Below are 72,089 nucleotides of genomic sequence, written 5' to 3' on the forward strand. Positions count from 1 at the left end.
TAGTGCAGTGCACGGTTGAAATTCAGTATTGACAGTTCTAATTACACCTACCTTATATCACAAGTTCATTAAGTGAAAGTAAAGGATTAAAAACTACTTTACATATTTATTTTTAAAATGCCATTGTTTTCCTCCTAAGGTCTCATCTCTCTTCCTTTCATTTAATGCAGTCATGATGGGGATGTTTAGGGTTTTGGAAAGAGAGGATTGATTATTTCTTTAACACATGCACAAACACACAGATATGCAAGCACACAATTTGGAAGGCATGTTACATTGGATATACTATTTGAAATGTAATCAGCATCAAATGTCAAATTCAAATATTTACCAATGTCTATTTGAATTGCCATGAATTCTCTAGTAAAGCAACAACCCATTAGCCTTGTAGGACCTAAGAATGTCTAAATAATAATTGTTGACAAATGATTAATTATACAAAATTATATTTTGTCATCTTACTTTGCAAACTCAAGAACAATATCTTAAAAGATGAGTTATTTCCTCACCCATGAACATAAGTCTATGACTACTTCTACCTACAACTCTCTAGGCTAGAAGTTAGCATGTATCTTATGTTAATATTTACCTGCTATACCAAAAATTTAAAAGATTTCTGGCCAGTATCCTGTTGTGCTAATCTTAAAGCAGAAAGATTATTACTTCTAAGTATGACTACAGTTGTGATTTCTGAGATATGAAAACAACGAATTAGCAGATATAGGCACTTTTAGGGCAACAGAAAGAACAAATGATTTGTTTTCTCCTTACCATTTACCTCATATCTTTTGTCAGGCATGAAATAACAAATGGATGTGTGAAATTGCACAGTGATTCAACTAAAGTTAAGAAAAATATTCAAAATTTAATTAACATAGAAAATGTCAAGTTCTGTGGTTTCATTCTTAAAAGAATTTTATATGACAGATATCTTTTTTTAATGTAATGGACCCAATTAAACAATTCAGCATGTAAGTCACTTAGGGAAACTTTAACTCTTTTGGATAACTTTACTAAATGACTATATGAAGTACTTTATAGCTCCTTCAGTTCTCTCAAAGGATGAATTCACTGCCCACAATATTTAACTGAAAGCCTAGAGAATAACTTCGCATTAGAGGAAATTGATCATTACTATATGTACTAGAATGGTTGCCCAAATTTAACTGCGATGTTTTTCTCTAAACTGATACATGGCTGAACAGTAGAAGGATGTTTGTAAATGTGTATGTGTGTGCATGTGTGCACACGTGTTTATGTGAGTAAATGGAAAAAAACAATTAGACTTTTGAAAGTTTTTTTCGCTTATGTCAAGGACATCAGGACACAGAAAATTTTCACAAGCTTCTGAAATCTAACAATCTTCTACAAGAGCTTCTACAATGACTTGGCATTCAATAGGGATCATTATTTCTGATGGCTGAGGGAAGAACTTGTAAGATGACATTTGTTTGTAATGGCCATGGTAGCGTTTCAGTGGATAAATAATCTAGTTTAACTCTGAAACTGAATCCACCCATATGGCAGAATAGTGTCATGGAGAAATCCTTTTCCAGATGTTGGGAAACTTGGGTTTCAGTGTGCTCCATTAAATCAACCAGGTTTGTGGCCTTTGATCCTCTGCTTCTGCAATGTAGTATAAGTTGAAGATTTTATGTTAGACTGTTTATAAAACATCTCCTAACTCTAGGATCCTTGGAATGTACTCGATAAGTATTGAAGACTTCTAATAGACTTTGGACCCTCATGGAATGCTGTATGGAGCATATGGAGGAAGTAGAATCAACAGTCTTTGCTCTCAAGGATCTTAAAAGTCAATTTACTACTTCAAAAAGTATTTATTACCATTTATCCCTCGACAGATACAGTGCTTCCTTGTAAGCTTGCAGCAGTGAATACTCAATCCAGATTCTGCCCCCACAGACCTTCTCAAGAAGACGGATGATTAAATTCAACTTATGACCAATTTTGATTAGTATTATAATAGGAGAAATACACAGATCTTAGGGTATACATATTGCAAGAGACCTAAGAAGTGTAAAAGGTCAGAGAATACCTCTGGAAGATGTAACCTTTCAAATGAGACCTAAAGATTGGATAGTAGTTAACCAGACAAATAGGAGGAAAAGACCATTTCAGACAGAAGGAAATAATGTAAACAAATATTATTAAACGGTGGGAGAGTATTGTTCATTTGAGGAAATAAGATTAGTAGAATGGTGCACAGAGTCTGAGATGAAAAGAGGCAATTAATGCTTCTGAAACAACAGTGTAAAATCTAAGCTGGCACATGGTAGGTACTAGTTTGGTCAGTACAACTCCAAATATCAAGGATGGGTTGAGTGTACTTGCTTTCAAAAGCAAGCATGGTATACTCAACGGAGGACACACCCCTTTTGGAGAGCGTAGCAAAGATGAGTTAAAAAGAAAGAAAATACGGAAGTACTTTAGATGAGAAATATTAAGCAAAACACAGAAGGGCAAAAATAAATTTTTTTCAAAATTTTCTGTATTATAATCAAAGAAAAATTTGCCTGACCTTGTAATAGCAATTTATAAGAAATTAGGTGTTAAACTGTCAGTCATAGTTTTACCTTTTTAAAAGTAAGATATTTGTAAATGTTTATGGGAATAAGTTTGAATGAGCAAACAATGCACTTCCCCTTAATTCTCTCACAATTTAGCAACTATCTTCCTGGTTTGCGCTAAAGATTACCACATCACTTACAATTTCCTTTTGTCTTCATAGCAGATATCATTTATTATTCAACATAACATTTCAACAGGTGCAAAAGCACTCCAGAGTAGTATCATCAATTGTAATTGAGGATGGTGGGTATTGGAAGAAATGTTTTCACTCATCTTTGAAGCATCCACATATTGTTTCTTCAGTTGCTTCTGTGTTATTGATCAGACACAAGAAACATCTTCCTTCTGTAGACCATGATAAAACATGTAAACTTTGGGTCACAGTATTGCCTTAGGTTACAATCGCTTAGAATTAAAAAAAATATATATTACCAATGTATTCATGGAAAAATAAAAATATTCCAAGTTCAAGATTAAATTTCTTACATATTGCCTTCATTTATAGTGTTAAAGTGTTGTTCATTGGGACACTGTATTATTTGATTGATGTAAAAGTAGAGAAGCGTTGTTCAGCCCCTTCTATGTGCAAAGTTTTAACACTTTTATTAACTGGACTACCTCTATGGCTAGCACTATTATCATCACTTTATAGATGAAGAAGCCCACATTCAAAGACATGTAGAAAATGAGTCCCTGGTGTTCATATATGGCCAAGTTTGACTCCTAAACTATAATTTCTGACTCCAAACCTCAGGATCTTTCTGTTATTAAAATGGATACACACTTTCAGTAATCAGTGGTACCTGGAGGTGATGTTATGGAAACTAGAACATAAAAGGGAAAGTAGGCAGAACTTAAAACCAGAAAACTAGGATCAACTGACGGTCAGCGAACTAACATGGACTTCTTTTCTAAAGAAGTAAACCTCACTTTCCTACAGGTTTATTTCTTATATATTGACATTAGTTAGTATGAGCTATGCTATTTTCCCTAAAGATGTATACCCTAAATATTTCTCATTTCATTTGTTACTGTTGAGATCTCATCAGGAGAGAAAATTTGAAAAATGAGTATCAAGCTTGATGAGGAGTGGTAAGAGATGAAGACAGTCAAATCTGTCATTTGCAATGAAGCAATGTAACATATGTGATGATATGCTAGTTTATAAACTAGGTTTTATAGGCCTTTAATTGCTGTTCAAAGTAAACTGCAATCAGATTTAAGGAGAACTGGAGATGAGTGAAAACAGGAGTGAAAGATTCAGACAAGTTATAATCGAAGAACAAGAAAAGAATTCAGCATAACACTTTGTCATGGGAACCATGCAGTCTCTATGAAACAGCCATACGAAGCACACTACCTTCCCTTTTCTTACTGGCCTTTTTTTTTCTTACAGATGGAAAGCTCAATTTTCCAACATCCCCTGCTGCTGGAGGTGGACCTATGACATAGTACTGTCTAATGTTTTCTAGATAAAAATGCCTGGGGAAGATGTCACTTCCCAAATTAAAAGGAAAATTTATAGAAGTATAAGGATTTTCATCCTTCATTCTTTCTCTAATAGAAAAGTAGCATGATCATATGATCATACTTTTAGTTTACAGTAATGTACTCTGAACAAAAAGTGATAACAGAGGAAAGATATTTTGAAGATTACCTAGAGCTATGCATAAAAATAAATACAGGAGAGCATCAAGATGGAGAGGAGGACTTTGAATTAGAACGCACACACTATATCTCGAGGCCTGCACAGCATTCAAGAATGCACTAAAGGCCTGATAGAAGAGGCATATTTGGAAAGAGTTCCATTTAAAATGCCATAAGAACCATGGGTTGGGACAGGAGAAGGATGGGTGGGGTGAGCATTTGATTAAGCTTTTGAATAAGACAAAGAAAATTGGCCGGGTGAGGTGGCTCATGCCTGTAATCCCAGCACTTTGGGAGGCTGAGGTGGGCGGATCACAAGGTCAGGAGTTCAAGACCAGCCTGGCCAAGATGGTGAAACCCTGTCTCTACTAAAAATACAAAAAAATTAGCTGGGCATGATCACAGCTACTCAGGAGGCTGAGGCAGAGAAGTGCTTGAACCCAGGAGGTGGAGGTTGCATTAAGCTGAGATGGTGACACTGCACTCCAGCCTGGGTGACGGAGAGAGACTCTGTCTCAAAAAAAAAAAAAAAAAAAAAAAGACACAGAAAATACAAAAAGTTGTAGTAAAAAACATGATAGCATTTATATCAAGATTTTAAAAATGAAGCATCTCTAGGTAAAGATAATGTTTAACTCTTTTGAGATGTAGAACTTGACCCTGGTAGAGTGCAAGTTTTGGAAACTCTTAAAAAGTTTTAAAGACTTATAGCCTCTTTCAGATACTTATATCATTATTATTAAATATGATAACAATAATTAGTAATGTAATTTCAAATATGTTGTGTTTCCAGAGGTAATTTGTTTACACACTATCAGTCTAATCCAAATGCGCACATGTACACAACACACATGATATGCAGTCATCTAGTCATTTATCACTATGTATTGACAGTGTTATACTCTGCCAGATACTAAAGGATTCAAAGAAAGATATGAGTCTATGTCCTTATCTTTACCCAAAAATTTTAAAATTTTGCGTGGGAAGCAAGACAGCAAAAATGGAACAGAGCACCACTTGTTAATTATATACAACGTTTTAATTTAGATTCAGTATCTCTCAGTACTTGTGACAAACAAGTGTATATCATGTCTAATTGGTTTCTGCCATCATTTTAATTAGGATAGCTATAATTTTTGGTACTATGATAAAATATATTTCTTAGAAACAGAAAAGTCTTAAATTGATTACGTTTCAGTTACAGGTTACTAATGAAACCGTTTACTTCAGGAGGTAGTAACTTTCATCCAATCCTGTTTAATCCACATGCTCTCCCTAAGAGGCTTTTCCATCTTAGCAATTGCCAGCGGTATCTACCCAGTGGCTCAAGACAAAAACCCAGGCAATTTCATCAGTTTGTGATTTTTTTCCTCTTTACATGTCTAAAGTCAAAGTTACCGTGATTTTTTTCCTCTTTAACTATCACGTCTAGAGTCCAAGTTACCATCATCTTTGACTAGCATTAGGACATTAACTAGTCTCTTAACTAGTCTCCAATCTTCCACTCTAAACTGTCTATAATATAATACCTAAAAAGACCAATGAGGTTTTGCATCTTAAAATGTTCATCAGATTATTTACTTCTTTTGTTCAAAATTGTTCAGAATTTCCCATTATACTTAGAATTTAAATCTAAATTAAATTCACACATACCAGCACCAGCCTGATCCATTTCATGCCCATTATTTTTATGGTTGTTATTAGTTAAGAACAATATGGAATCCAAGTATATTTTCTATATATGAATTGAAGCATGACAGAAAAAACTAAATTCTGCTTTACACATTCATGGGACTAATGTTCAATCAATTATATTCATCACTCACTTTGCAAATATTTTCTTCTATGCTTTCGTACCCATTTTACATATATTTATGGTGTTTTATTAAATTTTAAAATTAAAATAATTTTAATTTTGTTCACTCAAATTTACCAAGTTATTTATTTATGATTTGTTCAACACACTTTTCAATATTGATATTACACAAGTTCTTCCATAATTGCTCTAATAATTTTAGTTTAAGCTTTTTTTATTAGGCTTTTTATTCATTTAGATTTTTATTTGCATCTATACATAAGTGATGTTGGAATTCCAAAACCACTTATTAAAGATATCACTTTTTCCAAATTCTAAATTTATGTATATGTAGAGCTTTCTTCAGAACCTTTGTACCATTGTTCTGTAGGCCAAGTTATGTCAACATTAACTTTTCACTATTTTATGTCTTTATCTTATATTGTACTATTTGGTAAGAAAAACATCTCCCTTCTTTTTTTATTTATCCATGTATCTATCTATCTATCTATCTATCATCTATCATCTATTGTCTATTTATATATTTAGTTCTGACTCTGTCACCTAGGCTGGAGTGTAATGTCGTAATGACAGCTGACTGCAGCCTTGACCTCCGGGATTCCAGTGATCGTCTCACCTCAGCCTCTCAAGTAGGTGGGACTACAGGTGTACGCGACCACACCTGGCTATTTTTTCTTTAGTAGAGAAGAGATCTTCTTGCGTTACGCAGGCTAGTCTCAAACTACCAGCTTTAAGTGATCCTCTTGCCTTGATCTCCCAAAATGTTGGAATTACAGACATAAGCTGCTGTGACTGGCCCTCTCTTTCTTTATAATCACTTTTCAATATTTTGCTGTCTATTCTTGCTTGTGTAAAATTGCATTTGAATTTTAGGAATTTTAGAAATTTTAGAATGAGGTTGTTATGTCAGAAGATTTGAAGTTTATTTTAAATTTATAAATTTGTTGGGGGGAAATGAATCGACAGTTTAACAAGTTGACTCTTTCCATTCGTAAACCTGTCAGCACTCCATTTATTTAGATTTTCTTTTATGTCTATTGATTTATTTACAGTATTATCTATATGATTATTGCACATTTGCTATTTAGTTTGCACCATGGTAAATTTTAGGTATGCTGCTTTTGTAAATGAGATCCATTATGTTTAATATTATACTAAAAATTTTGATTTCTGATGAATACTGACTTTATGAAAACTAACGTATATCTTGCCATTGTTCTAAGCTACTGAAAAATGTTTCTTAATATTTGACCATAATCATTATTACACAACCTTTTCACAAATGTTTTGCCTTCAGGTCAACATTTTAAAAATCAACATTATCTGCTGTATCACATAGATAAGCTCTTTTAATTTAAAATCAAACATAAGGTGGATCATTCCCATTTTACAAATAAAGACACTGAGCCACAGAGAGTTTAAAACAGTGCCTAAGGCCACAAAGTGCATAAGGGGCTCTTTTAGGATTTATATCCAAGTTTTCCTAAATTCCTAACCTTTATCTACAGATTCCAAAGAAAATTCAACCAAATGACAATCTTTCTTGTATGCAGAATAAGACTGACTACTGTCTTCATTATTGGAAAAGGCAAAAGAAACAGACACATAGTCAAATATTCTCATCTTCATTCTCCCCAACTCCACAGCTGGAGAGTCTAGAGTCAAATGACCAAGCAACTGAGGGTGTGAGATTTCAAAGGGGTTTAGTAATCATTGATTGTTCTACTGAAGGTTTATAAAATATTTGACCATGAAAATAATTGGACCACTTGTACCAATTTTGGATTTGTTTCTGGGCCATATTTTCATCCATGCTTCCTTTTTTGTAGTTTAAAATGCACACTGAATCTCAATCAGCAATGTGGATGATGATAAAACACTACAGATGTAATTGCCAACATCTCTTGCAAATTAAAATGTTTTGATGAGACTGGTGGCAACAGAGTAGCCCTCTTCTACTTAGAGCTAAACATCCCCACATCAATTTTCACTATTGCATTTTTGGTGAGATTATCACAGCATATTCTCTATTATCACACTGCATTCCCAGGGACAATATAGCTATAGAGATCACAGCTAAATAAAGTTTTCAAATTCTTACTATATACTGAAATGCTGAACCATCACCTTAAGATATACAGAATCACTTTCATTTTTTGCTGGCACCTCTCTGAGGCACAATATTTTCAAAAGATTTAAACTTAATGGAGTATTTCTACAAAAGTTCGTGACCACAAGGAGAGACTCATTCATCATTACTTATTGTGTGTCGCTTTTCTAAAACAAGTTTAGAACAGACTTTGGATTTCAGAAGACACCTGCAGATTTTCTTGACGTCTGAAAGCAGGGATGAATAGTCAGCTGCGTCACCTCTCACCTCATACTGAGGCAATACAGCAGTTACAGATAAGTAAGAGAGAGTTGGGTCATCCTCTCCAACGCAAACAAAATGTATTTATAATACTGTCATTGCATTTATAAACGTATTCTGTAACAGAAAAAAAAAAAAGATTTGTCCAGTTTACAACTAACTGTACATTTAGTAGAATAGCAGTTTTTATTTTTAAAATTGATTTTGCTTTTTGTTCTTCTATTATTTTCCCCAAATACAGTAAGAGATGTAACTTGGTTATAATTAAAAATGAACAAATAATAGCTCATTCAATTCGTTTCATTAATTCATCTTTTTGTGCTTTTAGATCAATTTGCTGCTTTCAGTGCTGCAAGATATTACAGAAGTTTATGTAGTGACAGTTAGTTGTACCAAATGTTATATTTCAAAGTAGCTAATTGAAAACTTCTATAGACTGGACTTCAAATATTTTTGCATCAGCTAAACTGTGGAATTTACACAATTGAAAAAACTATACTTATCTGACACTTTGCTGATTTAAGAAAAGAAGACAAATATATTTTCAAAAGCTTAGCCCTTCTACCAAATGACTGAAAAGTAGTTCTTCAAGTGCGGTGCAGGGATAGGAACCCTCACCAGGCTAGTATTTTGCCTGATGATATGAAGGGCACAATTGCTGTCTTACATATTTATGTCTCTCCCCACAGCATAACCACTCTTTCCAACTTATTGGTTGTCCTTCAAAAAATAGTCAATGTATTTAAAAGCACAGACATTTTAAACATACTACACTCTCCTTTTAATACAAATGGAGGTATAATGCATCATGCATATCATCTTGCACACCACATTCATGTTTTATTAATGATTAAATATAACACACATAAAAGTGTATAAAACATTAATTTAGGGATAATGATTTATTGTTACATGAACCACAATGCAATCACCATCCAGTTTAATAAATAGAATATTGCCAACACATCCTCACATACACATACTCTTGCAAATAAAATGGGAAACTTCTTCTCTATACTGGAAACAAAAAAAGCTAGATCTCATTGCATTCACTGCTTGATTTTCTTCCTTACCACTTATAGATGATAACTAAATCCTATAATTTAGCTTTTCCTGTTTTTGAATTTTATTAAAAGTATTCTTTAGTGTCTAACCTTTTGTGGTGAAACATTATGTATTTCAGATTCAAATATATCATGTGTAGCTATAGCTTGTTTATTTTCTTCACTGTATGGTATTCTATTATAAAAACAAAACAATTTACTCATTCTCTCGGTTGACAGATATTTGAATTGTTTATAGTATTGACATTTATGTATAGTATATAATACTTCTGTGTACCTTGTATTTTAAAATTTATGCACCTTGGAGGTGTTTTCTATATTTGTATGTGTATGTCATATACATGATAAATACGTATACATGCTATATAATACTATATACATATATAGACATGATGTATATTATGTATATTGTGTATGTGCATTGCTTACACACACATTTCATCTCTAACACAAATATATTTCTTTTAAATGATTACATGGTTTCGATCTGTGGCTATAGACAGTTTCTAACCTGTCTTTTATTGAAGGGCATTTAAGTTGTGGTTAGTCTTATGGTATTACAAGTAATTCTATTGTACATCCTACTACATTTGTCTTTGCACACATATATTGGAGAACAAATATCCAGTAATAGAATTTCTGGATCAAGTAAATGATATCTTCATTTCTTATATAAATATTGCTACTTTTCTCAAAAGAAACTATATGACCCAATATTCTTTTGCACCCCATTTATCATATTCTATTAAATCTAATGCATTATTTATTTCAGCAAATATTTTGAATACCTACTACATGGAGTCTGCTAGGTGAAAATGTACATATTTGTGGGGTGAGAGTTTTGACAGAACATCTTCTGGTAATTGGGTGTTATTGAAGTAAATTAATAAATTTGAAGACTATCTATGAGAGTCAAGCATAGGCCATTTTTGTGTTCATGAGAAGGCTTAATATTAATGAAACTAGAGAGAAATGCCAATTACCAGCCACTAGACTACAGATAAATGAAGTCTTTTCTTCTTTGTGGTGATTGTTTAAAATTAATGAGAAGAGGCAAGGAGGTCATTATTTCAAAAGAAAGTTTCTAGAGGTGTTTGCTCCCTCCCATTTTTGTTTCATCACATTTATGTCTAAGAATATACATCAGCAAAAAAAAAAAAAAAAAAAAAAAAAAAAAAGCACTTACACTGCCTGCCGAAACACACAGATTGGACTTCATCCAGAACCAGTTTTGAAGTATGTGAAGCTTGTCTTCAGATTCTATCATTTCCCATGTCATGGTTTCCTTATTTGGATTTCTTGTTATTCTTAACTTTCTATTTTTAGGGCACTATACTGCCCTCTAGCATCCGCCTCCTTTCCCTGTAGGAATTCTTCTATCACACGGTGCAATCACACAGGCTCTAAGGGAAACTGATTAGATAAACAGATCTGAACCACAGCATCAATTCTTGATTGTAAATTCTTGCATTATATCTCCCAAATTTTAGCCTTCAGAACATGACCTTGTTCAGCACTCTGGTGTTTGTGCCTTAAAGATAAGCATATTATTATTTTTATATCATTATCTTACCTACATTAAAAAAGTGGACTCTTTGTAAACTAATAGGTAGAACTGATAATGAAAATCTATATCAAATAGAACCTTAAGAAGAATAAGAAATGGTAAACTGTAGCTGAGAAAAGAGGAGTTGAAGGTCAAGAAGGAAAATAGATTTTAACAATTTTTTAAATATCTACATAATGTATTAGCCACACATGGGCCTAAATAAACACTTGTATTTATTTAGAATAAAGCTAACACTTTCCTAGGAATACCTTGTCATTAGAAAAGAGTAAAAATTGTCCTTTATTGCATAATTGCCTTTTCTTCTTTTTCATTTGTTTTGCAATTGACAGTGAAATAAACGAATGTATTTTTAAAGGTAGAAAACTTGAGAATAATTATGTCAATAATAACCACACAAATAAAATGAAGCCATACAGAACTATAATATATAGTGAAAATAGTATAACCATTATTGAGATATTTTAATTTGAGCTAAGCAAAGAGAAAGCAAGAAACTTTTAAAAAATTTTTTGACTATGAGGAAACATTAACACCAGTAGTTGAAGATAGTGCCTGCGTTACGTTTTCCTTTCCCAAAGACTTTGAATTTATTTCCCTGAAAATTACTGAAATGAGGCATAATAACATGACTCTCCTGGGGGACATTGGTCAATAAATCAATCTTCATTCTTATATTTCATCTAGGTTTGCTAACACATGGTTTACTAACTTAACCCCATATTTCTCCATCTATAAAATCAGGATAATATCTGGTTAAAAGATTTCATTTGCTATTGAACTAACACACAGTATGAAAATAATTAGCATGTCTAAATACTGTTCCTAACAGACAGGTAAGTGAGTAACCGATAGTGAGTGAGAAAAGCATTATCATGATCAACTTAATATTCTTGATAGTGAGTGAGAAAAGCATTATCATGATCAACTTAATATTCTTGATTCTGGTCAGCATGAGTACTAGTAAACAGTAATACTCAAATGGGCTGATACTCAAGTTCAGTCATGTGATAGTCCCACACATAATAAACCTGTATAATGGGGCAGGGGAAGTTTCCCTTTGTTTCTTTAGTCTATGCATTTACCAGAAGAGGTAAAGTTACTGTGAAATATTGCCATAATCTAAGACCTTAATTCTTTTCTCTATCTCAGAATATTTCAGAGGCTAAATTCCCAGTTGAAACATTTTCCCTAACTCCTGCTGATCTCATAAACAAAGCAGTGGCAGCAATGAGATACCTTTTGTAGGGCTGAAGTCATGGGACAGCCCCATTAAAGTAAAATGAGAAGACGAATACCATGGCCCTGCCTGACAGCTCTGCTCCTATTAGCAGAAGGTTCTTGAGGTGGCAGGATAAAGCCCTGGGCAACATATGCTATGACAGTTATGGTCATGGCCTATCTCTGTTATTTCCTTTATATGTTGGCTTGCATTGTTAGCAATTTCGTATCCATCTATGAGATCTCTCTAAGGCACTGCAAGGGTTAGGATTTAATATATAGAGCAAAGCTTAACGATATGAAAGAAAGATAAATAATCAATAAATGATAGCTACAGTAAAATACATTAAGATGAAACATTTTTATTGTATGTATTTATAAAAAATATGAGTTGTATATTCATTTATCATTTGCTTTAAGACTCTGACACATCATTTTAGATATCATCACCTGTCCAGGCATTTCATGATTTTCTCTGCCTACTCAGACATTTAGTGAAGAAAGCCAATCATTTCTTGCCTCTATCTGTCAATTGCCTTTTTTCTCCTTTTACTCTAAATCTATATGTATATCATGTTTTGGGAAAAAAATGTTAAAACTGATGTTTTAACTGGTTTGAATATTGCATTAACAAGCTATATGCTTAAATTAATATGCTAAATTGGAAGAAAATATATGTATATTGGATTTACAATGTATTTCATCAATTTAAAGAGTTATTCTGATTATAAAATGCAATAATGTATGCATTCATGTTTCTTGAGTTTTTAGCAAGTTCCGTTTTCTGCATGTAGAATTTAAGTTTCAGAAATTATATTTATTTATCCTTCAGAAATTAGTATTATACATTTACTATGTGTATATCCTCATGCAACATTATGAATAGTTGTACAAAATTTGGTGCTGCACTCAAAGAATTTATGCCATAATAGTTGGGATTTGATATATGGAGATTAACAGTTCAAAACAGTATGTGCTCTTGGCATGAATGTCTACCTCTTCCAAAACCCAAAGATGCCTTCAGGAAATGATGAATTACAAAATGACAAGTGATTATAATATGGACATGAAATTACAGGATTTATACTTGCACTGATTCTGACTGCAGTCCCTGTATATACAGGATACCACACCTTTTTTTTATACTGTATAGGATGATGTTAAATTCCTTTATATAAAAATTCAGTTTATTTTCCTCAAGGCATTATTTGCTTTTCCTATCACAAACCCTTCTCAATTTCCTTCCAAAACCCTCCCTGAATGTGGAGCTACCCAAACAAGGAATTAAAGCCCTGAAATTAATGAAATTTTTTATTTGCATATGGGTTTTCTTATTATAATACTATTACCATAAAGTAGGGTTTACTGATGGGGCAACAGGGAATGGACAGGTGCTGTTTCAGCCACTATTGAGACCTAGACTCTGTTTGGATAAGCTCTTACTTCATTGTTGGATTACCTCATACTACATAATTCTTGAATTTTCTCATCCTTGTATTTTCCACTTCTTTGCAAACCAGAGGTTTGTGTTTCTAAAATCAATGACTTCACACATTCTATTTCAATAACAAAACATGGATGGGTTTCCTCTTCCCTTTTCTGAGACAAATATTTTTCTTCTGAACATTTTCAACCATTTAACATTCTACATATGCCTTTCCAAATATTTGACATGTAACAAAAAACCCGACATGTGGTTTATAATTAAATTAACATAGGACGCAGAATTTGGGCTGAGCAATATATAGTGTTACAGGTAGACTGTCTTGGAAAATCATGTGTGCCTTACAACTGCTCTATGGCATTTATTTTGTTACCTTTCCCTTTTTATTGTCAATGCAATATGCATAATTCCTTTCATTTACTCTATTTGTTTCAACAAACTATAATCACTTTATTTTTCATCACAATTAAGCCAGTAATTATTTTCTTCTTTTAAGATGCTAATCTAGACATTTTATATAGCATGTTTAATTTCTTGCAACAAGAGGTTCCAGGCCAATCTTGAATCATTCTGCCACAGACATGTTTTCACATACTTTACGAAGGCAACATTTTTGATTTGTTTGTTTCTAGAGAAGAATATTATTTTAGGCTACATTTACCAGCCTACTTGTTCACATTGCATTGTTCCACATGAGTACTGAGGTAAAGCAGGGTTACCCAGAGTTTGCTGAGGTGTTACAAAATTTGGAATGGTTGCTTTGATTCTAGTTTGAAGACACTTAAGCTCAATTTTCCTACCAAATTCTGAACTTACTAGACAATAATACAAGAGATTAAAATAAAGAGGAGAAAACATATTGCCTTTGTTACTGATAAAGGATGAGTTGGAAATTGTAACTCAATGAAGGGGCCAATGTGTCTGCCAACTCCTTTTCCTCCTTGCCTGCCCACTGCTCACTTAAGCCAACGTCTGCATCTGCAGAGAACTCAGAATGAACTGAGATGCTACCTTGTACTTTTCCAGGAAGATAAGAAGGAAAAATTGATCAAATTTTCTAGGCTTAGGACTTTTGAGCATTAATTATACCTAAATTAACACACAGAAAAATTTCTTTTCTCTCCAACCTCTCTCATAATTTCTTAGCAAGAATGCCATATGGCACAACCATTTTGAAAATTCGCATCTCAGTTTCTTCAAAACCTAAACATGCATGCATACATGGCCCTACTATTCCATTCCCAGGCATCAACCTAAGAAAAATGAAAGCTTATAACCATACCAAGACATTTATCCAAACATTTATAAATGTTTTATTTGTAATATTACCAAACTGGAAACAACTGAAGTGATCTTGAGGAAGTAAAAACGCAAGCACATTGTGGTATATACCACTCAGCTATAAAGACAGCAACAAGAATTAATCTCAAAATAATTATGACTAGTGAAAGAAGTTAACAAAAAAGAGTACACACATTGTTTTTTATTTTTAAAAATTCATGAGACTGATAGTAATCTATAGTGACCCAAAGCAGGTGAGTGGCTACTTGGTGAGAGAGGAGAGAGTAGGTCAAAAGGGCAGTGTATGAGGGTACACAGGGGAGTCAGAAAACTTTCGGGTGTGAAGGATATGTTCACTATCTTGATTAGGTTTTTTTCACAAGTGCATGCATATGTCAAAATTTATACAATTATACATTTTAAATACATGTAACTAATTATATGCTGACTTTAATAAACTCTCAATAATTTTTTTTTAAAAAGGCATTCTTAAACCTCCAATTTTTATGATATGTGTCAATTAGGAGATTACCACAGAGACAGAAAACATTCTACCCTTACAAAAATTTTGCCCCAAATAAAATAGTCTCATTACCATAGAGTATATCTCTTTGTTCAAAGAATTTTGGAACTTTTTCATGACATCTAACATTAAAAATCCACCAAATAACAATATCAAGAAATTATAAATCTGAGTAATTAGAAAAAGGTAGAGTCAGACAGCACTTTTTGCCTCAGAAGTTACAGAGGACACAACTTTGAGCCAAGCTTGCTTGCTTGCTTTTTTTTTTTTTTTTTTTTGAGATGGAGTCTCGCTCTGTGGCCCAGGCTGGAGTGCAGTGGCGTGATCTCGGCTCACTGCAAGCTCCACCTCCCGGGTTCACACCATTCTCCTGCCTCAGCCTCCCGAGTAGCTGGGACTACAGGTGCCTGCCACCACGCCTGGCTAATTTTTTGTATTTTTGGTAGAGATGGGGTTTCACCATGTTAGCCAGGCTGGTCTTGAACTCCTGACCTGTGATCCACCCTCCTCGGCCTCCCAAAGTGCTGGGATTACAGGCGTGAGCCACTACGTCTGGCCTGAGCCAAGCTTTCTAAATGGTAATAAATAATGGAATATTTAGTCAAAAACTCAGACTTAAAAAATAGCTTAGATAACCACATTTGGGGTTATATTTGTTTTCTTTTCTTTTTCCTTTCCTTTCTTTTCTGTCTCTCTCTCTCTCTCCCTCTCTCTTTCTTTCTTCTCTCTCTCTCTTTTTTTTTTTTTTTTTTGACACAGGGCCTCCCTCTGTCACCCAGGCTGGAGTGCAGTAGTGTGATCTCAGCCCACTACAGCCTCAACTTCCTGGGCTCAGGTGATCCCTCCCATCTCATCCTCTAGAGTAGCTGGGACTAGAGGTATGTGCCACCACAAGTGGCAAATTTTTATATTGTTTTGATAGAGTCAGCGTTTTGCCATTTTTTTCCAGGCTGGTATTGAGCTCCCGGGCTCAAGCAATCCCCCCACCTTGGCCTCCCAAAGTTCTGGGATTATAGGCATGAATCACCACTCCAAGCCTGCTGTGTTATATTTCTATTTAAACATTATTTTTCTCTAATTTATTTCCATGTCGGTCTATAATGATGGTTATCCTAAATAAAATTATGTCTGACACACAATATTTTACCAAGGAATGCTCATGGTTAGTTAATAATTAAAGTAACATACCTATTACTTTAATGCTATAGAACATTAGGTTGTCATAATATGAAATTCAAATAATATTGGATGACTTGCATAGATGCATATATTTTTATGAGGTATTAAATAAGAAACTTAAATGTAGAAAATAATTGTGTATTATTGGGGAAAATTGATAAAATACCTGTGTGTGTGTGTGTGTGTGTGTGTGTGTGTGTATAGATATACAGAAAAAAACACAAAAGCATACCTATTTAGTGTTTATGATAGATCTCCTGGGGTAGAGAGAGGGGCACTAGAAAAAAGGTAAAGGTTAATCTGTCATCTGATTAGATCACATTACTATATTTGTGTGATTTCTAAATTTATTGCATGTAATGAAAAGTATTGTATAACAGAACAAATAACCAACTTATTGTTTTAGCATTCTATTAATAATTCAATTGATCTGATGCTATTGCATTTCAATATGTAAATAAAAGGTACTTAAATTAAATCATATGAAATTGCTGAAATTCAACTTTTTGTGGATTCAAAAATGGCAATTTTATATTATTCAACCTAATATGATAACTCTTACAGATTTTCTTAATTACAACAATTTCTTCACAAACATTGATCCAGCAAGTCCCTCCCTGACAAAATTCCCAGAAAACATGTTATTCATCTATTTTAAAATGAAATATTATTGAGTAGTTCTTTTTAAATAATTGGAAATTACTGTCTAAGCAAATACTCTTATTATATTATACATTTACTTCTGGAAAAAAATATAAAATAAAAACAAAACATATAGTTGACCTCAGTGGAAATTTTAAAAGTCATTGGAGACGAGAAACAAAAATAAAGCAGATTTAGAAACAAGAAAAGACACTAAAGAACTAGTGTCTTCAAGGCCTCTGGGGATATCTGCTGCCTTGGATCTGGGGTTTAAATAGTCCAAAGTGACAGGATATTAAACATGTGTAACAAGCCAGGTGGAAGATCTGATCTGATACTCTCCATATAAAGACAAATGAATAGAATGTTTTTGAGAATGATAGGGATTGTACTTGATGTTTTTAAGGATGGCTCTGGAAAAGGCAGAAAAAAGGGTGGAGGATCTCAGAAAATTTTCATGTGCATTCACGTGGTGTTAGAAATGTTTACCCCTATTAACATAGGAGTTACTGTCACATGAATTAAAAAGTGGTTCAGATTGGTTGTGTCCCCAAATATCTAAGAAAAGTAAAATGTTAATTCTCTCTGGCAAAATACACATGACAAACTTTATAAAATTTCTATAGATAAAATTCCAATAAAAAATTCATAATAAACAATCATAAGAAACACATGCGGAAACAATTCTTACTCCATGAGCTACAGTCAGCAGAATCAACAACCAGAGAAATAGACCCTCATAAACCACATAATTAGTAAATATTAATACAATACAAATGCATATGTAAATAGTTTTCAAATTTAAAAAGATAGGAGCTAAACTATGAGAAAATAACCCAAGGAAAAAAAGGTAATGCAAATGTGAAAAAAAAATTTCTAGATAAAAAAACAGAACTGATGAAAGACATGGATCCTCAGATATCATGACAAATTCTAATCACTGTTTATAACACTGCAAAGCAGTAACAAAAGGAATACTTAAAAGTAGTCAACAAATAATGTTGTAACTATAAAAAATTATAAGTATGCTATCAGATAAATTTTAAAGAATAATTTCAAAAGCCATGAGACTGTGAAATAATATCCTCAAAATACAATCTTACACTAATTACAAAACAAAAATTATGTTGTACGTATTGTGTTGTAAAAATGAGGATTTTAAAACTGTATTTGTTTCAAAAATTAAAAACCTAAGAATATAGTACAAATAAAACTTTACTAAAGGAACTTCTGAAAAACAATTAATATAAAAGAATGATAGTGACTATACACACACACATATGCACAAATGCTGAGATCATAAAAGAAAGGTTAAAATGAGTTAAAATATATTAGCAGTCACAAATAGTGAACTTTCTGAGAGTCAAAACTTTTTAGGCTTGATTAAAAAGTAATCCAACTTTTTTATATCGGTAGGTGATATACTTTTAACATAAATACACAAAATAATGAAAGCAAAATTATAAGAAAACATGCTAGGCAAATAGAAAAATAGGAGTGTAGCAATATCAATAGAAGCAACAAGCTCTAAGAAATAAATTAAAACTATAGAAAAAAGAATGATCATATAATGATAGGAAGTTTAATTCACCATTGTACATAATAAGCCAAGTTTATAATAAACAGATTATATATTTCTAAGAATAGATTTTAATGGGACATATAACATCTTTCAAACTGAATAAAAAATGCTAATATCAAATATTTAAGACAAAGCTAAAGGAAAAATAAGAGGGATATTTATTTTATTTTAAATGCTTCATTTGTAATAGAAAACTGAAATAAATGAACTAAGCACTCAAACGAAAAAATAAGAAAGAAAAGAAAGGAAAAAGAGAGAGAAGAATGCTCAGAACATATATATAAATACATGTTAATAATATAGAACATAAAAATATAATTAAGATAATTAACAGAACCTAAGGTTGGTTTCTTGAAAATACTAATACAATTGACCAAACATGGTATATATATATCTAGAAAAAGAGTGTGGAGGTGTAAATAAACAATATTAAGCTAAATGAAAAAAAATTATGGATGCAGGGAAAACTACAATGATAATGAAATGATATGTGGGCCACATTTTGAAAAAAAAAAAAAAAAAGGAAATCCTGGGAAAAATAGAAAAAACATAAAAACAGTTTGCATTTACAATGTTAATTCAGGAAGAAACAGAAACTATCATATATTTGAAATTGATTGCAGTCATTGAATCACTAGTTTATAACTTTACACAAGGATTATTTCTGGTCTACACTAAGTGTAGATACAGAATTCTAAACAACAAATAAAACAGCATGAGAAAGGCACTTTGGGAGGCCAAGGCAGGAGGATCACTGGGGGTCAGGAGTTCAAAACCAGCCTGAACAACATGGTGAAACACTATCTCTACTAAAAATACAAAACTTAGCCAGGCATGGCATGGTAGCACATGCCTGTAATTCCAGCTACTAGGGAGGCTGAGGCAGGAGAATTGCTTGAACTCAGGGGGCAGAGGTTGCAGTAAGCCAAAATCACACCATTGCCCTCCAGCCTAGGTGACAGAGTGAGACTGTCTAAAAAAAAAAAAAAAAAAAAAAGTATGAGAAAGAAAAACGACCGATCCATTTTACTACCAAATATAAATTTTAAAATTATTAACGTAAGCTAGTAGAGCCAAACAAACAAAAAACAAAAAAACAGGGGGCAGATGGGGAGAGAGATTATATTATGACACATTTGAGTTTATTCCAGGTATGCTAGGTATGTTTTAAATTTACTTCCCGTCAAAAGAAAAGAAAAAAAAAAAAAGAAAAGAAAAGGAAAACTATAAATGCAGTTTAACATGTTAGCTTATTTTGAAAAATGGAAAAATACTAATAACCTCTCATTAGATTTACAAAATCATTTGACAAAATGCAGTGTTATTTTCTTACCAAAAAAAAAAAAACCCCTTAACAAGTGATAAACAGAAAGGAACATACTTACATGACATGTGTCCACCAAAGGCCTACTACAACTACCCTATTCAATTACAAAATGTTAAAATATTTACTTTAAAATCCAGAAAATGTCAAGATGCCCGTTCTCATATTTCTATTCTACATTATTTTACATAATGTAGTCATTAATGTAGTCAAGTCAGCATTGAAAAGAGGGTAAAGATTAGATTATAAAATAATGGAATTATCTAACATGTTAGACTCAGCCCAGTGCTGAGTGCACTTGTAATTCAATAATAAGTAATTACCAAAAGTGGGACTCAACAATCCTGGAGAGTGTTGGAAGGTAGGCCCGTGCAAAACCTGAAACCTGGAGGAGTTGAGAACTTGGACTCCCTGTGAGCATCTACTTCCTAAAAGAAATAAGTAAGGCAAAGTTTAGCTTTGCATTCTGAGTTATTTTTTCCCAAATTTGCCTTAAAGAAGTCAGTCGCCCTCTTCACTGGTCATGTGAGTAAACAGATAAATAGAATGGCCTGAAATGAATTTAAGGAGAAATTCCTCCTCATGGAAACCAGAAATGGAGGAAAATGTACTTCCACTCCAAAATCAGACATTGAAAGGAGGTTAGTGTCAACCTTAGAAGGTTTCTTTATATTAATTTAGAAGAAAATTAAGTACCCAGTAGGGAAATATTATCTAGTAAATCTTGAATTACATATTTTATAATTATTTATCAAAACATGCAAAAATGTATAGACATGAGTTTTGAACAGTTTACTTCAATAGGAAACATATTAAGAGCCATTTGATTGACAAGAGAATATAAATCAAAATAGGAAAATTGATAAATGATATGTGAAAACACATCAGCATAGACTTATACCCAGAGGTCGTTAGCCATTTTTATGGTATCATTTTAGGACTGTGCATTTGTCTTTTTAATTTTTTTCCCCTTACCACAAATTGAAATGCTCTGTAGCTCTGTGGCCTCTTAGATTCTGATGTCAGGATACAAATCTCTGTTACCATGGGGACCCAATACTACAAAGGATTCCCACAGTCGCCAACTTTTTACTCTTTGTGAAGAGCTATTCATATCAGAAATAAGGTTAATGGAGTCCAGCAACTTTAGATTTGATAGCTGATGAATCTGTGAGACTAAGAAAGATAGGAAATTTATATATATATATATATGAAACTATATATTAAACAGGAAATTCTAATTATATACATATAATTTCCTATCTTAGTCTCACAAATACATACATATATATATGAATGTTTATAAATAGCAATACAGACTTTAATTTTCTTTGTTAACATGTAATATATCCAGATTCTAAAAGTAATCAATTCTTATTCATCATTTTTGGTATTCTTAATTTCATCAAATTATATATAACTATACTACCTTCTATATTAACAGCTGAATATTTTAAGTCTGTGTACAGAAACATTAGCTGACATTCACCTTCCTAGTCAGGTTGAAGGAATGACTAAGTAAAAAATTAGAGAAAACTAGCCAGTTAGTGGAGCCAAGACACATGAAAAAAAATAATAATAATTTATTAAAGTCTCCATCCAGATGTACTGAGAATTCAATCAATTAAAAAACATTCTGGACACTGCTCAGGCAGTATTACCATGCTGCATGTTGCATAGCTCTGCAGAGCTTGCTACTCATTGTATTTACATCCAGTGTGGTGGTAGCCTCAGCCCAGTGCTCATATAATTTGTGCATTTTTAATTAAGAATTAGCAATTACCAGAAGTAGGTTGCTCTTCATTTCTTTAAGTAGATCCAAGTTTCTGACCTACATTATTGTCCTTCTCTCTAAAGAACTTTTCTTGCAAGGCAGATCTACTGGCAACAAATTTCTTTAATTTTTGTTTGTCTGAGAAAGTATTTCTCCTTTACCTTTCAAGGATAATTCTGCAGAGTATAGAATTCCAGATTCATGAAGGGATTTTCTCTGAACCTTTTAAACATTTTAGTCCACTGTTTTGTTAGTATGGTTTCTGAGAAGTTGGAGGTAATTCTTATCTTTGTTCCTCTATAGATAAGGCTTTTTTTTTTCTCCCTGACTTCTTTCAGGATGTTTTGCTTTATCATTGCTTTTTTGTGTAGTTTGAAAATGGTATGTCTTGGTGTAGGGTGTTTTGGGTTTGTTTTGTTTAACCTACCTTTTGTTCTCTGGACTTGTTGATTCTGAGGTTTTGTATTTGGCATTATTTTGGGGAAAATTCTCAGTCATTGTTTCAACTATTTCTTCTGTTCCTTTCTCTCCTTCTGGAAATCCTATCGTATTTATGTTACACCTTTGTAGTTGTCCCACAGTACTTAGATATTCTGTTCTATGTTTTTTAATCTTAGTTCTCTTTAATTTTCAGTTTCAAAGTTTCTATTGATACAACTTTAAGCTCAGAACCATGTCCCCTCTACTCTTGAGCCCATGAAAGGCATTTCTCATTTCGGTTACAGTGCTTTTGATCTAGCATTTATTTTGGGTTCATAGGATTTCTATCTCTCTGGTAACATTGTCAGTATGCTCTTTCATACTGTCTACTTTATCCATTAGTCTTTGGCATATTATAGTTTTTAAAAAATAATTCCAGTTTGATAATTCCAACATCCTTGTTGCATCTGGTTGATTGATTGATTGATTTTTGCAGTAGTTTTTGGAGTACAGATGGGTTTTGGTTATATGGTTAAGTTCTTTAGAGGCGATTTCTGAGATTTTGGTGCGCCCGTCATCCAAGCGGTGTACACTGTACTCAATATGTAGTCTTTTATCCCTCACCCCTCTCTCTCAGTTCCCCACAAGTCCCAAACATCTATTATATAATTCTTATTTCTTTGCATCCTCCTAGCTTAGCTTCCACTTGTCAGTGAGAATATATGATATTTGCTTTTCCATTCCTGAGTTACTTCACTTAGAATAACGGCCTCAAGTGACATCCAAGTTGCTGCAAAGGCCATTATTTTGTTTTGTTATATGGTTAGCAGTATTCCATGGTGTACATATACACCACATTTTCTTTATCCACTCGTTGGTTGATGGGCCTTTAGGTCAGTTCTATATTTTTGCAATTGCAAATTGTTCTACTATAAACTGGCATGTGCATGTGTCTTTTTCATATAATGACTTATTTTCCTTTAGGCAGAGATCCAGTAATGGAATTGCTGGATTTAATGGTAGTTTTACTTTTAGTTTTTTATGGAATCTCTATATTGTTTTCCATAGTGATAGTACTAGTTTTCATTTCCACCAGCAGTGTAAAAGCCTTCCCTTTTCACTACATCCATGTCAACATCTATTATTTTTTGACTCTTTGATTATGACCATTCTTGTAGGAGTAAGGTGACATCTCATTGTGGTTTTAATTTGTATTTCCCTGATAATTAGTGATTCTGACCATTTTATCATATGTTTGTTGGCTGCTTATATATCTTCTTTTGAGAATTTTCTATTCATATCCTTTGCTCACGTTTTGATGGGATTATTTGTTTTTTCTTGCTGATTTGCTTGAGTTCCTTGTAGATTCTGGATATTAGTCCTATGTTGGATGCACAGTTTGTGAATATTTTCTCCCACTCTGTGGGTTGTCTGTTCATTCTGCTGATTATTTCTTTTTACTGTGCAGAAACTTTTTAGTTTAGTTAGGTCTCATTCATTTATTTTTGTTTTTGTTGCATTTGCTTTGGGGTTCTTAGTCATATATTCTTTGCCCAAGCCAATGTCTAAAAGAGTTTTTCTGACATTATCTTCTAGCATTTTTATAGTATTATGTCTTAGATTTAAGTATGTGATCCATCTTGAATTTACCTTTGTATAAGGTGAGAGATGAGGATCCAGTTTCATTCTTCCACATGTGGCTTGCCAATTATCCATTTGTTCACCATTTGTTGAACAGGGTGGCCTTCCCCCACTTCATGTTTTTGCTTGTTTTGATGAAGATAAGTTGGTTGTAAGTATTTGATTTTATTTCTGGGTTCTTTATTCTGCTCCATTGGTCTACATTCCTATTTTTATACCAGTACCATGCTGGGTTACTATAGCCTTGCAGTTTAATTTGAAGTTGGGTAATGTGATACAGCCAGTATTGTTTTTTTGCTTAGTCTTGCTTTGCCTAGGCAGGCTCTTTTTTAGTTCCATATGAATTTCAGGATTGTTTTTTCTAGTTCTGTAAAAAATGATGATGATTTTTGATGGGATTTACATCAAATCTGTAGATTGCTTTTGGCAGTATAGACATTGTGACAACATTGATTCTGCCTCTCTGTGAGCATGGGATGTGTTTTGATTTGTTTGTGTCATCTATGACTTCTTTTAGCAATGTTTTGTAGCTTTCCTTGTAGAGATCTTTCACCTCCTTGCTTAGGTATATTTCTAAGTATTTTATTTCATTTTTGTAGCTGTTGTAAAAGGTACTGAGTTATTGATTTGAGTCTCAGCTTGGTCATTGTTGGTGTTTAGCAGTGCAACTGATTCATGTAGATTAATTTTGTGTCCTGAAACTTTTCATTTATCAGGTGTAGGACATTTTAGATGAGTCTTTAGCATTTTCTAGGTATATGATCATATCATCAATGAACTGTGATAGTTTGACTTCCTCTTTTCCAGTTTGGATATGCTTTATTTCTTTCTCTTGTGTGATTGCTCTGATTAGGACTTCCAGTACTATGTTGAATAGTAGGGTTGAAAACGGACATCCTTGTCTTATTTCAGTTCTCAGTGGGGATATTTTCAACTTTTCTCCATTCAGCATGATGCTGGCTTTTGTGACATCTGTTTCAAATGCTTGCTTGCTCTGTCTCTTCAAATTGTGTGGGGTATTTTTTTTTTCTTTTTGGTATGCCTTGTTATTTTTTCTTGATAGCAAGTCGTGATGTACTAGATAAAACAAATTGCTTTAAATGGGCCTTTAATAATGGTGGCAAGATGTGGGGAGAAGAAAAGCATTCTATAGTTCTATAATTATGTTTTAGGTTTTTTTCTTTTTTTGTGTGTGATCTTACGCCTTGGACTATGAACTTCACAAATATTTCTTAGGATTTTTCTTCCGCCTTAGGTAGCCACAATCATAAGGGCTAGTCTTTGGAAAAAAAGATATCTACCTGCATTGATTTAAGAATATTGGTGTTAAACAGAGAGTCTCCAAGTAAAGATGAAGCCCACCATGGGAATTTTTTCATCTTTGGAGAAATGTCACCTAGCTATTTTCTCAGAAATTCAGAGAAAGAAAAGATGATGTAGAGGAATAGGATCACCTTTTAAAGTCAGAAAATGAATGCTTCACAAAAAAAGAAAGCAAGAAAGAAAATGAATATTTCAGATATATGTAAGACCTGCTTAGATAACTTGGACAGGTCTGAGGAGGAGAACATTAGTGGAGGTTATTGTGAAGTAAGAGCCAAAGTGTCAAAAACCCAAACAAGTACATCGTGAATAATCATAAGTGAATCTTTCCTCTCAGAAGGTAGGGCCAGTATGTTTTTCGGAAAGAAATTCAGTGCTTCCTGGAGGCATAAAATATTACCTGAAGTTACATATCTAAGAATAGACTAGAAAGCAACTTTTTTCTGTAAGTGATAATTACAGCAATTGAAGAAGTACTAATATATTTTGTTCTAGAAGTCAAAGTAGCTTTCTTAGCAATCAGAAAAATCCAGAAAACAATGTTTTATATATATAGGTATATATATATTATATATATATATTTTTTAAGACGGAGTCTCGCTCTGTCCCCCAGGCCAGAGTGCAGTGGCACAATCTCGGCTCACTGCAAGCTCTCCCTCCCAGGTTCACGCCATTTCCTGCCTCAGCCTCCTGAGTAGCTGGGACTATAGGCGCCCGTCACCATGCCCGGCTAATATTTTGTATTTTTAGTAGAGACGGGGTTTCACCGTGTTAGCCAGGATGGTCTCGATCTCCTGACCTCGTGATCTGCCTGCCTCGGCCTCCAAAAGTGCTGGGATTACAGGTGTCAGCCACCATGCCCGGCTGTTTTATATATTTCTAAAGATATAGCTCACTAAATAATTTCTAGTCATCTGTGGATTACCTAGAGAAGACAGAAATTTCTTTGTGAGCATTCAGCAAGGCATCTCTAGATGGCAGGTACGGTGACAGGTGTACAAAATTTGCACATCAAATTATTTAGAAAGATAAATATGCTAGTCAAAAAATAATAATAATAAATAAAATCCAGGAGTTTGGGGTAAACTGCCAGTACTGAAGCCTTTTCTTAGATAGCTAATCCATTTCAGGTACCAGATTAGAAAAGACATTCTCTCTCCAGTTACTAAAGAAAGGGCAAAAATCTAGTAGTCCAAAGAAATGTAGCAGCACAGGCTATACTAAAATAAAAGTAATAAAAATAAGTGATCTGATCATCATCACTGAGAGACTAATTCAAGCCTAAGGGCCGTGCCCACCTAACTGGGCCCTTTGGACTTTCATGTATCTCAAATAAACATGGTTGTTAGGAACCTGAAACTGATGTAACACACTTTTTTGAATTGACAATGTGTCCACCTTGTTCTAGTGAACAAGATAGAAGACTGTTGAACAATGGAATATAACAGTTATCGGAAAAATTGAGGACTTAGGTGCAAACATTTTGAAACAAAACAAAACAAAAACAAACAGAAAAACCTCTGACAAGAACCAAAACCGCATGGTACAGTACAAAAACAGGCACACAGACCAATGGATCAGAATAGAGAGCCCAGAAATAAGGCCACACTCCTAAAACCATCTGATCTTTGACAAAGCTGACAATAGCAAGCAATGGGGAAAAGACTCCCCATTCAATAAATCATGCCGGGATAACTGTCTAGCCATACACAGAAGATTGAAGCTGGACCCCTTCCTTACACAGACCCAGAAATCAACTCAAGACAGATTAAAGACTTAAATGTAAACCCCGAAACTATAAAAACCCTGGAAGACAACCTAGGCAATACCATCCTGGACATAGAAACAGGAAAAGTTTTCATGACAAAGACACCAAAAGTAATCACAACAAAGTAAAAAATTGACAAGTGTGATCTAATTAAACTTAAGAGCTTCTGCACAGCAAAAGAAACTATCAACAGAGTGAATAGACCACATACAGAATGGGAGAAAATATTTGCAAACTATGCATCTGACAAAGGTCTACCATCCAGCACCTACAAGAAACTTACTTAAACAAATTTACAAGAGAAAACCAAACAACTCCATTAAAAAGTGGGCAAAGGACATGAATAGACACTTCTCAAGACATACATGTGGCCAATGATCATATGGAAAAAAAAAGCTCAATGTCACTGATCATTAGAAAAATACAAATTAAAATCACAATGAGATACCATTTCACACCAGTCAAAATGGCTATTATTAAAAAGTCAAAATATAACATCTTGGCGAGGTTGCAGAGAAAAGGGAATGCTTATGCACTGTGGGTGGGAGTAAATTGGTTCAAACATTGAGGAAAGCAGTATGCCGATTCCTCAAAACTAGTAGCAGAACTGTCATTTGACCCAACAATGCCATTGCTGAGTCTATACCCAGAGGAATATAAATCATTCTACCATAAAGACACATGTGTGTGCATGTTCACTGCAGCACTGTTCACAATAGCAATGACATGGAATCAATCTAAATGCCCATCAATGACAGATTGGATAAAGAAAATGTGGTACATATATACCATGGAATACCATGCAGCAATAAAAAGTTATGAGATCATGGGAACATCCATGTGGGAACATGGATGGAGCTGGAGGCTATTATCCTTAACAAACTAACACAAGAATAGAAAACTAAATACCACATGTTCTCACTTATAAATAGGAGCCAAACAATAACTTATTAATACAAAGAAGGAAACAACAGACACTGGGGTCTCCTTGAACAGGGAGGGTGGGAGAAGGGAGAGAAGCAGAAAAGATCACTATTGGGTACTGCGCTTAATACCTGGGTGATGAAATAAAACATACAACAAACCACCACGAGAGTTATTTACGTGTGTAACAACCTTCACATGTACTCCCCAAAAAATAAAAATTTAGAACAAAAGCATCTTCTTTTAACAAAGCACATCTCCAGAAGTTGGTGTCTTAGGTTAACAAACTACAAAAACATGTTTATAGGGAGAGAGAAAATAAAATCACATGATAAATTGGTAACAAGCATGAATAGTTTCTAGGGTACCCCCCAAGCAGGATTCCTGACAGTTGGACTTTATGGCCTTGTGTACTCTCCTCCCCTTAAGTGAAGGAGAAGCCTGTGATTTGCCTTAATCAGTATAACATTGCAAGGAATATGGAAGGTCACCTCCATAAGTAAGCTATTTTACACAATACTGTCTTGCTAGTCCACTTGTTCTAAATACTCTCTTTGCAGACTTGATAAAATAAATATTCAAGTTGGGGAAGCCCACATGGCAAGGAACTGCAAGTGGCCTCAAGAAACTGCAGCACCCTCTAGGACCCTCAGAAGGCAACTTTTCAGCCTCCAGCCAACAAAAACTAACTGCTCTCATTCCTGTGGTTACAAGAAAATAAATTCTGCCCAACAACCTGATGGAGCATGGAAGAAGATCCTTTCTTAGTAGAACTGCCAGATGAAAACTTAGCCTTGGCTGACTCTGATTACAGCCTAAGAGTGTACAGTAGAAACCAGCTAAGCAATAGCCAGACTCCACTTCACAGAGACTGCAGTAAGAAACGCATGTTGCTGTAAGTTGCTAAATTTGTGGTAAGTTGCTATACAACAATTAATAAAAAAAACTCTAAAATAACTATCCAGAAAAACTCAATTACAATCAGAAACATTGTCCCTACCTCCCATGATAACTTATTTGCAAATTACCGTGAAATAGAATTGTTTCCACAGGTGTAGAATGACCACTTTGAATATTCCTAAAGAATTACAGCATTAGTCAGTATTGATAGTACAAGTAAGAACGGGCTCTTCTGCAGCTATCGAAGAGAAAATATACTTTGCTTTCTTAGTTTGAGTTTTATAGAAGATGGTACAAACTGATTTTTGAAGTCTTCACATGGCAGCCAGTGGTAAAGAGATAGAAACTTTTATTTTCCTTTCTGTCTGAAAAGGCTCACTTCCAGGAATTCATTTGAGTGGTTGTCAGCTGGGTTAGTCTATCCTGTCCACCACCCATTTCTTGGAAGACATTATCTAACAGAGAAGAGATTTCCAAGTTCTTTCTGGATAAAATCTCAAAGTTTGGAGTTAATAGTTGCCATTTGCTATAGCAGTGAACTGTCTGACGTATACAGAGACTGTCTTCTCAAACTGCATTTTATCTAGCCTGATGGGAAATGCTTTCTATTTAGCTCTAAAATATAGTCATGCATTGTTTAACTATGGGGATATGTTCTGATAAATGCTTCGTTAGGTGATTTCGTCATTGTGTGAACATAATAGCGTGTACTTAACAAACCTAGATGGTGTAGCCTACAACACTCCTAGGGTATATAATATAACCTATTGCTCCTGGCTATAAACCTGTACATGTTACTGTATTGAATACTGTAGGTAATTCTAACCCAGTGGTATTTGTGTATCTAAACATAGAGAAGATACAGTAAAAATATGATATTATAATCTTATAAGACCATTATTGTTTATGCAGTCCATCATTGACCAAAATGTCACTAAGTGGCTCATGACCATAATTCTATGTTATTTGCAATGGAAAGTTTTCCAAACTCTGTTAATTATTTTATCAAGTCCCTCAAAAACTGGATCAAATGCCATTAGAAACTGTAATGATTTGTCATAAATTACCTTGCCTTCCTAACCCAAACCTTCTCAGTTTCCTATACTGCAGAATGTTGTTTTAAAAATGGACTGTGCTTTGTATGCTTTATTCACAATAGCAATTCCAGGTGCATATGAAGATAAAGGTGACTAATTATGTTGCTGCTTATTCTCAAGGAAGTAATTAGACATCATTAGGGTATTATTTTTTAAATTAGGGTTTGCTTTCATGTCGAATTTATATAGTGCTCTGTCTTTGTAGAAACATTCTTGAAACTCATTCGTTTGTTCAAAAAGAAAAATTAAATGTCATTATTAAGATCTACCTTTCTGAAAACATAGCCAACAGCAATTTGGTCTAAAATTTGTCAGCTTTGCACAAAAGGCAATTTGAACATTAGCAATCAGTCTTTCAAGGAGATTGCTATCTGCATACAAAGTTGTGGATTTACAAAGTCATGATATCATCATCCTCATAATGAGTATCAACAACAAATTCCTATCTTTTGTAAGTTGCTGGAGACATAAACTCCTTTAAGGTGCACACCCTAACCTCAAGGAGCATGTCTTTCTTGGATAGTTTCAGACAACATTTAAGACTTTGTTTTATGAAGGACATCTTACAACACTGCCCCTCATACTTGTGTATAAATAGAAAACAAATTCTTATCAAGAGCTTAAATATGTGGTCACTTATAAAACATGCGTGAGGGACACATTGTAGGTCCTTAAATTCTTTTCCAAAATAACACTCCTCATTTACCAAAGTGCCTGATATTTCAACACTGAAGGTTTCAATCTTCTGAAATCCTGATAAATGCATTTATACTCGAGACAATTTCTTTTTTTTAAAAACTTATCAACTTGTCCCTTTAAATGTATTACTCTTAAAATACTAATTTCTTCATCTGTGTAATAATGATATTATCTTGTCTAATTCTTAGACTTTTTGTAAGGATTAAATTAGTCTGTGTATAGCACTCAGAATAGTGTCTGGCAAATAATAAGTTCCCAATAAGTGTAAGATATTATTATTTTAGCTTTACTGTTGCTATTATGATCACTAGCTGCTACGGGATGAATGTGTCTTCTTCAAAATTCAGGCATTGAAACTTAATGGCCACCATTGTGGCCATTAAGTCCTGAGATCACAATAGCTATGTAACCAGAGAAAAATGAATTTATCTCCTTTTTTCTTTAATATTTGAAAAATGGGGAAAGTAACAAATCTACTAGTCATACGTTGTGAGAGATTATAAAAAATATAAGTGAAAATGCTTTGTAATGTAATTATGATGTACATATCACTTTCTATTCTTCTTCCTATATATGTGACAATTAGGGTATTTTCTATTATTGTTTTTGTCTATGAATAGGACATAAACAAATCTTGTATGATATCTTTTTAGTATTCTTTGTACAATTGAGATGTACTTTTGCATATTTGGAATCTATTTTGTGAAATTAATCTTTTTTTGCTTCATGGTTGAACATATATATATACACACATATATATACACACATATATACACACACACATATATATACACATATATACACAAACATATACACATATATATACACATATATACATATATACACACATATATACATATATACACACATATATACACATATACATACACATATATACACATATATACACACATATATATATATCCTTTTTTTTTTTTTGAGACAGAGTCACACTCTGTCCCCCAGGCTGGAGTGCAGTGGCGTGATCTCAGCTCACTGCAAGCTCCGCCTCCTGGGTTCACGCCATTCTCCTGCCTCAGCCTCCTGGGTAGCTGGAACCACAGGCACCCGCCACCATGCCCGGCTAATTTTTTGTATTTTTTTAGTAGAGACGGGGTTTCACCGTGTTAGCCAGGATGGTCTCGATCTCCTGACCTCATGATCCGCCTGCCTCGGCCTCCCAAAGTGCTGGGATTACAGGCGTGAGCCACCGCGCCCTGCCTATATATATATTTCTTAAAGTCAATCTTGCTTTTGCATGTGAAGTTTATTTGCCAGCACAGTTTCTCTGCTTCTACAGTTAAAACTCAATGATACATATTGTTTTTTGTTTGTTTGTTTTTGAGGCAGAGTCTCTCTCTGTCACCCAGGTTGGAGTGCAGTGGTGCGATCTCGGCTCACTGCAAGCTCTGCCTCCCGGGTTCACACTATTCTCCTGCCTCAGCCTCCCCAGTAGCTGGGACTACAGGCGCCCACTACTTAATTTTTTGTATTTTTAGTAAAGACGGGATTTCACCTTATTAGCCAGGATGGTCTCGATCTCCTGACCTCGTGATCTGCCCTCCTCGTCCTCCCAAAGTGTTGGGATACAGGCATGAGCCACTGCACCCAGCCACGTATTGTTATTTTATAGAACATGTAGCATTTTTTTTTTCTGGCTTTTGAAACTGAGTCTTGCTCTGTCTCCTAGGCTGGAGTGCAGTGGCACAATCTTGGCTCATTGGAACCTCCGCCTCTTGGCCTCAAGCAATTCTCCTGCCTCAGCCTCCTGATTAGCTAGGATTACAGGCTGTGCCACCACGCCCAGCTAATTTTTGTATTTTTAGTAAACGTGGTTTTACCATGTTGGCCAGGCTGATCTTGAACTCCTGACCTCAAGTGATCCACATGCCTCTGCCTCCCAAAGTGTTGGGATTACAGACGTGAGCCACGGTGTCCAGCAGAAATTTCTTTAAATTTCTTCTGGATCCGCTGATCAGCTGATTTTCAAGTGAGTTTTGTCGTTTCATGCTTACATTATAATTATTTAAGTTATATATTAGCAAGTTTCACACCTGAAAGGTTTAGAATAACTTGTTTCGTTTTCAATACTGAATGCAGTTTATTAGTAGAAAAGACCACAGACTTTGAGTCGTAAGATTAGGTGACAGTAGTAACTGAGTTCTTACATGCTAGCCAGTAAAAACCAAACAACAAAACAAAACCTCTCTAAGCCTCTTCTCTTTATGTGTAAAGTCATAAACGTGTCACACAATTTTTTTTAACTTTGTCAGCGTCTGTCCCTATTTCAATGTATTATAATCTCATGTCTATCACCATCAATGATTATACCCAATGCATATTTTTATTTCTCAGGATCTAGGACTTACACATTGCACTTTCAACCTCTCACCACTATCTGCTTCTTGAAAATCCTCTCTGATAGTACCATCTTGTATGTTTATTCACTGTGGTTTTTTCCTTTTTTTTTTAGCTTTTCATTTCAAATTTTGTGGATACATAGTAAGTATATATATTTATGGAGTTTCTATAGCTTTACTGAGTATACCTCAGAAAAGTCTCTTGAAAATTTTACCTTCTTTCTTGACCTATAGTCATAGCTATAGTCTTTATTGTATCAGAAAAAGGTTATTGTAATAGTCTCAATAATCTTTTAGTGCCTAGTCTTTACTCCTTTCACTGGAAGAAATGTTTGATATATTATTTTGAAAAGCAAAGATAATCCCTTTTCCTCCCTATTTAACTACTTTTGTCATTTTAAATAGGAAGTTGATTATCTTCATTTGGGAGTAAACTGCTAGCCCCTTGTTTTGGAGTGTTAGATACTTAAGATTTGTTGTTCCTAAAAAGTTACAAAAAAAAAAAAATTCACTGTTAAGGAGATAATAACATATATTACATTTACATTTTAAAACATAAAATGCATAATTTTTACAAACTAATTTAGATTCTAGGACTCAGATGGCCTGCCTGTGCAGCTTGTATTATGATAAAGTATGTTTGTAGAATAGGAGGGGGAAACGGAAAAGAAGGGAAGTGGGTAAGCAGGAGGGGTGGGGCAGGGGAAGGGAAACAGGAAAGAAGGAAGACAAAAAGGTAAAAATCGTTCTATTGGTCTAATGCCAAGTAAATCCCTGATCTTCTCTATATTACAGTGAATGAGAAAATCTGACTCATTCCTTGAGGTTAACAGCATACTGAGGCATTGTTGTTAAATAACATTTATTGAATATCACGGAGCAACAAAATTCAATAATACTTATATTTTGAAAGCACATATGTGATTTTCAAGTAATATAACAAAGAACAAAGAGCTGGCTAACAGTTATATTATTAATACATATATTAAGAAAGATAAGTAAACGTGTTAGAAAAAGCAGACAATAACTTGACACACTGTATCAAGATGGGTTAATTAGTAAAACATTTTGAAAGGAAGATTAATTGTCACTATTATACCAAAAACACAATATCCTTTGATATCCTGAAATGTGAAAAATGGTGTAGTGTTCTACTTGGATAAGGTCTATTCTGAAAAAAAATTAAATCAGATTTGCTGAGTTTTCAGAAGCAAGACTTTTCCTTGAAGGGTAAATGAAAACAGCTTCCTAACTTAAGATCTTAGATACTATTAGTCCCAATAAAGTTGGTGATTTCTTCTGGGAGGGTTTAATCAGTTTGTTGTGACATGGTACCAGCAACTCAATTCTATAAAACAATTGTGATTGATTACTGCTTTTCCATGAATTGGCCAGAAGGGAGCCTGAGAAAATCACTTCCACAGGCTGCCTTGCAAAGTGCAACTTCTGAAAATGATGGTGTTCTGAATTTGAACTATATTTTTTGTCTCATAACCATTCATAAAAATATCTTTCATTAGCCATTTTCTTTATTTTCTAAAGAGAAAATATCATTGATGGTTACAGTGCTAGAAGTTGCAGCAATTAACTAACTGCAATGACAGGTGGTGAGGTTAAGCCTCTTTGTCAAACACTGAGCTAGTTATATATTGACACCTTCTGACCGGAACACAGTGGGTATGCTCAGAAGGCCACTTCCATGTCTATTAACACGCCATGGTCATCCAGAGGTTTTCTAAGCCAACAATCAGTGACCAAACTGAGACTAGGACTGGCTATTTATAAGTGAGATGAAGGTATTCTGAATAAAATGTGTCTCTTCCTGTTTTATTTTGCTCTTACTACCATTATCACTTTTATATACAAGGCATAAAATATCTTGCTTTTGCTGCTTCCTACATCATTATACATAGAAGTATACACTTTCAGGGACGTTTTTATACAAGGTAGTGAAGCAGAGTGGGTATTCATTATTACTTAGGAGGAAAAACACGAATTTATTACCTCTTAGAAAAAGCTGAATTAGGCATGGCACTTACAGCTCTTGTCTAGACAGGGACATCTTATCCCACATATCCACTGGGATTGAACAGTTATGTGGGATCATTTTGAATAGGGAGGCAATATATACAATCTTGAGAGAGCTGCTTTGCTAGAGAAGCAGCTTTACCTATCCTTTCTACATACTGTGTTGTTTAAAAATTACATATTGTATATATTATGTTTGCCCAGTTATGTACATTCATTCTGAGTCCTCAGAATAATCTTAATCATTTTATTTTCTGTAAAACTAGGTAAGATGGAAAATTTATCTATCATTGCCCACAAAAGGAGATTACAGAACTTCAATGTAAGAAAAGTTCTCTATGTTAAGGTATGATCCAATTAACTTTGAAAAAGTGACTTTAAAATATTTGGCTAGATCAGCTTTAGGCTCAAATGAGGTAGGCGAATACCTTTGTGGTTTAAGTTAGTGTAACTGAAATAGGCATTTTTGCCCCAATGTCTTCTTTTTTTCTCTATTTTCCTTGTCTGGTGCCTTCCATTAAACGATAAATTTCACAGAAAAAAAAACATAAAAAATTCAAACCTATATAAATCATTAACACTTTATATTAGTTTATTAAGCTAGCTCCATTATTTTTAAGATCACTAGTGATTTTATAGAGGAGTTGGAGAAAAGGCCAGAGGTGGATTAAGAAAATGTCTGGAGCCCAAGTAGAGAGCCAGTGGGAACAATCTGGAGAACTAGTGCAAGGAACAACTGGGAGCCTGATAGAAAGGACCAGAAAACACAAGGCTAGGCACATGCACAAATTTGAAAGGGTGGGTTCTAGATACATTTTGCCTTTAAAGCTCTCATGAGCCATATTTTCTGGATTCACTGATTTTTGAGAGAGAGTAATCAAGCAAAGGAATGTGAGGATGACTTGATCATTTATGCTTTGCAGTATCTTTTTTCTTATTAAATCCACTGAAGTTAATATGTGAAGAAGATAGTACTACCTAAAATATAATAATTAAGCTGTCACAGCTCTTCCATTGTGAAGTACATTTGACAATGTCATGGATTAGATTAATTATAGACCATTTAAATGATACTGTTTTGAACTTAAGCAAAAACATTTGTTATACTTCAGAGCACTTTAATAGGGTTTTTGAATACCTCATTATAATTTTTTCACTGGATTCTTTCAACAGCAAAATATTCGAAAAATCTTTAACTTTGTTGACTATCAATGTCTACTTCATTGACTGTCATTGTTTTCCAATGCATTTGATAAACATTAAAATAATAACAAATAATATATATTTAAAATTTGAATCACTAAGTAATTAATTTATCTCATAAAACTCAAAGAAAATCCAAATGTATCTCTTCCTAATAGATATGCCCATTGTAACATCTTGCAACATCGGTGCAGTTTATGAATGTTTCCAAAACAAAGACTCTCAAGAGGCATAGTAGAAGGTTTGCACTGGGGTTTAGTTGAGAGAAACACCTGAAATTGCCTTCCAAATAACTTTATAACAAAATGTAATGTTTGTTTCAAAACTTTAACCTTGTATAAAAGTCTAAAGAAGTCTAGTAAGTGATAAGTCCTTGTAAGATCCAAAATGCTAAGACTGTATTGAGTGATAGCTTCAAGTTAAGCAGAATATGTTTCCTATTTTAATTGAAAATCTTGTTTACCTGTGCTTAATTTGCTTATTTTTAGTGGAACTTAAAGTTTGAATTCCAGAGCCTGAATTAATTTTGATTTCTGTAGTCCTTTAGAAACAGTTACTAAATATATGACAAGTCATTTAAAATATAAGCTAATGTGTCTTTGGCATTTCTCAGAACATTTTAATTACATTTCATTAATTCAGAATAACCACACATTTGAATTTGCCTAAATATGAAAAGGATGAAACCTTAGGTGGTTTTATGGATCATTAAATTCAACATGAAATTATATAGCTGTAGCTAACTAGTTCTTTAAATTTTTACTATTAATATACGCATAGATGCTAGGATGCTTAGAGAAATAGCATTGCTACATCATGTGTTAAAAGCAAACTACATTTGTATCAAAGAAAATACAAATCTAAAACACGACTACTGTTATATACCCAGATCATTTTTAATGATTCATCATTGGGAACAATAATCTTTAAAGTATTACATATTAAAGAAGATATCTTTGAATAAATTTGATGCAATAATTATAAAATCACAAAATGTAAAACTTCTGTTACTTTGGGACCTGTCCATCGAATTTCAAAGTGGGCAAAATATTTTACCCATCTTCATTCCTCCTGCTAGGAGTCAGATATGACGGCTGGAGCTCTAGCAGTATTTTGGACCATGTGCTGATCTCAGGTGAAGATGGATGTGAGAATGATACAACAGAGGGGGGCTTAGGTCACTGATGCTATGAAGCCATCAGACCAGCCCTCAATTATCTTCCTTCAGGGTCTTTTATTTGTGAGAAAATTAAATTTTTATGTTATTGAAGCCACAATTACTGTCCTATCTATAGCTAAACTTACTTTTACATGATTCAAACATTTCACATTATTTGACCTTGATTTATACGTGTTATTTCTGTTTGACAATTCCACCTAGCATATGAAAAAGCCTTGATTTTAATTGTCATATGTTATTCATCTTGATTGTACTGGCAGCAACATTTCCATGACCTTTTCACTTTTGACAGCCAAACCAATCACTCTTTTTGTTTCCATTATTTGTTTACTAAATAATGGAAGAGAAATGCTACCAAGACCCAGAATAGGGTCGGGGTGAGAATGGAGAGTATGGGAACAAAGGGATGGATGGTGACTATTCTGAGAGTGAGCAATAATTCAGCAGAAAAATACATCTGGTAGAATTGTTGTGGGTGAGGAAACATATGTCACTTCTCAAGCAGAATGCTAACTTGTGGGTTCCTTTCTCGGCATTGCCTAAAGTTCGTCTGCTGAACCAAGGATGACAGTAAGACAGCAATGGAAGACAAGGCATTTCCAAAGCCCTGAAGCATCAGATTGGCATCTGTGTTACTAGTTCTACTGTATAATATATATTTGAGTTCAAAGTTACCATATCTTTATTTTAATTTATATGTCTTTGGACACTTATTTTTGTGTTTGCTTTTTGCAAGCATATAAAGTAGAAAACTAATTCTCATTAATTACAGTGTGGGAAAGAAGTAATGCATTGAGACTGGTGCCCAGGACAGAGGTAAGGGTAAGGAGCCCTTCATGGCTCCTAAATTACAGATTATATATTTAATTTACTAACCACTAGAACAGTTTTAGCAAGAATGATAATTTTTTTTTAGTTTGTTATCTTCGGAGAAAGTCTCCATCACTATATTTTGTAAGTTAAAAGCTTGTCAAGGATACTCTGTTACAAGAACTCATTTTTATAAGCATTACCCTAAACATAAATGATGCACAGGGGATTTGGGTGCATAGAAACAATTTTGGCCTTCCCAGAGATTTAAAAAATTTATTCATTTATTCTTTCTTATGCTACATATAGTTTTAAGAAATTATTCCAACAACACGGCTGGAAAATGGCACATGGACAAAGCAGAGCTCTTCCTTGAGATGCTTCACAATGTGTTAAGGGAAGTTATACACAGGGGAAACATTCTTCTAATTATAATCTATTTTCCACAGCAGAACTATAATGCAAATCAAAAATCAGAAGAGATTTTAATTGTGCTACTTGTTTACATGGCTGCTGATAGAGCCAGCTCTTTGGTATAAGACTATATAATTTCCACATGGTGATACAGGGTTAGGAATAAACTACTCAGGTAAGGTCAGAAAAGTTTTATTAAAATATGGTATTAGACTTTGAGTTTTGTGGAAAAATAAGCAAGTAGGAAAGACCCAATAGGGTAGGAGGGGAGCCAAATATTTAAATGAGAGAGAAAAATTGGTAAACATAGTATTATAGAGGAAAGAAAATATGACATCAAATTTAAGGAATTTTGGCTTAAAAAGAAAAGCAAAGTAAAATGAAGAGAGAAACAGGGAACATTACTGTCTCTAAAATTGAAAGAAAACAGAAGAGCTATGTATAGAGATGATTAGGTGATTTGGTTGTTAACACACAGGAATTACAGACCCTCATCTGTTATTTCCCGTCTGTAAAGGAATAAGTAAAATAATATGCTGAGAGGGGGTGTTTAAGATAGATGTATAGCTTGATATTGCTCTCTATACTTCACTATATCTGCTAATGGTAATAAAAGGAGATGAGCAAGACACAAATAGTTCTCTGAGCCATATTGATACCTCGGTTGAGATTGGAATTTAATATACATTTATTGAAACTCCACTGCTCAGACGGTTCTTTAATTTCACTTGGAGACTGCTTTGCTGAAAAGGAGAAATATAATTATAGAATATACTCAAATTTTGGAATTTTAGAAAGGGTACATGTGGAACTTGACATATTGAAGGAGTTGAGAGAAAAAATATGGGAAATTCAAGTAAAAAATGAGGGTGGGAAGGTCCAGAAATAATTTATAAATATCTGCGCATGGGTTGGTGGTGAATTGAGGTGGTGTATTAGCCAAAAAAAAGATGAAAGTGGGTATTAAGAGATTTAAGGACTTGATAAAGTAGCAGATCAAGATTATTGGGAATGAAAGCATGAGACAAATAGGGAGATAAGTAGTTGTGGTCAGAATTCTAGTCTATAGATGTTTGCAAAGAAAACACTAATCTGAGGTATTAACAAATTAGAGTAGACATAAAAATCATTGGAGCTTCGAAGTGCGAGGGACTAAAAGACTGAGTTATGTTGAGTTTATATTTAGATAACTTCAGACTTATTCAACACATTTTTTGTTAAAATGTGATAGAAACAATTTTGAGAACCAGGAGGCAATATTGAGAAAAAATTGACACAACATTTTTAAGCAGGGGCCGTAGTGAAATACTCATCCACAAAACAAGTAAAATGTTAATGTAATTTTAGTTAGTAAATCTATCAGGGCAAGGACAGTAGAGCAGCCAGGAGAATTTCCTCAATATCCAGAGAAAGCATATCTGCAAAGGAAGCATTTGGGAAGAGAACTTAATGAAATTAAAAATAATAAAACATATGACTATTTTGGAGTAAGAACGTTCATGATCATGGCAATAGCAAGCACAAAGCACAGGGACAGGCGTGTTTGGTGTCTTAAAAGAACAGACCAAAAACAGATGAAAACATGGAAAGCTGATCCAGCATTATGGGTTGATAAGAATAACAATAACTTGGACTCAGCCCATGATATTAATAATTTTGTTTGACTCCCACACTAACCACAGTAATAAAAAGGAGGTACGTGATCAATGATACATGACAGTGCAATTGGACACAGCTCCTTGGTACCATATGCATTCATCACTGGCATATGTCCAAAATTCTAGGTCTTCAGTGATCCATGTCTGTGGAAGAATCCACCAGGTCAGAAGGACCCATAACATTGGCTTTATTGCTTTTTACACACACTTAGAGTAAGCAAGTAGAAGGAAGAACAAGGGGATCGGGCACAGCAGCACAAGTTGTCTAGCCCTAAATTTCATATTCTAGAATCTCCATTTCTCGCTACACCATATTTTTTTTAACACAGTTAGTTTTCCATTTCATTTTATCTTTCATCATTGGGCCTACTCACAATTTCAGTACAGAAAATGTAGCTATTATATTAAATTTTCTAGGACATAGTAAGAGTTTTATTGTAAATATTAAGAAAAACCATTGAAGTGTTGAGAAAAGAGGAGTGAGAATATAATTTGTCATATAAATGAATGGGGTAGAGGACAGAAAGAAGGCTATAGGAAAACTGATTAGTAAGGTATAATAAAAGCCAATGTATTAGAAGGAGATGCTGGCCTGAGTAATTGCAATAGAATAAGTGAGATGGGATGAGATTTGTATAGTATTGTATATTTTAAAATGTTTTAAATCAGTGATCCCTCAAACTTTTTGGCACCAGTGTGGGGAGGGATGATTTGGGGCTAAAACTGTTCCACCTAGATCATCAGGCATTAATTAGATTCTTCTAAGGAGCACGCAATGGAGATCTCTTACATGTGCGGTTTACATTAGGGGTTATGCTCCTTTGAGAATCTAATGCCACTACTAATGTGACAGGAGGCAGAGCTCAAGTGGTAATGATCGCTTGCCCTCTCCTCACCGCCTGCTGTGCTGCCCGGTTCCTAACAGACCACAGACGAGTACTGGTTCACGGCCTGGGAGTTGGGACCTCTGTTTTAAATAATAATTATACATCATATGCTCACAGATAATACATGTGGAGTGTGTGAAAGAGGAGTCAAAGGTGACTGAAGGATTTCTTGTTTGACCCGTTGTGAGTAGTAGTACCATTTGTTAAGATGAAAAACATTGAAAGCAAAATCACATTTTTATGGCAGGGGTAGTATGGGGTTTTGTTTTGGTCATGCTAAGCTTGAGATGCATATTAGACATCTAAGTGAAGATATCAGAATATTTGGGTCTTGAGTTCAGAGGGGGTGTCAGGGCTGTAGATGCAAATTTATTAGTTATCATCATATGTGGAACCTGGCTGAGATCACTTAGCAAATGAGCAAATGTAGAAAAAGAAGAAATCCCTGAACAGAGCCAAGACACTTGAGAATAAAGAAGTTAAGATAAACTGTTTAGAGGCCACAATGCAATTGAATAATTGTTGGGGTAGATATGCTATAGAGATTTTACAAGAAAGAGGAAAGATTAAAGAAAGGTGAAATTATTTACATTTTTATGTTGAAAAAGGTACAGCTGTTGTTAATCCAAGCTCTGGGCTGTGTGCATGGTAGAAAGTAATTGAGATAAGGAGGATACAGGCATTGAAAATAACAAGTTAGATTGTTGGATGAATCCTCTATATGGACCTGGCAAGAGTAGTAGGAGAGAGATAAAAAAAAAGAGAATAAATAAACCATATAATAAAATGAGTAAGAATGAGTGATTAGAGGAATGGTAGATTACAGTAACATAAAAGCTAGTGATTTATAGGCTATTAGGTATTCAAAAAAGCTCAGTTATTTTTGTTACTGTTTTTGTTTTAATATTTTAACTAGGATAGAAGAACGATAGTCTTGAAGTAGTATAATGTATAAGTAGAAAACCTATCTTACCCTCATATCCTGTGCCACCAGGTTTCAGGGAGAAAAATTATATGATAGGACTGCACAAGAATTCCTATCTCAAGAGCACTCAGAAAATAAATTCAGAATACAGGAAATTTTGTTACCGAGTAACTTCTGGAGACACAATGGATCATGAATGCTATGTACCGAACCATATAGGGGTAACAATCTTGGTGACAAAGGGATGACATGGAGTCCTTATATGCTTCATGTTGCCTTAGATACCAAAAACTAGAACATGATGAAATTAGTATTATTGGTCTCACAGGGAAAAAAGATAATGCCAATGATAGCCTGATCTTATAACAATGAGGCAGGAATCATATGTGTATGGGCCAGATGAGATAGTAAGGATAAGTGGTCTACCCACTAACAAGTAATAATATGCCAGATGCGGTGGCTCATGCCTGTAATCCCAGCACTTTGGGAGGCCAAGGGGGGCAGATCACTTGAGGTCAGGAGTTCGAGACCAAACTGACCAACATGGTGAAACCCCGTCTCCACTAAAAACACAAAATTTAGCCAGGTTTGGTGCATGTGCCTGTAATCCTAGCTACTGGGGAGGCATTCAAACCAGAATGGTTTGAAACCAGGAGGCGGAGGTTGCAGTGAGCCAAGATGGTGCCACTGCACTCCAGCCTGGGAAACAGAGCCAGACTCCGTCTGAAAAAAAAAACACAACTAATAATATAGGTTTTCCCTCACCAAATACATAGGTGTTAAGTATTCACATTGTGGAATAATTAATCTGTCCAGCTAAAGCAAAGATTCTTATACCCTTCATATAGTCCATTGTGAATATTGTTGAGTCCATGGGAAGAGTGCTTCTAAGTAAGGATGAGGAGCTCTGTGAGGCCCCCTTCTATCTTGCCTTAGGCAGTGTTGAGCTAGGCAGACATTGAGTATTGGAGACCTTTCTTCAATGCTACCATGGATAGTGTTAAGAACAAAGGAAGAGATGAAAAGGATGACATCAATAATTGAGGTGGAGGTAAATATGTTGCAACTCATAAAGGACATAAGTGTCTGACCAGAGATAAATTGGTAACAATAAAAAGGACAATAAGACAATGGTAATTTCATTAGTTGGAATTAACAACAAAATCACAAAGTTTTACTCATGAGGCTAAAACACAAAAAGCGTTTTTTGAGAGACCATGGTGACAGAAGAACATGGCATTACTTCATTTTCCCCTAAGGGAAGTGGAAGACAAGCAGTCCCCATATAAAGTATATAACAAAGGACAGCCATCACTTGTTAATGTGAAAAGAGTAGAGAGCAATCTCTGAAGAGGGTAAATTAACAAGAAAATAATTGAAGTAGAAATTTCAGAGGTTTTTGGTCAACAGGATTGAGAAAGAGCTCATAATGGTGGATTAATGTATTGGAAAACATTTACAAAATATAGAAGTAAGGTTACAGATTAAAATAATATATCATAAAATAAAATTATGTCCTTAAATTTAACGATTAAACCTTCCAATTTAACATTATTGTTCCAAAAATGCATTCCTAATTAGGTCATTGAATATCCTCATAATTGGTGCCTTTGTTCCTGAAATTAATGCCTTTAAAGCATTATTAATTGAAAGAGCTAATATGTAGTACTCATTTTGGAAAGTTCTATTTCAGCAAAATATGGAAACATATTTTGGCTTCTCTGTGTGTGTGTATATATATTATTTATATATATGCTATACATAATTTAGACACATGTATGTATGTTAATACTATTAACTAGTGATTTATCTGATATTTATTGAAGTATATACGTTATGTGCACATAGAAGGCTGAATAAAGCTAAGATTTCCTCAAGAAGTTCAATATAGAAATTAAGGATTTACAAATAGATAAATACACAACTTATATTAAACCACTTAAGACAGCTATGTACAAAGTGTTTAAAAACATGGCTCAATAGATAGGCAGATGCAAAAATGTGTATATATTACAAATACGTGTGTGTGCATAGAACCTCATTTGTAGTCTTATTTTGACAATGAATGGTGTTTATTTTTTCTTTAATCAACATGTGTTTATGGCCACATTTAACAACCCTCCCTCTCCTCTTAATAAATATTTGTTGTGTTTGCTACATCTCCATCTGTTCTTCTTTCCAGTAAAGTTATCTCATTTTTCATTTTCATGCTTTGCGTGGGCATTAGTCCATGTCTCCATATTATAGATGTGGACTTTTGACCCAGAGTATATAGTAATCACCAGTCTCAGTAGCTGATTCATGGATGTTTACATAAACAAATGCAATCTTCAATATGACGAATCTGCCAGACCTTTCGGAGAGGACGTTTTATTTTCATGAAGTTACTGGCCTCTAGAGCCTATGTGAATCTTAGGCTAGTATGACTGTAGCTTCTAACAGCTTTATTTCTCTATACATAATGCTCTTTTCGTTGAATCTGTGACTGTTGATTATTCACCTGGAAAATTCCTACTGATACTCCAAGACCATCACTCTCCTTGTTCTTAAAAGAGATAGATAATTAATGAATTCTTTCTAAGAATTCCTTAGGTGTAGCCATTTTATTTCATTGTCTATACTTCTATTGGCTTGGGCTTTGCTTCCATTATAATATAAATAAGAAATAATTATCTTATTGACACACTTTTATTACAATATTGATTTTAAAAATGAAATATTAAAATAAGGGATGAATTGTGATCAAGATGATATTCTGATTAAATGGTTTGAAGACCACACTGTCTTGCCTTTGGTTAGATGCATACCACTAAGAATACAAAGAGAGAATATTAAAATAAAATATTATGCTTACTACATTAAATATTTCTATGAACCAAATATGAAATATAAACAGTATAGTGGACATGAACAGTCTACTGGTTCTTGGTTTTATAAAAGGCAGAGACTGACTGGAAAGTATGCTTTTTGCTTTCCAAATAAGATGATGAACTGGCATCAAGCTTTCTGTCGAGGTGAGACTACCCATTAGTGATAAGTTTTGAAATAGGTTGCTGTTCATATTTGCCTGGGCTACAGTTTATTGGCAGCTGTATGCCCACGGAGAGGAAAGGAGCACACAGTACCTCCTGAGGACAGTTTGAGTCAAGGTTGCATTAGGCATATGGATGATGGACATATCTGAAATGTCCCCAATGTTTGGGGGTCAGGCTCCCCCAGCAACCAATACATAACTTGATTCAGTTTAGCTTTTTTTTTTTTTTTTTTTTTTGAGATGGAGTCTTGCTCTGTGGCCAGGCTGGAGTGCCGTGGCGCCATCTCGGCTCACTGCAACCACTGACTCCCGGGTTCAAGTGATTCTCCTGCGTCAGCCTCCCGAGTAGCTGAAATTACAGGGATGCACCACCATGCCTAGCTAATTTTTGTATTTTTAGTAGAGATGGGGCTTCACCATGTTGGCCAGGATGGTCTTGATCTCCTGACATAGTGATCCACCTGCTTCAGCCTCCCAAAGTACTGGGATTACAGGCATGAGCCACCAGACCTGGCCCATAACTTGATTCTGGATTAGAGACTTTAGAAAATAAGCATGAAGCCAATAAATAGAAAAGAGAGACCAAAAAGTAAAAGAGGAAAAATTAAAGATAAAAATATTGTCCTTAAAATGATCTTGCCGAGCAAATTTTCAAATATGAAAAAATGAACATACAACTAATCAATGCTAAAAAAGCACTGATTGAAAATTAACTCCTTTAAATGAAAGAAAAATAATGCAAGCATCTAAAACACTTAAAAATAATATGTGTAATGCTCCAGAGATATAAATGAGGAAATGATATTCATAATAAAATAAATTAGCAAAAAAACCCTGGTAGACATTACATACAAAAGACAACATAAAAAAATGGAAATCTTGGAGATAAAAAATAGTTATTGAAATTTAAACTCTAGGATGGACATAGTCAAATAAATTGCTAAACATAAGTGTATATACCTTTAAAAAGTACAACTGAATTGTACTTAGAGAGAGCTTAGAAATAAAAAATATAGCCACTGAAATAAAAAATTCTAGGTTTAATGTAATCAAATAATTTAGAATATTGTGTTGAGAAATTCACCTACATTACAATATAAATAGATTAAAAAGATTAACAAAAATATTTTAAAAAACTAAGAAACTTGAAGAATAATTTGAAGAGACAACATAGGACAATGAGATATTTTAAAGGTGGAAAATAGCTGAGATATTGAGGGAAACATACATAAATGTAATGGGTGACACTTTTCCAAAACTACAGGTAGATATAAATTATCAGATTTAACATTAATTCCAAGGAGCAAGAAAGAACAATAAAACAATTTTTTGGACAGGCGTAGTGGTTCACGCCTGTAATCTCAGCACTTTAGGAGGCCGAGGCAGGTGGATCATCTGAGGTCGGGAGTTTGAGTCCAGCCTAACCAACATGGAGAAACTTGGTCTCTGCTAAAACTACAAAATTAGTCGGGTGTGGTGACACATGCCTGTAATCCCAGCTACTCAGGAGGCTGAGGCAGGAGAATCACTTGAACCCAGGAGGCGGAGGTTGCAGTGAACCGAGATTGCACCATTGCACTCCAGCCTGGGCAACAAAAGTGAAACTTCGTCTCAAATAATAATAATAATAATAATAATAAAATAAAATAAATTTTTTTAGGAGACAAATAAAAAGTACTCGACACATCAAGGACAATAATGTAAAAGCTTTAAAAGCTACCAAAGAGAAAAATAGGTAACCTACAAGGAAACAATGATTTGACAGGCTGTATATGTCTCCTGAGTACCCACAGAAGATTAAAAAAAAAAGGATTTAAACAACTGAAAAAAATGAACAGCTGACCTAGACTTACATGCACAGTTAAAATATAATAAAACTGATGAATGACATGGAGAATCCATGAAGCAGGGAAGGGCAAAAAGGGTGCCAGGGTGTAATAGAGAAGATGGTCAGAGTCTTCAAACAGCAGAGCCAGAGAAGGCTTCACATTTAAATCACTTGATTCACAATAGGCTTTATTGACAATATGCTTCTTATTGCAACCACAGACAATAGATTACATTGGAGAATTATGATCAAAGTGGTGAAAAAATAAAAATTCAGGCTAAGATTGTGAATACTTATTCTAGGATCAATTATCCCATCTGAAACTAATCCTACCTCCTGTTTATGATGGTCATTTTAAAAGACAGAAGAACCTTGTGAGAATAATGTTTGCTAGAATGTACATTTTCATGAGAGGGCTATCTTAAAATTTTCAAAGAAACTAAATAATAAATTTAAAATCAATACAAATGAGAGATTGATAGTGACGGAGAATATCTAAGACCGTTAAATGGAAGGAAAGTGTTTGAACTAACCTGTGTTAATGTCTGAGACTCTAAATGTTACAACACTGTATATGTACCAATGAAACAAGTTCAAAAATCTCAACAATAAATATTAAAAATATAGAAAGGAGAGGGAAATCATTAGAGAAGATAATTTATACACTCATTTGAGAGGATCTCAGTTAGAAATACTTAACTTTTATTACAACCTGAAAGCTAATTTTGTATACATATATTTAATGTAATAACAAATATAATATCTGAATTAATTTATGTAACAAATATTTATTGAGGGTCTATTTGTTCTCTAAAACTATTTTATTTTTCGGGCATTTGGAGATAAAATATACAAATCAACAAAAAGTATTTTATTACAGGTTCTGTTTCTAAACAAATTGGATAGGGAAATAGACAATCAGCAAAATAATTAAGTAAATATATTGTAGGTTATATCATAATGAATGCTATATAAAGATACTGAAATAGAAGACAGATATAGAGAGCACCATGGATGGGAGAATAGAATTTAGATTAAATGGTCAGAAAAGGCTGCACGTGAAGGTGACAAAAAATTATGACATGAAGAATGACATGATGCCATGAAGTTGTCCTCCTTTATTTTTACCATTTCAGCTTTATGTTCCATAAAATTCCACAATCCATTTTACCCTTGTGTCACAGTCACTTTTTTAGAATATGCTAATTTCTTTTTCACTTTAGTACTCCTACCTAAAATGCCTTTCTTTAAAATTTGATAATATTATATTATCAGCTACATATAATTTTACATTTTGCCATGTAATGTTTTTTATTAGAATATAGGAAATATAGCTAATTATTTTAAGTGCTGTTAAAATCCTACCTATATTTAAGACTCAATTAAAAACTACCTCTATTCGAATCCTTCATGTGTTCCTCTCAGAAGGAATTAATTTTGTGGGGCTTATATTATTGCTAATTATTTATCTGCTGGTTTTCCACATTAGATTGGAAACTGTATCCCTTAGTTATCTTCATGTCTAACAGAGTAGTCAGTCCTCTACGTCCTCAGGTTTTGCATCTGTGGATTCAACTACAATCAAAATCTGCAGATGAAGAATCCACAGAGATGGAGGGACACTGGGGAACTTGAGCATTCCTGGATTTTAGTATTTGTGGGGGTCCTATAACAAATCCCGTGAGGATACTGAGGGAAAACTGCATATTAAAGGCTCCTATTACTAGTAAAGTTCTGCCCTTGATAGGACAGAAAAAATGGGGAGAGGTAGCAATTACTAAAATCCTAAGAAGACAGCTATATGGAGAGGGTCCTTGGATGTTGCTGAGTGATGTTAAACACATGCAGCAAATCTACAGAGACCTGGCTTTGTGAGGCAGCAGGGGCAATAAATACATTACTTCCCTCAATTTCCCTTCTATTTCTCCCTGGTGCTTTTGACATATTTTAGGACAATCAAAAGCAGTAGGATAAGAGTCTTGATGCAGTCCATTGGAATCAGCTTCCCTGGGTGCAAAGTAAGATTGACAAACATCAAGAATAGATCTAGAAAGAAAGATACATACACAACACACACACACACACACACACAGATATATATAATATATATAATATATATAACCAGATATATATAATATATATAATATATATAACCAGATATATATAATATATATAATATATATAACCAGATATATATAATATATATATAACCATGAAAGTACTCAAAATTAATGAGTTCAAATAATATTCTTGAAGTATTGTTTGGATGTTTAGAGGAAAATACTGTGTAAAGCCATGTAATTTGATTATAGATCCCCTATCAACATTATGGATCTTAGTGAGAGGTGTAATTTTTCATTATCATACATTTCACATCTCGTACAATAATCCTCCCTTATCTGCAGGGGATACATTCCAAGACCCCCAGTGAATGCCTAAAACCAGAGTAGATAGTATCAATCTCTATATATACTATATCTTTTCCTGTAAATACATACGTTTTATAAAGTTTAATGTATAAGTTAAGTACATAAGAAATTAGCAATCATAAATAATAGTATAATAGAACAATCATAACAATATACTGTAATAAAAGTTACATGAGTGTAGTCTCCCTACTTCTCTCTTTCTCTCTCAAAATACTGTAACATTTTTGGACAGCAGTTGACCGCAGGTAAATGAAACCTGGGAAAGCCAAACCATGGCTAGAAGGGGGCTGCTGTAATTGAAAGACAGGTTCTTCTCAACAATTTTACTAAAGTCTGGTGATAATGCTTTGGCTCAAAGTTTACTGTTAAAGGATAACAATTAAAAATAGAATGTAGGCCAGGTGCAGTGGCTCATGCCTGTAATCCTAGCACTTTGGGAGGCCAAGGAGGGCAGATCACAAGGTCCGGAGATCGAGACCACCCTGGCCAACATGGTGAACCCGCGTCTCTACTAAAAATACAAAAAAATTAGCTGGGTGTGGTGGTGTGCACCTGTAATCCCAGCTACTTGGGAGGCTGAGGCAGGAGAATCGCTTGAACTCAGTAGGTGGAGATTTCAGTGAGCCAAGACCGTGCCATTGCACTCCAGCATGGGCAACAGAGCAAGAGTCTGTCTCAAAAAAAAAAAAAAAAAAAAAAATCTAAATGTACACATCCAGAGTCATCCATAAAATTACTGTTTCAGTGTTATTAGCATTCTTTTTAGACTAGAGGTGAATTAAAAACAATCTACCTCAAATTATAATAAGATCTAGATTTCAGATTTCTTCATATTCTTCAAAATATGGCAATATTCCCTGTTATTTTCTCTTGCAATCATTTGTCAATCCTTTAAAATAATATTTGTAATTTATAAATATTGTTTATACCAGTTATGCTATATTTCAGAGATGGATTTTTAAAACAGATCCTTCAGATATTTAAAAACAAACCTCAAGATGCTGTTGACAATAGTAGCAGTGATATCTATAATTTGTTGAGCATTTATAAGCCAAACTAAGGACTAAGTGTTGTTATTCACAATTTACAGATGTAGGTACAGAGATGTAGCCAGATTCATTACTTTGTCCAAAGTGGCAATGCTAATGAGTGCCTAGAGAGGTATGATGAGTAGTGACTAAGTGTACAGGGTCCAGATGGACTAGGTTTGTATCCTGGTGTTGACACTTGCAAGATGTATTTGCTTGTACAAGTTATTTGACTTCTCTGTGTTTCAGTTTTCTCATTTGTAATATGGTGATAGTAAAATCTCTTCGAAATTTATGAGGATTAAATTGTACAAATGTGTAAAATTTGAGTATGGCAGATTGTATTTTCCAGAACTGGACATAGCAATATTTTTGGTCCTATAGACTCATGCAGAACCTTGACACTCCACAATCTAGAGGAAGAGTCCACTTTCCCATCACTTGAAATTGAGCGAATCTTTGTGACTTTTTCAACAAACAAAATGCAGCAGAAGTGATGCTGCATGGCTTCTCAAACTCAATTATAAATGGCGATAAATCTTCCATCTGTTTCCTTTAGGATACTCAAACTTGAAACCAACCTACCTTATCATGAGGAAGCCCAGTTCAAATGGAGAGGCCAATGTAGGTGTACAATAGACAGTCCCAGCTGAAAGGCCCAGCTTGCACACAAAATCACTGCCAGACAAATGAATAAGAAGGGCCTTATGATGATTCCAGCATCAAACATTTGACTTGGCCCAGCTTTTGCTGAACTGCATGTTGTAAGTAAGATAAGTGCTATTGTTGTTAAGCAGAAATGTCTTGGGATGATTTACAACAATAAGAGATCAGTGGAATAGCTTTTTTAAATTTTTTATTTTTTCTATTTTTTGAGCAGAGTCTCACTGTATCATTCAGGCTGGTATGCAGTGACATGACCATGGCTCACTGCAGCCTTTACCTCCCAGGCACAAGCAATACTCCCACTTCAGCCTCTCATGTAGCTAGGACCACAGTCATATGCCACCATGCCCATTTTTTATAATTTTTTTGTAGAGATGAAGGCTCATTATGCTGCCCAGGCTGGTCTTAAACTCCTGGGCTCAAGCAATCCTCTCACCTCAGCCTCCCAAAGTTCTGGGTTTATAGGTGTGAGCCATGTCATCCAGCTGGAACAGTTTTGATGGCTGAATTCAAGGTGCTGGAGCAACAAACAATAAAAAATAATATGTAGGAGTGGCTTTTGGACACAGTGATGGGAAAACATTGGGCAAATCTTAACAAAACTGGTAATAAGAGGCCAGAGAGGCCAGAGAGGCCATAAAGAATTCTTAAATTATGCCAGTAGTCCTCAAGAAATCTACTGATGAGGAAGTAAAGAAAAATGAGGAAAATGTTATTGGAATCTGACTCAAAGCACACATTTGTTATGTAGTGGCTGAAAATTCAGGCACACTGTTGCTTGTAGTGATGTGAAAATAGAAAATTTACCAAATGTACTGAATTTTCTAGTTCAGCAGATTTCCAGGCAGACTATGGAAAGTTCCACCTGTCTTTCTCATACTTATGATAAAATGTGAGAGGAGAGGGAGATAAACTTAACAAAGAAACTGTTCGTTTTTCAAGTAAAGTGCAGAGAAAATATGAAGAACACAGGATGTGTTGTGTTAGAAACATCATTCCTATCCTCTCCACGCTGCTTACATTAAGAGAGATTCAGAAGAAAACCTCAGGGTGGTAATATAAGACCTTTTGATAAGACCTCAGAAAACTCTAAGATGATTCTTCAGTCATTCAGTTAGAATAAGAGCTTTTAAAGCATATTAAGTGTGCCTTTAATTCTTCTTTGCTAGACAATGAAGGTGTAAGAATTGTAAGCACATTGTCTCTCAACAGCCTTTCAGAAAGCCCATGAGAAAGAAAGGCTTTTTCAAGGGGATTTGTGGGTATGAATTTTGTCTAATGGTGTGAAAACCAATAACATTGATAGGAAACTCACAAAATTTTGAGAAAATGATATTGGTAGAAATACCACCAACTTGTATTGAAAAGAATTGAGAAGGAACAAATTATTATTTTTTTTTTATAAAAAGTTTTTCGATCTGTAAACTACTCTGAGTGAACACTGATTGAAAAACTGCTAGGCAGCTGAGATAGGCAATATTCTATGGAAAAGAAATGGTAATACAAAGAGTGGAACCAAAGATTATGATAATTTATTTTCCCATAATACGATTGAGTCCTAATAGAGGAGGCAAAAGCTTGTGCCAGTTTGATTTCATATTTGCAATGTGCCTTCTGTTATTACCCTTTATGAAAGCCTGTCCCACCATTGTGTGTTGGTGATATTGTTTAAATTTATGTGCCTGCCAAATTTCATGTTGAATTGTAATCCCCAATGTTGGAGGTGAAGCCTGGTGGGAGGTATATGAGTCAGGGCAGCAGGTCCCTCGTGGCTTGGTGCTGTCCTCACAGTAGTGAGTGAGTTCTTGTGAGATCCAGTTGTTTAAAAGTGTCCAAGCCCAGCTAATTTTTGTATTTTTTAGTAGAGATGGGGTTTCACCACGTTGGCCAGGCTGGCCTTGAACTCCTGACCTCAAGTGATCCGCCGGCCTCGGCCTCCCAAAGTGATGGGATTACAGGCGTGAGCCACTGCTCCCGGCCCCCACTTCCTTTTGATTTCTCAGAAGATCAGTCTTTCCCTTCTGAGCCATGGCCTTCTGTGCACCCAGCTCAGTGGCTCTTCACTCCCAAAACTAAGTGAAGTCATCCTTCCCCAAATGGACCCCCGGGAGATGTTCTGGCCCTCTGCTGACTACTCCCAGGAATCAGCACCTCAAGGACTATTTGAGAATTCTGTGCTCTCTATTGGTCACCTTCAGACTCCGTTCCCCTGCTGCCAGCTCTTCTCTTCTGCCCTGTGTATTCTGCTGTGATCCCTTTAACAGCTTTTCTGTGCTACTAGCTTGGCCCTAGGGCTTTTATGAATACCTGAGTCTTATAACGATGAACTTCTTGAGCAGGCAGTGTCCAACTTCTTTGCTCTTCAGGGACCTGAGTGTGCACCGTTCCCTTTTGCAGGTCTATTTGACATGGTAATCTAGTGTGTTGGGGAGGGGTAGCCAAGCAGGCTGCAGTGTCTGCAATGCAGAGGGCTTGGGGAGGTTTGGGTACTCTCTGCTGCCACTACTGGGATGATATTCAGAAGAGAGAGGACCTCATACTGTGACTGGACCCAGGGCCCTCCCTGGAAGAGAGCTCAGCCCAGCTGTGTGTGTGTGTGTGTGTGTGTGTGTGTGCTGTGCTCATGTGCACCTGGGTGTAAAATGACTGTTATCTGGTTGTGTTACTCAGGTTGGGCTGGGGACTCACCAGAAGAATCCCCCCTGCCAGCCTTCCCAAGACAGGTTTTTCCCTTGTACCATCTTCAGAGAGGTCAGGGGAAGAGGGTCCAGGTGGGTTAAGGGGGGTTGCTATGGATAACCACTAAGACTAGACTGCTGCCAGGAGGAGTGGGGGATAATGAGGTGGCCCCAGGGTCCTGGCACCTGGCTTTGGTTTTCCGTCTTCTTTCCTCAGGATGCCCCTGAGGCCTGGGACCTGTGCCTGGCTTTGAGGAGCATCTGTGGCTGGGTGATCCAGCTGCTGGTGTGATCATGGGCTTCCCTCCTCTAAGCAGGGCAGGCACTTCTGCCCCAGAGACTGGGCAACTGGCTGTTTCTATGACGTATTTATTTTTACTTGTGTTTCATGTCACATTTTTTTATTTTTTTTTATTTTTTTTTTTTTTTTTTTTTTTTATTATTATTATTATTATTATTATTATTATACTTTAGGCTCTATGGTACATGTGCACAACGTGCAGGTAAGTTACATATGTATACATGTGCCATGCTGGTGCGCTGCACCCACCAACTCGTCATCTAGCATTAGGTATATCTCCCAATGCTATCCCTCCCCCCTCCCCCCACCCCACAACAGTCCCCGAAGTGTGATGTTCCCCTTCCTGTGTCCATGTGTTCTCATTGTTCAATTCCCACCTATGAGTGAGAATATGCGGTGTTTGGTTTTTTGTTCTTGCGATAGTTTACTGAGAATGATGATTTCCAATTTCATCCATGTCCCTACAAAGGACGTGAACTCATCATTTTTTATGGCTGCATAGTATTCCATGGTGTATATGTGCCACATTTTCTTAATCCAGTCTATCATTGTTGGACATTTGGGTTGGTTCCAAGTCTTTGCTATTGTGAATAATGCGGCAATAAACATACGTGTGCATGTGTCTTTATAGCAGCATGATTTATAGTCCTTTGGATATATACCCAGTAATGGGATGGCTGGGTCGAATGGAATTTCTAGTTCTAGATCCCTGAGGAATCGCCACACTGACTTCCACAAGGGTTGAACTAGTTTACAGTCCCACCAACAGTGTAAAAGTGTTCCTATTTCTCCACATCCTCTCCAGCACCTGTTGTTTCCTGCCTTTTTAATGATTGCCATTCTAACTGGTGTGAGATGGTATCTCATTGTGGTTTTGATTTGCATTTCTCTGATGGCCAGTGATGGTGAGCATTTTTTCATGTGTTTTCTGGCTGCATAAATGTCTTCTTTTGAGAAGTGTCTGTTCATGTCCTTTGCCCACTTTTTGATGGGGTTGTTTGTTTTTTTCTTGTAAATTTGTTGGAGTTCATTGTAGATTCTGGATACTAGCCCTTTGTCAGATGAGTAGGTTGCGAAAATTTTCTCCCATTTTGTAGGTTGCCTGTTCACTCTGATGGTAGTTTCCTTTGCTGTGCAGAAGCTCTTTAGTTTAATTAGATCCCATTTGTCAATTTTGGCTTTTGTTGCCATTGCTTTTGGAGTTTTAGACATGAAGTCCTTGCCCATGCCTATGTCCTGAATGGTATTGCCTAGGTTTTCTTCTAGGGTTTTTATGGTTTTAGGTCTAACATTTAAGTCTTTAATCCATCTTGAATTAATTTTTGTATAAGGTGTAAGGAAGGGATCCAGTTTCAGCTTTCTACATATGGCTAGCCAGTTTTCCCAGCACCATTTATTAAATAGGGAATCCTTTCCCCATTGCTTGTTTTTCTCAGGTTTGTCAAAGATCAGATAGTTGTAGATATGTGGCATTATTTCTGAGGGCTCTGTTCTGTTCCATTGATCTATATCTCTGTTTTGGTACCAGTACCATGCTGTTTTGGTTACTGTAGCCTTGTAGTATAGTTTGAAGTCAGGTAGCGTGATGCCTCCAGCTTTGTTCTTTTGGCTTAGGATTGACTTGGCGATGCGGGCTCTTTTTTGGTTCCATATGAACTTTAAAGTAGTTTTTTCCAATTCTGTGAAGAAAGTCATTGGTAACTTGATGGGGATGGCATTGAATCTGTAAATTACCTTGGGAAGGATGGCCATTTTCATGATATTGATTCTTCCTACCCATGAGCATGGAATGTTCTTCCATTTGTTTGTATCCTCTTTTATTTCCTTGAGCAGTGGTTTGTAGTTCTCCTTGAAGAGGTCCTTCACATCCCTTGTAAGTTGGATTCCTAGGTATTTTATTCTCTTTGAAGCAATTGTGAATGGGAGTTCACTCATGATTTGGCTCTCTGTTTGTCTGTTATTGATGTATAAGAATGCTTGTGATTTTTGTACATTGATTTTGTATCCTGAGACTTTGCTGAAGTTGCTTATCAGCTTAAGGAGATTTTGGGCTGAGACAATGGGGTTTTCTAGATATACTATCATGTCATCTGCAAACAGGGACAATTTGACTTCCTCTTTTCCTAATTGAATACCCTTGATTTCCTTCTCTTGCCTAATTGCCCTGGCCAGAACTTCCAACACTATGTTGAATAGAAGTGGTGAGAGAGGGCATCCCTGTCTTGTGCCAGTTTTCAAAGGGAATGCTTCCAGTTTTTGCCCATTCAGTATGATATTGGCTGTGGGTTTGTCATAAATAGCTCTTATTATTTTGAGATACGTCCCATCAATACCTAATTTATTGAGAGTTTTTAGCATGAAGGGTTGTTGAATTTTGTCAAAGGCCTTTTCTGCATCTATTGAGATAATCATGTGGTTTTTGACTTTGGTTCTGTTTATATGCTGGATTACATTTATTGATTTGCGTATATTGAACCAGCCTTGCATCCCAGGGATGAAGCCCACTTGATCATGGTGGATAAGCTTTTTGATGTGCTGCTGGATTCTGTTTGCCAGTATTTTATTGAGGATTTTTGCATCAATGTTCATCAAGGATATTGGTCTAAAATTCTCTTTTTTTGTTGTGTCTCTGCCAGGCTTTGGTATCAGGATGATGCTGGCCTCATAAAATGAGTTAGGGAGGATTCCCTCTTTTTCTATTGATTGGAATAGTTTCAGAAGGAATGGTACCAGCTCCTCCTTGTACCTCTGGTAGAATTCGGCTGTGAACCCATCTGGTCCTGGACTTTTTTTGGTTGGTAAGCTATTGATTATTGCCACAATTTCAGATCCTGTTATTGGTCTATTCAGAGATTCAACTTCTTCCTGGTTTAGTCTTGGGAGGGTGTATGTGTTGAGGAATTTATCCATTTCTTCTAGATTTTCTAGTTTATTTGCGTAGAGGTGTTTGTAATATTCTCTGATGGTAGTTTGTATTTCTGTGGGATCAGTGGTGATATCCCCTTTATCATTTTTTATTGCATCTATTTGATTCTTCTCTCTTTTTTTCTTTATTAATCTTGCTAGTGGTCTATCAATTTTGTTGATCCTTTCAAAAAACCAGCTCCTGGATTCATTTATTTTTTGAAGGGTTTTTTGTGTCTCTATTTCCTTCAGTTCTGCTCTGATTTTAGTTATTTCTTCCCTTCTGCTAGCTTTTGAATGTGTTTGCTCTTGCTTTTCTAGTTCTTTTAATTGTGATGTTAGGGTGTCAATTTTGGATCTTTCCTGCTTTCTCTTGTGGGCATTTAGTGCTATAAATTTCCCTCTACACACTGCTTTGAATGCATCCCAGAGATTCTGGTATGTTGTGTCTTGGTTCTCGTTGGTTTCAAAGAACATCTTTATTTCTGCCTTCATTTCGTTATGTACCCAGTAGTCATTCAGGAGCAGGTTGTTCAGTTTCCATGTAGTTGAGCGGTTTTGAGTGAGATTCTTAATCCTGAGTTCTAGCTTGATTGCACTGTGATCTGAGAGATAGTTTGTTATAATTTCTGTTCTTTTACATTTATTGAGGAGAGCTTTACTTCCAAGTATATGGTCAATTTTGGAATAGGTGTGGTGTGGTGCTGAAAAAAATGTATATTCTGTTGATTTGGGGTGGAGAGTTCTGTAGATGTCTATTAGGTCTGCTTGGTGCAGAGCTGAGTTCAATTCCTGGGTATCCTTGTTGATTTTCTGTCTCGTTGATCTGTCTAATGTTGACAGTGGGGTGTTAAAGTCTCCCATTATTAATGTTTGGGAGTCTAAGTCTCTTTGTAGGTCACTCAGGACTTGCTTTATGAATCTGGGTGCTCCTGTATTGGGTGCATATATATTTAGGATAGTTAGCTCTTCTTGTTGAATTAATCCCTTTACCATTATGTAATGGCCTTCTTTGTCTCTTTTGATCTTTGTTGGTTTAAAGTCTGTTTTATCAGAGACTAGGATTGCAACCCCTGCCTTTTTTTGTTTTCCATTTGCTTGGTAGATCTTCCTCCATCCTTTTATTTTGAGCCTATGTGTGTCTCTGCACGTGAGATGGGTTTCCTGAATACAGCACACTGATGGGTCTTGAGTCTTTATCCAATTTGCCAGTCTGTGTCTTTTAATTGGAGCATTTAGTCCATTTACATTTAAAGTTAATATTGTTATGTGTGAATCTGATCCTGTCATTATGACGTTAGCTGGTTATTTTGCTCGTTAGTTGATGCAGTCCCTTCCTAGTCTCGATGGTCTTTACAATTCGGTATGATTTTGCAGTGGCTGGTACCGGTTGTGCCTTTCCATGTTTAGCGCTTCCTTCAGGAGCTCTTTTAGGGCAGGCCTGGTGGTGACAAAATCTCTTAGCATTTGCTTGTCTGTAAAGTATTTTATTTCTCCTTCAGTTATGAAGCTTAGTTTGGCAGGATATGAAATTCTGGGTTGAAAATTCTTTTCTTTAAGAATGTTGAATATTGGCCCCCACTCTCTTCTGGCTTGTAGGGTTTCTGCCGAGAGATCCGCTGTTAGTCTGATGGGCTTCCCTTTGATGGTAACCCGACCTTTCTCTCTGGCTGCCCTTAACATTTTTTCCTTCATTTCAACTTTGGTGAATCTGACAATTATGTGTCTTGGAGTTGCTCTTCTCGAGGAGTATCTCTGTGGCGTTCTCTGTATTTCCTGAATCTGAATGTTGGCCTGCCTTGCTAGATTGGGGAAGTTCTCCTGGATAATATCCTGTAGAATGTTTTCCAACTTGTTTCCATTCTCCCCGTCACTTTCAGGTACACCAATCAGACGTAGATTTGGTCTTTTCACATAGTCCCACATTTCTTGGAGGCTTTGCTCATTTCTTTTTATTCTTTTTTCTTTAAACTTCCCTTCTCGCTTCATTTCATTCATTTCATCTTCCAGGGCTGATACCCTTTCTTCCATTTGATCGCATCGGCTCCTGAGGCTTCTGCATTCTTCACGTAGTTCTCGAGCCTTGGTTTTCAGCTCCATCAGCTCCTTTAAGCACTTCTCTGTATTGGTTATTCTAGTTATACATTCTTCTAAATTTTTTTCAAAGTTTTCAACTTCTTTGCCTTTGGTTTGAATATCCTCCCGTAGCTCGGAGTAATTTGATCGTCTGAAGCCTTCTTCTCTCAGCTCGTCAAAGTCATTCTCCGTCCAGCTTTGTTCCGTTGCTGGTGAGGAACTGCGTTCCTTTGGAGGAGGAGAGGTGCTCTGCATTTTAGAGTTTCCAGTTTTTCTGCTCTGTTTTTTCCCCATCTTTGTGGTTTTATCTACTTTTGGTCTTTGATGATGGTGATGTACAGATGGGTTTTTGGTGTGGATGTCCTTTCTGCTAGTTTTCCTTCTAACAGACAGGACCCTCAGCTGCAGGTCTGTTGGAGTACCTGGCCGGCCGTGTGAGGTGTCAGTCTGCCCCTGCTGGGGGGTGCCTCCCAGTTAGGCTGCTCGGGGGTCAGGGGTCAGGGACCCACTTGAGGAGGCAGTCAGCCCGTTCTCAGATCTCCAGCTGCGTGCTGGGAGAACCACTGCTCTCCTCAAAGCTGTCAGACAGGGACATTTAAGTCTGCAGAGGTTACTGCTGTCTTTTTGTTTGTCTGTGCCCTGCCCCCAGAGGTGGAGCCTACAGAGGCAGGCAGGCCTCCTTGAGCTGTGGTGGGCTCCACCCAGTTCAAGCTTCCAGGCTGCTTTGTTTACCTAAGCGAGCCTGGGCAATGGCGGGCGCCCCTCCCCCAGCCTCGCTGCCGACTTGCTGTTTGGTCTCTGACTGCTGTGCTAGCAATCAGCGAGACTCTGTGGGCGTAGGACCCTCTGAGCCAGGTGCGGGCTATACTCTCCTGGGGCACCGTTTCCTAAGCCCGTCGGAAAAGCACAGTATTCGGGTGGGAGTGGCCCGATTTTCCAGGTGCCGTTTGTCACCCCTGGAAAGGGAACTCCGTGACCCCTTGCGCTTCCCGAGTGAGGCAATGCCTCGCCCCTGCTTCGGCTGGCGCACGGTGCGCTCACGCACTGACCTGCGCCCACTGTCTGGCACTCCCTAGTGAGATGAACACGATACCTCAGATGGAAATGCAGAAATCACCCGTCTTCTGCGTCGCTTATGCTGGGAGCTGTAGAACGGAGCTGTTCCTATTCGGCCATCTTGGCTCCTCCTCATGTCACATTTTTTTAAAAAAACAAACAGAACAATTATAAGTCAGTATAACTGCCTATCAGTTTTCTTTATTTCTCTTTTTGTAAAATAAAATTTAAACTCAGAAAAAAAAAGTGTGGCATCTCCCTCCTCACTCTCTCCTGCTTCAGCTTTCACCACGTGCATGCAAGCTCCTGCTTTGCTTTTTGCCATGAGTAGAAGCTCCCTGAGGTCTCCGCAGAAGCTGAGCAGATACTGGCGCCATGCTTCCTGTAGAGCTTGCAGAACAGTGAGCCAATTAAACCTCTTGTCTTATAAGTTACCCAGTCTCAGATATTTCTTTATAGCAATGCAAGAATGCCCTAATACATTTGGGTAGGGTGTTGTGGGCAGAACATTTGTCCCTTCAGTTCACAGCTCTTCAAATCAAAGCAATACATGAAGAAATGCACCAAAGCCCCTCTTCCACAAGTGGATGTTATCTAAATAAAGACATCCTGGATCTGGAGTTTGTGCCTAATGCCTTCATGAAAGGAGGCTTTGTGAGGGGTTAAGGGAGGCGGACAAGTGTATTTTGCATGTTACAGGAATGTGGCATAGGACTGGCAGATTGTATTTCCCAAAAGAAGGTATGGCAATATTTTTGGGCCATATGTTCTTCCAGAAACATGTCACTCCTCCATCAACGGGAGAATTCTATTTCCTCTTCACTTCAAATTGGGCAGCCTTTGTGAATGCCTTGAGCAATAGATTATCTCAAGAGTGATGCTGCCTGACTTTTGAAGCCAGGTGAAAAAAGCTGATATGGCTTCTTCCTGAATCTCTCATTTGGGATGCTTGTCCTTGGAACACAACCTATAGGTCTTGAAAAAGCCCATGCCATGAGTAGGTCTTTATTACAATGGTCGCAGATGACAGTCAGCATTTACCTCCAAGTATATAAGCGAGCAAACCTTCAGATGATTCTGGCCTCCAGACTTTGAGCTACACCAGATGACACTGCATAGAACACAGACAAACTGCTCCTGCTGGGTACTGCCCAGATCACAGACTGGTGAACAAAAGAAATGTTGTTTTAAGTCAATAAGTTTTGAGGTTGTTTATTAGGTTGTAATAGATAACTGGAACAATTTGCATATTGTAAGAACTCAATAAATGTTAGGTGTTATTATTAAGAGGTAGAAGCAGTGTTTTTTTTTCAGTGCTGCCAGACTTCAAAAAATGTAATTTTAATTTATATTATATAATAATATCACTTATTTTACTGTTGCAAACAAATTGCATTTGTTAAGTTCCAATACGCTCAGTTAATATGTAAAGATAAACTACAATATCAGTTCAGATGCTAGTATATCCTAAAGAGGAGAGGGGAGTGGCAGAAGTTAAACTATAAATAATAGCAGATTTATATAGTTAGGCTTTGAGTCTGCACCCAAATCTCATCTTGAATTGTAATCCCCATAACCTCCATGTGTCAAGGGAGACACTACATGGAGGTAATTGAATCAATGCAGTGGTTTCCCCTATGCTGTTGTGATATTGAGTTCTCACAAGATCTGATGGTTTTATAAGGTGCTCTTCCCTCTTTGCACAGCACTCACTTCATCCTGCCGCCTTGCGAAGTTGCCTGCTTCACTTTCTGCCATGATAATAAGTTTCCTGTGGCCTCCCCAGCCATGAGGAAATGTGAGTCTCTTTCCATTATAAATTACCCAGTCTTGGGTAGTATCTTTACAGCAATGTGAGAACAGGCTAATACACAGGTTAAAGAGAAAAAAGTAGTACATAGATTACCATATTCTGTAGTAATCAATTTCAACAACAAAATGAAATGGAAACAGAGGGTAAATATGGAACTGGTAGTAAGGAGATAGCAAATAGAATATGGGATTCATCAGTGCAGGGACTCTAAACTTCATTGTTCAATTTGGCATCCCTAAAATCAAGCACAATGCCTCACACATAACAGGCACTCAGTAAATATGTAATCAATCAGTGGGATTCAGGGTAAAACAAGTGAGCAAAATGCTCAACCCCTAAATGAAGAAAGTTTTTGCTGAAAGGGAATTTGGAATTCATTTCATTTGAAACTCTCATTTTATAAAGAACAGTGAAGTGCATAGGAATAGGGTGACTTACCTAAGTTCAGGCCTTGTTTCATTTATTGTGTTCAGAAACGTATTTAGAGGAAATGTCTCAACTCTCAGCCTACTTGTTAGTATTTATCTTCAAGTTTCCTTCAAACTTCAACAGTCTATGACTCTCAGTTCTATTACCTGTATTGCATTTTTTCCTGCCTTCTTGTTATCATTAGTTTAAGAGAAAGTAGTTGCTATTTGCTTTCTCAACAAAATCATTTGATAAGTTTTGAAGTTTCAAATGTATTGTGCTATGCTGCAATTACTTGGGGTAAATTTTAGCAATCAGCATAAGACCCCTTCTGTGATAAGCCTTTTACTATTTTCTCCTGCTTCTATAATTTTCTCAATTCTAGTCTCCCTTCCACATTTTACAATTGTTTGCACATTCTATAGACCTGTGATGCCCAAATGCTCCTGGGAACCCACATTTCTGATTACTTTTCTGCTGCATGAAAAAAAGCTCCTGTGCTTTCTGGTGAAATGTTGAATTGATTTTTCATTCTGCTTGGTATGAATAAAGCACAGTCATTCCCTTCTGGTCATTAGTGATATTTGTCCACTCTCTGCTAGACTCTCTCTTTGTGGTTTCTCTTGTCTTCAAATACAAATTCCTTTTTATCTAATTTAGAAAATTGTCAAGGATTAGTTGAGGATTACAGTATTTAAAATGTTTTGTTCTTTAGGCTTTAGTTGAGTTACATATAAACAATTTGCAAAATTTAAAGAGCTTCTTTTTTAAAAAGCAAGGCATTTTTTAAGATTTTAAAGATTTTTTTTTACCAATTACTGCTTTATATGAATATCATATTACTTTACAGCCTGTGACAATGAAATAAATGACAGATTTTCCTAAGTATTTGTTCATGAAACTAAATACTTTGGTTGTTTCTTCACTTTTCCCCTTCCCAGATCAATACCTCTTTTTTCCTTCTCATTTTAAGTAATGATAGACTATCTATCACATATTCCCTAGTGAATGCTAGATGAGTTTACTCCCCTGCTTTGAGGTAAATGACTTATCGTTTCCTGATTACTCTTCTCATTGTCTTACATTTCAAGCTTTCATTCACTCATTCTTCTTCTTTGTGTGTGTGTGTGTGTGTGTGTGTGTGCGCGTGCATTTTTTTTTTTTTGCTGCCTTTTCTCCTTTGACCCAGGATGTAGCTGAAAACATTGGCAGAACTAGAATTTTCACTGAGTAGGATGATTTCTCAGAAGGAATCTACTCCTGAAGGGCCACATTACAGCAGTGCCTTTGAAATGGAGATACACAGAAACAACATTATCTTTTAACACATGTGACTATTTGTGGATATATTCAACCAATAATATTGAGTGCCTACTATATGCCAGGAACTGGTGTAAGCATAAGGTATATGGAAATTCTTTCCTGTCACAAGAAGGGACACTTTCTTTCAGGGAGACAGATGGATATAATGGAGCTTATAGGTGTTATGATGGGGAAATGCAGCAAAGGAGCCTTGGCATGGGGGGTGTTAGAAATATCTAGAAGGAGGGATTTTCATTACTTCACTAATGAAGGAGGATAGAAATTAGCACACAACTGGAGAGTAGAGAAGTACTATATACCCAGAAATTATCAGGAGTCTGGAAGTAAACAAAAGCAAGTTCAGTATTGTTAATGAGTTAGTGAGGCCTTGTCAACTAAGATTTCATCCTGAGAAAAATGGATGCTGACGTCAGACTGGCTATTCAGGATAGATGTAAAACGAAGCGTTTTTGATCTATAAGCATTAATTCAAATCACCATGTAAGAGGACATCAATTCAGAAGAATAAGTTAAATGAATTGACAAAAAGGCCCAATATGGAAGCCATGCAACCAAAAACCAATGTTCTACAAACAGCAGTTTATTTGGTATAGGAGACATATTGGAGAGACTCAAAAAGTGAATGGGAAGTAAGCAATAGACAGTGTGTCTAGGCAAACCTTTCTAGAAACTTAGCTGTTAAGGGCAATAGAAACTTAAAATTTAATGTAGATGAAGAGAGAAATATGGTCAATACACATATGAAAAACACATGTACACACACTTACATACTTACATACACACACAAAGTCTATGGATACTGAGGATAGAAGGTGTTCATAGATTTCATATGTGTGTGTGTAAGTATGTAAGTGTGTTGTGTGTACATGCTTTGATAAAAGGTATTTGATAGAAGGTAGTTAGAAAATAAACAAGAATGGGAAGAAACATTGCCAAAAAGAAAACTTATGGGAGAATTTCAGTAATTGATATGCAATAGTAAAAAGGTCTAAATAAATATACCATTTACTCATCATAGGTAATACACCTGGAATCTGCTAGCCCTTTTCACTTGCTATTTCCTCCTCTGCTCTTTTTCTTTCTCCTTTTCTCTTCCTCTTTTTCTCTCTATTCTTTATTACGATGATTAGAAATAAAAGACAGTAGAAAGCCTTTGACATTTATTTTCTCCAAAAATTCATGGAAAACAAGTCTTACTATCACAAATGAAAAGAAAAATAATGTGGAATTTACTACGAGAACATGTTTCTTCTAACTGTCTTCAAGAACACTGGGGAGTTGAAATGTCCTAGACAAGCCATCTTCCTCCTTTTGAAAAGAAGAATCCATTTAAAAGACTGTTTGAAATATATTATCTTCTAAGGAAAAGGTTTTGTGGTGGGAGGTAATGTGTTTATTTTTGTTTCTATGGATGAGTGGTGATTTTTCAGTTTATTTTTAATTGTGGACATACTTTCTGCATACATAGAGTTGCTGAAATGTACAACTTTTATTTTCATAAGTATTAGATTGAAGCATCTGAATTCAATTTATTAGTATTTCATAAATTATGTTCAGAGGACCAGAAGTTCCATTGAATATTAATAAATGTCAGTTATTTAAAAACTGAGATTTCTTAGTTGCATTTATCTTGGAAATGGTGGATCAAAAGAAATAGTCCTTTTATTGTAAATATCTAAGAAACCTTAAGATGCCAGTGTTTACAGTTGTTTTCTATAACTCTACTTGAGGTTAATGTTTACAAAAATTATTTTACCTTACAAATTCTTATCTATAGACCATATCATGAGATTAGTGTCTCATTGAATTCATATCAACAGAGAAATATACCAACAATTACTTATATGTCAAATAACATTTACATTAATAATTCAAACTAGCATTTGCTTATATTTGGTCAGTGTGAAAATAAGTGTAAAATTATCTCTTAAGGTAAAATTGATATAGATAACTAACTCAATGTTTCTCTGCATGTCTTTTGTCTTTTTGATCATGCATGTAACAATTTAACTGCTCTACATTCTAAGTAATAAGTTTTTTCTAGTTACATTTTAGAAACTTTTAGTCATTTTTACCAAAAGTTTCTCACTATTTGAGACCTAAAGAATTTAATTTTTCCGCTTGTCTCTGGTAGGTTAATTGTCTGATTAATTGTGCGTGGATTATCAGTTCCCTTTTACTGCATTTTCACCTTCTGCTTGGTGGAAATTTCTCCTCAAATTTTCAGATCCTCTCCCAAAAACTTCACTGCCATTCTGGCCCAGCATATCAAAACACTTGGAGAAAGTTGTAACATAGAAGTAGTAGAAATTATTATAAAAGAGGAGAAGCCATTGCTGCTCCCCTTCTCCCAGGAGATGATTTAATTACCTGCTGAGAATATCCAAGAAACCTACTTCCTCTCCTTTTACATCTATTTGTCTATGTTTCATCCTCATGTTCATATTTCTCCATTTTTTCATACCCTTCTCCTCATCTCTACCTGTTGAAAACATGCTTTCATTAAAGTTACACTTCAAACAAGACTTCTTCTAGGAAGTATACCCTATTATGCCAAAGTAGGTTTGATCAATTTCATCTTTTAAAAATATACTTTGCATCTCTTTTCTATCTTCTTAACTACATTTTCTGTTTTTTGACAATAAGAAACCTGTCTTTTTTTTTTTTACCTCTATATTTCCATCTCTGCTCTTTGTCTAGCATGCATGGGAATTCAGTAAATGCTTCTTGACCTGAATTGATTTTACTCAATAAACTTTGTATTCCTGGTTTTCTATTAGAAGATATGGTTTTCTTCTTAAGTATTGGTACTTCTGATTTTAAGATCTTTTTCTAATTGTTTTTTTCTTTCATAAGAGATTTTGAGTTTTTATTTTCAACATGACAACTGAAAGAAAAGAATAGTTTTCATAAATACTTTTCATTAACAAATGATTGCCAAGTGCTTTTCAAGTATAAAGTGCTATAATGCATGTTGTGAAATAATAATCAGTATAATTGAAGTAGAACAAAATTACCTAGTGCAATTAAAAATAAAATGACATTAGGATTTAAGATACCACCTCCTTCAATCTCCACAAACACGTTTTCTCTAAATACCACAAGCATAGTAAATAATTTTATACACTCTAAGTAACACATTCCCACAGTTATTCCTTCTTTTTCTTATTTTTTTTTTCCTGAGACACAGTCTTACTCTGTCGAGCAGGCTGGAGGTCAGTGGCATGATCATAGCTCACTGCAGCCTCAAACTCCTGAACTCAAAGGATCCTCCTGCCTCAACCTCCTGAGTAGCTAGGACTATGTGTCCACACCACTCCTGGCTAATTTTCATTGTTTTTTGTAGAGATGAGGTCTCACCAGGATGCTCAGACTAGTCTTAAAAACCTGGCCTCAAGCCATCCTCCTACCTCGGCTTTACAAAGTGCTGGTATTACAGGCATGAGCCACCATTCATGGCTGTTATTGGTTTTATATATAATTTATTGCTCATGGAATTAGGCTCTATCCAATCTGGGCTCTCATTTTAGAAATACACAAAAGCTTACAATAACATTCATTCCTTAATGCTTAAAATACTTTCATTTTGCCCTAGAATATAAGTGTGTCAGTAAAATCACTTAATTTTATGATTTTATGCATAGATTTAAAATATTATTTTAATTCTACAATTTTTTATTTAAAATAAAAAATCCCTGTGTTTACCTTATTATATCTAAAGCTGTTTAGAGAAACAATCTAAAATCTAAAGCTATTTAGATAAGCAAATAATACTCTAAGATAGAATTTATGAATATCCTAAAAAATATTGATGCATTTCTTAAAAATCTTAGTATAGAAAAGTGTTCAAATAGGAAATCAAATATGTAACGACAGTTGTAAAAAAAGTTTCAGAACATTTTTTATGAACAAAAATGAACAAAATTTACTGAGTGAATGGTAAAATACTTGAATTCCACAATGAATATTATTCTTATTTTCACACTGAACTATTTCATTTACCTTAAAAATAATGAGAGTTAAAAAATTATTATGTGAAACTTGTTGAAAATACTTTGTACAAGAAATATGGCTGAATCCTAAATAATGTTACTAAACAGGGCTGCATTACCAAATCTGATAACATTTCAAAGTTGATTTATAGAATCCTTTAATTAGAAGAGACTTTAGGGTCATCTTCATAATCAATAGTTCATCTGAAGGAAAATCTTTTCTATGTCACTAACGATTACTTCTTGAATATTTCTTATGTTAAAAATCTTTGTTTTTGTTTTCTTGTATAGTTTTGTTTAGTTTAATATGTTTTCTCAGTTTGTGAAATTCGTACATTTTATTGATTTTTAGAGCCAATTAAATCTCCTTATAATGCCTGCTTAGCTATTTCTTATTCTACTTATTGAAAGTATGTAGACTAAGTCAAAACTGTTTATCCGCATAAAGGCCTTTCAAAACAAAGAGCTATCAGATTTAGCAAGTAAAAATAGAAGACATCCATTTAAACGTGATTTTCGGATAAACAACAAATAACTTTTACAATAGATATATGCTATGCATTTTCCCATGCAACTTTGGGCAAATTTATACTACAAAATTATAATATTGTTTTTCTAAAATACAAATTTATCTTGGAATTCTGTGTTTTATTGAGCAACTTTATTCAAAAACAGTTTCCTATTCTAATATCCTCCTAATTTCTTTAGGTTTAGCCTAAATATATACATTTAAATTATTGGGAAACAGCAGTTTTGTGTGCTTTCAAGACTCATAATAACCTTGGAAACGTTGCACTTACGACTGTGAAATTATCATAATCTTCAAGTATAGTCGACATTGAAAAGAACGTTGGGGGCTGTAACTTTCCTTTATCATTCATCAGTGTTAGACTCAACATGTCTTTTTGTTTGCTTCTTCAAATTTTTGCAAAATGTCATACTGACATTGTGCTTGTGTCAACTGAAATACTTAATAGTACCTACACCCCCAGGTTATCATTCTGCCACGCTATGCCTATGCTAACGATTTTGAACCTAAATATATCGCTTTCTGTTTAGTTTTTATCTTTAACTCAAACCAAATAATTTTAGCTGGTGATTTTTTCCCATTACTGAAGTGCTGTCTGCTTTCAGAAGCTTTCATAAGACTGCCATTAAGCAAGGCACAACCTTACTGCTTTTAAAATATGGTTAATTTTACAAATGTTCATCTTTTTAAGAGTTCTCAGAAAAACATTCATCTTGTAATATTCAAGTTTTATTGATATAAATTGGTAAATCAAAGTGAAAATATTATTTTATTATTCTTGCATTCCCTTTTCATTATTTCCTTAAAATTTTATTTTCAGTGAGGAGTTTTGTAGAATCCAAGGCTGTATTTCCTGAAAACTAATTTACCTAAGAATTCTTCTACTTTGCAATGCACAGTTACAGAGACAGCACTACTTTAATGGTGCTCTAAGATTTGATCTGTAAATACAATAGTTTTGGCAATTTAAAGGAAAATGACTCTGGCTTGTTTTCCAGCTCTAGGTCTCATCTCCACTGCTTCCTCTCCTTGGCTTCAGGAGGTACCAGGTGGCTTTACTGCAGCCTCTGTCACCCTGTGATCTACAGGCACTGGGAGAGCCATAGGGAGGATGCCAAAGCTGGGAAAAGATTTTTATTGTTTAAAAAGTATTAGAAGAAGTGAATGTTAAGATGGCCTACTAGATGCAGCCAGGAGGAACATCTGCCACCAAGGGACCATGACGTCGGGAAGACTGGTGCACTTCAAGCAGATCTATAGAGGAAGGCATGCAGAGTGGATGGAGAGATGGATGGAGTGGATAGATCACCCTGGGCTGAAAGGGGAGGAAGCTGGGAACGCTGCACAGGGCTATCACCTACTGGAACTGGCTCTGGGCCCCCAGTGACTCATGGGAAAAGGGTGCACTAAAAGGCAAGGCATGACCTGCTCTCCCTACAAACTTCTGGAATCCTGGCATCAGGACACCCCACAAACCCCATGGACACTTGAACTGGCAGGGAGAACTGCTTAGAGAGGTGGTAGGGGCAGAACTCCAGCCTGTACAGAACACAGAATGTTGAGTGTGGGACATCTGCAGAGGAGCATAGCCAGGGGTGCCCATTTCCCAAAGCAGCCTGCCATGCTCTCCTAGGAGACTTTAGCCTTAGGGGAACTGACAGACCTAAACAGAGCAGGACAGGCCAATTTGATCTCAATGTGCCCTCCCTGCCACCCCCTACTCCATCTGGTGGAATCTCCCAGGGCCCTGGCCTGGCTGAGCCCACTTGCAATGCAGCCTTGGATGACCAACTGGGTGCCTCCTGGAAGCCACATCATAGTTTTTTCACTGGGTGACTATGCCTGACCTTCAGAGAGCTCCAGCAGAGTGGCCCTTGTTGACTCTCACCAGTCCACCTGAACCCTCCCACCACTGCATCCCCTATGCCACTTTGCCATGCACTTGTCATAGCCCTCCCAAACCCCTCCCTACATTGCTTAGCCAGCTTGCAGGTGCAGGGGACCTTATCTTCCTTCTCCAGCTGAGGCCATCCACCATGATCAAGTAGGCTTTATCTCTGGGTTACAAGGTTGGTTCAACATATGCAAATCAATGTACCCCATCACGTCACTGCTGCCAATGTGAGTGTACCCCCAACCAACTGCATCGCCATTGCCATTTTGAACATGTACATGGAGGCCAGCGGCCTCACCTTTCATTGTGTACCACCACTTCTGCTGGCCCAAATGAATGCATGGTTCCAGAAGCCTTGCACCCACCAGTGCTCTGCCCAGAGCTGACATCACCACTGGCACAAACAGGCATACAAATGTTGGCAGCCTGGCAACCACCTGTGCCCCACTCGAGCTGGCAAGAGTGCACCCTGCCATACTGCCTGCTACTGGTACATGCACATGAGCACAGTTCCCATTGCCACTGCTGCAGTGAAGCACTTTGGCTGGCACCATCTGTTGAAGTATTGTGACCAGCTGTTAGGGATCACCCTGATCCATCTAGCACAGCAGGTTCCTAAACTCAAGTGGCCAGTTGACAAAGCCAGGGGCCTGATACCAACCTTCCAGAGTTATAGCATAAATCCCAAGAGTGCTGAGCTGAGCCTTGGCTCCCTAAAATCTTCCAGAAATGAAGCCAGCTGACTGAAGCCACCTTATACCACAAGGAAACCCCAAAGAGCATTAAAACAAGATAAAAGCAAAAAAGACAACAACTTTAAAGACTTAAGGAATATCAGCACACACAGATGAGAAAGAATAAGCCAGAACTCTGGCAAATCAAAAAGCCAGAGTGTCTTAACAATGAATGCCTGCACTAGTTAGTTCTCCCGCAATGCTTCTTAACCAGGCTGAAATGGCAGAAATCACAGAAATGGAATTCAGAATATGAAAAAAAAAAATGAAAATGATCAAGATTCAGTAGAAAGTTGAAGCTAAATCCAAGGATTTTAATAAATACAATAAAACAATACAAGGGATGGAAGGCAAAAATGGTGGCTATTTTAAGAAGGAACCAAACTGATTAAATAGGGCTGAAAAATTCACCTCAAGAATTACAGAATACAATTCTAAGTATTAAGAGCAGAAATGAAAAAGTTGAGAAAACAATCTCAGAGCTTGAAGAATGGGTCTCTGAAATAATTCAGACAAAAACAAAGAAAACATATTAAAGAAGAATGAAAACCAAACACCATACGTTCTCACTCATAAGTGGGAGTTGAACAATGAGAACACATGGACACAGAGAGGGGAACATCACACACCGGGGCCTGTCAGTGGGTTGGGGAAGGGGAGGGAGAGCATTACGACAAATACCTAATGCATGCCGGGCTTAAAACCTAGATGATGGGATGATAGGTGCAGCAAACCATCATGGCACTTGCATACCTACGTAACAAACCTGCACGTTCAGCACATGTATCCTAGAACTTAAAGTAAATAAATAAATTTAAAAAAAAAGAAGAATGAACTAAAACTCTGAAAAATATGAGCTCACGTAAGAAGACAAAATTTACAACTCATTATTGTTCCCGAAAGAGAGGGGGAAAAAAAACAAACAGTTTGGAAAACATATTTCAGGATATTGTCCATGAACATTTCCCCAACCTTGCTAGAGAGGACAACATTCAGATTCAGGAAATGCAGAGAAACTCCTTCAAGATACTACACAAAACGATCATTTGTAAGACACATAGTTATCAGATTCTCAAAGGCCTAAAATGAAGCTAGAGAGAAGGGATGGGTCACTTACAAAGGGACCTCCATTCAG

General features: G+C 35.6%; 1 long non-coding RNA gene across 1 annotated transcript; it reads right to left on the bottom strand.

The window, feature by feature from the left end:
• Positions 1 to 2,734: 2,734 nt before the first annotated feature.
• On the bottom strand, positions 2,735 to 21,276 carry LOC129049679 (uncharacterized). The gene is made up of 4 exons (XR_008512929.2): positions 21,226 to 21,276; positions 20,574 to 20,678; positions 10,674 to 10,900; positions 2,735 to 2,934 (listed from the first exon to the last, which is right to left on the bottom strand). It is a non-coding gene; the product is annotated as an uncharacterized LOC129049679 (long non-coding RNA).
• Positions 21,277 to 72,089: the final 50,813 nt, after the last annotated feature.

This window comes from Pongo abelii, chromosome 14 (genome assembly GCF_028885655.2).
Source record: "Pongo abelii isolate AG06213 chromosome 14, NHGRI_mPonAbe1-v2.0_pri, whole genome shotgun sequence".
Lineage (NCBI taxonomy): Eukaryota > Metazoa > Chordata > Mammalia > Primates > Hominidae > Pongo > Pongo abelii.